This window comes from Magnolia sinica, chromosome 6 (assembly GCF_029962835.1).
Source record: "Magnolia sinica isolate HGM2019 chromosome 6, MsV1, whole genome shotgun sequence".
Classification (NCBI taxonomy): Eukaryota; Viridiplantae; Streptophyta; class Magnoliopsida; order Magnoliales; family Magnoliaceae; genus Magnolia; species Magnolia sinica.
Window position 1 is genome coordinate 100,987,043 of NC_080578.1, and position 72,089 is coordinate 101,059,131.

The 72,089-nt window shown below is 40.4% G+C and overlaps 2 protein-coding genes across 7 annotated transcripts; one reads left to right on the top strand and one right to left on the bottom strand.

Moving 5' to 3' along the window:
- The first annotated feature begins 9,031 nt into the window (after positions 1-9,031).
- On the top strand, positions 9,032-45,568 carry LOC131249287 (uncharacterized). Of its 6 annotated transcripts, none has more exons than XM_058249942.1 (7): positions 9,032-9,141; positions 10,361-12,259; positions 12,355-12,517; positions 39,882-40,045; positions 40,629-40,887; positions 41,421-41,559; positions 41,663-42,165. In XM_058249942.1, exons 2-6 carry the CDS (start codon positions 10,452-10,454, stop codon positions 41,526-41,528), a joined length of 2,502 nt encoding a protein of 833 aa, XP_058105925.1. In that variant the 5' UTR covers positions 9,032-9,141; positions 10,361-10,451; the 3' UTR covers positions 41,529-41,559; positions 41,663-42,165. The 6 variants fall into 6 exon arrangements, with proteins under 6 accessions (XP_058105925.1, XP_058105929.1, XP_058105928.1 ...); XM_058249946.1 differs by lacking the exons at positions 9,032-9,141; positions 41,663-42,165 and adding exons at positions 9,161-9,408; positions 45,435-45,568; XM_058249945.1 differs by lacking the exon at positions 9,032-9,141 and adding an exon at positions 9,161-9,408 and having other exon boundaries at positions 41,630-42,165.
- Positions 45,569-54,813: 9,245 nt separating this feature from the next.
- On the bottom strand, positions 54,814-69,215 carry LOC131249289 (ADP-glucose phosphorylase). Its single transcript, XM_058249947.1, has 3 exons — positions 68,660-69,215; positions 59,689-59,979; positions 54,814-55,382 (listed from the first exon to the last, which is right to left on the bottom strand). Exons 1-3 carry the CDS (start codon positions 69,188-69,190, stop codon positions 55,122-55,124), a joined length of 1,083 nt encoding a protein of 360 aa, XP_058105930.1. The 5' UTR covers positions 69,191-69,215; the 3' UTR covers positions 54,814-55,121.
- Between the last annotated feature and the right edge of the window lie 2,874 nt (positions 69,216-72,089).

A 72,089-nucleotide genomic window follows, 5' to 3' on the forward strand; every position in this document is an offset into this window, starting at 1 on the left:
TAAAGGTTTTAGGGACTGATAATGGTGGGGAATTTACTTCCACTGAGTTTAATGAATATTACAAGGATGAATGGATCATTAAGCACAACACAGTTGCCGCACGCCCGAACAAAACGGTGTGGCCGAGCGGATGAATCAGACTATCTTAGAGAGAACTAGATGCATGTTAAGTAATGCAGTGTTGGGCAAGGACCTATGGATAGAAGTCATTAACACGACTTGCTATTTGGTAAACTGGTCTCCTTCTACGGCAATTGAATATAAAATCTCAAAGGAAGTATGAAGTCGTAATAAGATGGACTACCCAGATTTGTGCATATTTGGTTGTGAGGCTTACTCTCAACCAGTGTGCCGCACGCCCGAACAAAACGGTGTGGCTGAGCGGATGAATCAGACTATCTTGGAGAGGACTAGATGCATGTTAAGTAATGCAGTGTTGGGCAAGGACCTATGGATAGAGGCCGTTAACACGACTTGCTATTTGGTAAACCCGTATCCTTCTACGGCAATTGAATGTAAAATCTCAGAGGAAATATGAAGTCATAATAAGATGGACTACCCAGATTTGTGCATATTTGGTTGTGAGGCTTACTCTCATGTACCGTTAGTTGAGAGAGATAAACTAGACCATAGAGCCAAAAAGTACATCTTTGTTGGCTATGGTGTTGGTGTGAAAGGTTACAGGTTATTCGATAAGGTCATTCGCAAGGTCATCACTAGCTGTGACATCAGATTCGATGAAAGCTCTCTATTCTACAAAAATAATCAAGAGGAGTAAGAGGAACTAGAAAGGTTGATCGTAGACGTTCACATTGACATGGATGATACTCAGGCAGAAACAAATGCACAGACGAAGGTACAGGATTAGGTGGAGCAACCACTTGTGAGAAGAAATCCACCGCGTGATTGCAGGTTATCGGCAAGATACAGAGACGACTCTAATATTGTATATGCCCTCATTACAGATAAGGGGGACCCATCTACTATTCAGCAGGATTTTAATGAACCTGATGCAAAGAAGTGAAAGGCGGCTATGGACGATAAGATGGACTCGTTACACAAAAACCACACATGGGAGCTAGTGGAGCTTTTTGTGAGCCGAAAAGTGATCGGATACAAGTGATTATTTAAAAGGAAACAGGATAGATACAAAGCGAGGCTGGTAGCTAATGACTATGCTCAGAGAGAAGGAATCGACTTCATAGAGATATTCGAACAGGTAGTTAAGCAAGTATCTATCACATTCGTGTTGGCGCTGGTTGCCCAATACAATCTCGAGCTGGAATAGATGGATGTCAAAACTGCATTCCTGTATGGGGAGTTAGAAGAGCAGATCTTCATGAAGCAACCAAAGGGCTATGAAGTTAAAGGGGCATAGAAAAATGTTTGCAAGTTAATGAGGTCGTTGTACAACCTGAAACAGTTGCCTTAATAGTGGTATAAAAAATTTGATTCTATCATGTTGAGTCAAAAAATTACTCGGAGTGAATATGATATGTTGATCGCCTGTCATAATATGTCTGAAATCAACATACAGAAGACTCAGTTATTAAGGACATTCGAGATGAAAGACCTGTGGACTGCAAAAAGGATTCTCAGCATTGATATTCATATAGACAGGAAGAGGAGCAGACTTTGGTTATCACAAGTAGAATACATTAAAAAGGTGCTGATCAAGTATGGGATAGACTAAACAAAGCCAGTGAGCGTTCCCCACATAGCTCACTTCAAACTTTCCTCAGAACAATATTTTAAATCAAATGAGGAAAAATGGGTTATATCTCATGTGCCTTATTCGAATGTGGTTGGCAGTTTAATGTATGCTATGATCTGTACGAGACCAGATATTTCACAGGCAATCAGTGTTATGAGTAGATACATGTCAAATCCTGACAAGCAACATTGGGAAGCGCTGAAATGGCTACTTCGATACATTCGAGATACAAAAGACTTCGTCTTAACTTTTAAGAAGATAGGGGCAAAGTTGGTTGGGTATGTGGATTCAGACTATGTAGACAATGTGGATTCCAGAAAGTTAACTTCAGGTTACTCGTTTGTACTAGCGGGTGGAGTAATTAGCTGGATATCGAAGCTTTAGTCCATGATGGCTCTTTCCACGACTGAAGCAGAATATATGGCAGTGACAGAAGCGTTTAAAGAAGATGTTTGGTTAAGCGGCATGATAAATCAGTTGGGGCTTCAGCAGGAGGCTGTGCCGGTTAATTGTGATAGCGATAGTGCTATAAATTTGGCTAAAAATTCCGTTTATCACTCATGTACTAAACATATTGATGTTCATCACCATTTTATCTAACAGGTACTTGAGGAAGGAGGCGTAACACCGGAGAAGATTCACACCAACGTGAATCCGGCGGACATGCTCACCAAAGTCGTTCCTATAAAGAAGTTCAATTTCTAGGCTTGACAATGGCGTAAAGGGAGGATGGAGTGTGCACGAGAAGCATTGAAGAAGCTATGATGCGAGACAAAGATAAGAGAAGAGGACATGAAGCTACACATTTAAAGATTGAAGAAATGGTGGAGATTGTTGTTGTCAGATGTCTTAAATCTGATATCTGGGCTCGATGACATCGAGCTAGCTTCGATGCCATCGAGTATTTTTCGAATTTTCACCTCTGGTTGGTAGACAGATTTGGTCATTCTTCGATAACATCGAAGGGTGCTCGATGTCATCGAAGGTTTTATGCATAAATTTTGCGAAAACGCAGATTTTGCGAAATTTTCTTCTGATTTTGTTTAGGATTCTTTCTAAAACTATATATATGGGTGTAAGCGGGATTGAAATGTATTCTAAGGCTTCCTAAACTATTACAAAGGGTTTCTAAGTAGTTATAGGGTTTCAAAGGGCATAGCAAGGGTGAGATTTGAGGATCACTCAAATTGGGTAAGTCTTCTCTCTTTGTAATCTTTGCTTTCATAGTGAATTTTTGTCGCTTTGTGCCGTGATTTTTTCCCGAAAGGGTTTTTCACGTTAAATTGTTGCGTTCTCTTTGTGTTTGCTTGGTGCTCTTGGATTGCAATCCTAGATTCATCTCTGTGTGATTTCGCCATTTTTTTCCCAACAAGTTCTTCTTTCTTCTTTCTCAATGTAATATCCAATGAGGCTTGGGATGTTGATAATAGACAACCGACTAGCATACTAAAAGCTCCAGAGCTGATGGGGAATGATCAATTTATCCCTATATACTGGCCCTCTCAGGCAAACTAGAGCGAGACTGCCCCGTGGGGAACCCCCACTTCTCACGAATCCCTGAATTGCATGGTCCCACAATGGGCCTCACTTCATGACCATTTTGCATCTCGCAGACCGCACATCATTGGCCACCCCTACCCTAGCATTGAGATATAGTGCATTCTTATAATCACACCAATATTCCCCTCATCATTTACCCACATTGGTGAGGATACTCAAACACTGGGCTCCCACTCTAATACCATTTTGATACAAACAATTGACCAACACATCAAAAACTCCAAAGCTAATGGGGAAGGATCGGTTTATCCCTATATGTAGGCCCTTCAAGGCAAATCCAGCCGAGACCTCCCCGTGGACAACCCCTACTTCGCATTGTCCTCGAATTGCACAGTCCCACAGTGGGCCCCACTCCTAAACCATTACGCATGTTATGAATGAAAGAGATTTCTCACCTTTTGCTTAAAGATTGAGAAAAAAAAAAATTTATTCTATTGTTAACTTGGTGGTGTGAAACCACAGGGAGTGATTGCTTAGTTATCTTTTCTACTTTTCTCTTTTTTCAACAAGGTATCATCTTTTATCATCTTTTTCTTTTTTTCTTTTTTTTCCTTATTTCTTATCATCCAAAACCTAAATCGACCAATCCCAAACCTAAACTGGCCATAGCTGGCCATACCTTACTGTCTGTATGGACTTACGGTCGCATATACATACAGCTATCCGTACGGTCAACCTTATACAGTGGCCCCATTGTCTCATTACGAATACTCTTCACTTCCCTTTGATTCCCTCTTCAAAACCCTAATATAATTTCACCAAATTCTAAGAATAAAATTTCAAATTTTCAAAATCTCCAATTTTCTAAACCCAAATTTCCAAAATCTAAAAAATCTCTTATACAAATCATAAATGCATAATTCACATAACCTCAAATCCATATTCTTAGTTTTAAAAACCCTAAATCGTAAATCCCTTAAATATAAAATCTAAAATCCTAATCCAAAATTTTCCAAAACCTTAACCCTAATGTTCCAAACTTTAATTCCTCCGAGTCTAGATACCCCAAACTCATTTCCCACATTTACCTAGTCTTTAAATAGCCCTAATATGTCAAAACTCATACAAGAGACATGATTTCTATTGATTTCAGATTTAACTCCATGTTAGGATGGGGGTTCTATCTCCCATAGGTCTCAGTTAATTAGTAATTTATGAGTTTCACATTGCAGAATTGTCATATGCTTGAATTTGGACATGTCATGGATATAAAATTTTTGAATTTATGATAAATTAGCTTTATTTTGTCACTCTATCGATCTAGTTATTTTGTCTTTTAATTTCATACCATCATATTAGGTTAGATCATTTCATTTTGCATTACATGTTTAAGTCTCTTATTGTCCTCTTCCATTGGGATATGATCTATTTATAATGAATTAAGGTTGTAAGGAGAGATACTGGCTATAGAGGTAAATGATATTTAAGATGTATTTGGATGAAGGTAAATGTAAGTAAATGAAATGAAATAGAAGTAAATGTGCAGGTAAATGAAATCCTCTCTAAGGTTTTGGAAGTAATTTGGTGAAATGCCTTTCTGAGCTCCCTCGAGAATCACACATGTAAATGAAGGTGCTATTATGCACATGTCCACCATACACGTGTTACACTAATGATTCTCTAAAACAAAGCAAATGTCAACTACATTACTAAAATCACACAAAGAATGATCCAAATCATCCAAAGGATGACCATCTAAATAAACGATTATAAAATGTTAGTAAGTCGGTAGCCTACCCAAAATTCTAAATTTCATCATTTTTAGTTAAAGTATATATTTCAATAAACTTATTACAATAATTATATTAAATATTGCATACATATAGTAAGTTGGGATATTGAAGTTAATTTAAGATATCACATATATTCCAATAAATATATTGAAAAATTCAAATGCGTACCAACTCCTCACATTTACTCCAATTCAAATAGAATATTTTAATCAATGTATTTCATTTACTCTTGTCCAACACAATTATTAAAGCCCATTACTCCCAATTCATTTACCTCCGAATCCCTTCCCACTTTGATTTTGTGTTGATTCTACTTAGACAAGTTGGATGATATATGCATACTTGGCCCCACGAGTAAACGTTGTAAATGATCGAAACCTCGATATGGATTTATCTCGTCCGAAGTCAGTTTTTCTAGAACAAGCTTTTTCTTCTCCAGTTACTTACGCATAGCATAGGAATTTATTCACCTGCATGTATGCGGCCCACCATTAATGGATGTGCCATCCCAACCGTTCATAAGATGATCCCCACAGAGATGATGGGATGCCACATAAATCAGGTTTATCCAATGATCAAATGGGCCAGAAAAATATAAAACAATCGAGACCACCCAAAGCCTCCAAATTCAAGTGACGACTCATATGATAGTTAGATCGGCTAATTTCTGGGATGTCCCACTTTCATGATGGCCTGATCGTGATGTACGAGTTGGATACAACCCATACACTACGGAGATCTCAAAATTAAAAAATGCTGTATATAAGCTTATCATACACCGTTGTAGACTCTGAGGAACTGGCCCCATGGACATCGAAAGCGAAAAGGCACCCTATGTTGGGAAATGATCCAATGTTCTCACAGCACTATAATAAGTTATAGTGCTCCTAATTGAATTGGGACACCTAAACAATAAAATCCGGTGATCCATACGGTTCATCAGGTCTGACGTACATTTCATGTGGTTCTATGTAAATATTACACCCATATGAGAAATATTAACCATTTGAGCAATGGCCTTTAATGTGGACGGTCAATAGATTTTATACAAAACAGGTCCAATCAACGATTTGATTTATCTATTTCTAAGGACCCATCATGGATTGCTCATGATTACAAAAAAGACACTTTTTCTAGGCAATCTTGACCATCTCATCCCTTTGGATAAAGGGACGGCTAAAGAAAATATGGCCAAATAAAGGACGGATTGGATCATCCATTAGTGGAAATTCCTGAATTATAGTCATGAAATGTTTCTGACCTTAATGGACAGTTCAGATCGATCGATTGAACGGTTCTTATGGTCTGAGAGCATTGGAGCATTTCTTCCCATGTTTTCCATGCATCAGCAGATGTAAGTACGCCACGAGATCTCGTATCTCCACACGTATGGAATGCCTGCATGAGATCCCAACCGCTAATCTGCTGATTCCTCCCATCGATCGTTTAAACCCCTAAAAATACACCGATCGGATGATCCCAGCAGCTGATTGAAAGGATTTTCAGTACAGCGACTGGATGGTTAGAAGATGGCGTTCCAAAACCAACGGTCCACATTCGATTTCAGAAAGTCGCATTATCAGCGGCAAAAACTCATCAGACATCTGTGATACCTTTTGACGTGATCTATAAATGGTAGGGCCCGATAGGCGAACCGTCTGGATCTTCTTCAACCGTCCACTTGTACGGATATGGAGTGCTTGGTAACCAACCGGACGATTAAAATGGTTTGAACGGTGTGATCTTTGTGCTACAGTCCATCCACTATGGGACCCAAGGTTTTGACGGTCTGGATAGGTGTGCGTATAAGCCATTAACGGATGAGTGGCCACAGGGTAGTAATTCGTGCTAAAAGCACGATGGAGATTCGTACGAGGTTTTTTTTTTCTTTGTACAGTGCACCGCGGATAGTTTGAATAGTACCGTCCGGGCTTTCAGTTCGCACAAGTGGGGCCCATTTTTCATTTACAAAGACGTTGATATTATGAGGCCCACTGTAGATGGATCATATACCAAACAAAATATCCTATTAGATGATCCTAATCCTTTGATGGATAGACAACAATAGGCCGTTGAAATAGAAAATAGAGCAACGGTATACATGCAACAGGTAGAAGGGCCAAATACCCTGTATCTATGGTGTTATTTATCGTATGGTCCATCTACGACGAGACCCATCACTTCAATGTTTTAGATTGATGATCCATGGGCCCCACTTACATAGACTGGAAACCACGCTCTGTACAAACTCACAGCCCGAGGGTTTTATAGCTAGGTTCTGCCGCTGGAGGATGGCGGAATGTGCTCGCCCTCTGCCTCACGACGTGATGATCTCGACCGTTCATCAGTGGGTATGTTAGGATCTTGTTATCTGAACCCTTATTTTGGGTAGTTTTTTTAGAACGAAGATATGTATTATTTATGACAGGAAATTCTGAATGAACGGTCTGGATCATCAAATAGTGGTGTAGAAATGGCGAGCAGTGTCGGCGAGCCTATAGACGAGAACCTTGCTCGCAAGCTATAAAAATATGAGGTAGTGTGTTATGGTACTGGGTTTCGTGGGCCCCACGTAAACTTTACATCAGATCAATCGCGTCCGTTAGATGACCCCTCCAATGTTAGTTATGAGGACAAAATCTGCCTGAATGGAAACTAATATGGGCTACACAACAAGGAAAAGATGGGAGGGGATCCCAACCAATAAAATTTTCCCAAATATATGTGGGCCCGAATTGTTGTCTATATTCCATCTAATCCATTAATAAAATTAAATAAAATATTTTAAATGGTTAAAAATAATTTCAGTCTACTAAAATCCCTATATCATCCTCACCATATGAATATAAATCTCTTACTAATGATTCTAAATATTTTACTTTATTGTGGCCCAAATAAGATATTATCATCATAATATATTTTCTCTACGGTTATATTTATTATTAAAATATTATTAACGTAGTGGATTACTTTAAAATTTGATTTGAGCCCGACAAATTCACGGTACCACCACAAGTTATTGTGTTCCTGATACCACCGAACCGCACCTTATAAAGATAAATATAGAAAATGGTGGAATTATACGTTACGGGCCCGCATCTTTGCAAAACATAAACGCGTTTTCAAATCTCGCAAGTGGGGCCCACAATCCAGTAATCCAAACCACTTGATCTGCCGCGTCCTACCGTGAGCGGATTATTCTCTCTTTAATAGGACAACCGTAAACCGTTCGATTTGTGGCATTATTGTAGACGGTCAGGATGAGAAAAAAAAAAAACAAAAGAAAAGGAAACTCCTAACTTGGGTTCTTGGGATCTTCCCATCTATGTTATTTTTTTAGCATGCACCATCCACGGGGGAATCAACGTACCAATGGTGTAGATCACCAAACCATGGGCCCCACATGTCAGAACTGAGAAAAAACCATGTGTACGGACGTGACCTGTATATAACCCGGGTAACAGGAATCCCGAGCTCTGTGGGGCCTACTATGATGTTTGTGTTATATCCACTCCGTCCATCGGATTCCCCATATCATTTTATGATATGGTTCCAAAAATTAGGGAGGTCAAAAATTCAAGTGGGTCACAACACAAGAAACAGTGGATATGGAAACAACCTACGGTTGAAACCGTCATGTGTCCCACCTTAATATTTACATGCCATCCAACACGTTCATTATCTGATTCCCATTTGGATTAAGGGAAACCACAAATACTACCCTGATCCAAAACATCTTCAGCCCCTAATAAGTTTTCAATGGCGGACATTCAATCCCGAGTGTTTCTTATAGTGTAGCCCACATGAGTTTTAGATCTCCCTCATGTTTGGGTTAACGCTATAAAATGAGATGAAGAATCCAATGGACGGATTGGATATAACAAAGATATCATGGTGGGCCCCACGGATCTTGGGTTACAGGGGATTTATGTAACCCGGGTTAGAAGAAAGTCGCGTCCAATATATACCGTCCAAAGATGCGGGCCACGCATCATATCATTGCGTATAGAAATATACGAACCCACCAAACCAAAAACCAAACCGCACCAAGAAGCCAGAGAGAGAGAGAGAGAGAGAGAGAGAGGAGAGAGAGGAGTGAGAGAAAAGAAGAAAAATCCATGCATGCTATGTAATGTAAGCATTTACATGCTCTCTTTCTCTCTCTCCATATATATGTGTATGTTTCTGCTCTTCTGCTGTCCTTTTGAAAGCACCTCTCCTTCTCTCCCACGCCGCCTCTCTCTCTCTCTCTCTCTTCATGACCTTACCAACACCACCATTCACCCCCTTTGCATTTCTCCAAAATTACCAAAACGCCCTTCTTTCTCTTCTCTCACACTAACCCAAAAAAAAGAAGAAGAAAAAGGCCCCATCTTTTTAATCCAATCTCTTCCATCACTGGTATGTATGGATGTATGTATATGTATGTATGCATGCATCCACGTACCTTTCTTCCTTCCTTTGTAAGGATTTTTTTTTTTCATCTCGTCTTTTGTGTTATTTCTATCTGGGTTTATTTTAGTTTTTATTTTTAATTATTTTTTAATTTTTATTTTTGGGTTTTTTTTATGGGATGATCAGAGGTTTTAGGGGTTTTTCTGTTTCAGTACATTTGATGGTTGGATTGAAATTGAGATGGGTTTTTTCTGGGTTTTAGCGTCGGGGCCCAATTCGGACTTTTTTGCCCCTTTTCTTCCTGTTGATGGTGGTTTTGGATGTTGATTTTTTGGAGTAATGCCCGTTTGTTTCTCTTGGTCTGAACTGATTCATGGGCACTGATTTTATTTTATTTTTATGCTTTTATTTTATGGTGTGGAATCTCTTGATGTTGACTGAAAGGTCTGGATGGTATGTGTATTTGATTTTATTTTGGGTGTTTTGTATTTTGGAGAATTCAATGGTGGGTTCTGATTGTTGGGTTTTTGTTAGATTTTGTGTTGTAGAAAAAAGGAAAGAAAGGCAATGGCTTTTCATCATCTGTCTGACAGTCTTTTAGTTTCCCTTGGTTTGATGGATTTTGTAGTTTATGTGCATTGTATGGTCGGTTTGGATTGATGGGTTTTCGGTAGATCGTCTTATAATGCAATCTGTCTATCATCTGTACCACAATCGGAGCTGCATTGCATAATAGATTTCGATTGGTGTGTTTTTGTTAGTTTTAAATTTGGGTATTCATCTATAAGACAATGTGAATTCTGATCAAATCAGCATTTTTTTTGTTTGCGATTTAAGGGGGTTCAGTGATGCATTTGGATTATTAGGCTTTTTCTACTAATTTTGTAAAATTTGTAAAAATTTCACTGGATTTTCATCCTATGGTGCTAATTCTTATTGACGAAGAATCTGGTTGCAGTGAACAGGCTTGTCCGCTGATCTGCATTGCTGTGTAGAGCTGGCTCTGCTGGGTGATTTGAGGCAGTTTCAGACTTCCTGCCATTCACGAGATGGAAGGAGGGGGAACTGAACAGGATTACGACGAATTCGAGATGCTTCTTGGCGAGATCCCAAATGTGACTGCCGCAAATCCCCATCCTGAAGAATCCAGCCCCGTGGTTAGTGCCTCGGATTTGAAGGCAGTTTCATTGAAAAAGGACAATGCGGAGTCTTCTCCATCAACCCCCTTTACTAACTTCTACAACACTTCCCAAACGGCGAAGCATGGGGGCAGTGCAACTGCAACCTTGTATGGTAGCTTGAGCTTTGAAAGGCCTGTCTGCATGAATAATTCCCAGGGCCCATTCGATCACAAACTAAATACTGACGGAGGAAAAATCAGCATTAAGAATGAGTACCAAACACCCATCACAAATGTCGATTGTGATGAACCAAAACTGCCGGATGACCATTCACTGTCATCCGCATTCGCGGAATTGAGCTTCAAGGATGGTGTGGCAATGGAACCTGTGATGCCGGGACCCGTTAAATATAAAACCATACCCGATCATGCTTATTTAATGGAAGGACAGTATCCCAACTTCTTAATGAGATCTTTCTCTGGTCTAGATTCGGTCAGCGCAGCCGTTCCTCCATCACCCAATGCCCTCAACAGCATGAACCTGGTGGGCCCCACATCAGAGCCATTCCCATCTTTAACGAACACAAATAGGCTGGACAAATTCAACAGTGGAGCTATGCCGTTTCCTCCTGGAATGCATGCCTTCCAGATGCTTCCAGACGTTCGGGTTCCAGGAATGGAGTTCCCTGTTTCCCCATTTCAGCAGCAGTACTACTTGGATGGACAATCTCCTCCTTACATGCAGCCGCAACACTTAAGTCGGTCCCACATGCCATTGCGGCATACAGAGGAGGAGAGGCTTTGCAGAATGCATCAGCAATACTTTTACTTGCAACAGCTGCAGAATCATGGATCTGAAGTCCATCAGATTCAAGCGGGTGCGAACTTACCCATGGGGCCCCTGGCTAGGAGCCCAAGACAACATTATTTTGAGCTGCCTATCTCTCACCAAATCGAGCAGGCCAATCAAGAGTCGTTTTGGAATACCAACACGGTTCCGAGGGGAATTAGTTCGTCGGATCTAATGCCAATGGGCCGCAACCTTTGCCGTTTCTATGCTCAGGGGTTCTGTGGAAGGGGGGATAGCTGCCCGTTTGCACATGGTGAGAAGCAAATGTCTGCAACTGGCTTGAACTGCCCTCCTGCTCATCTTTCTTCGAAAGAACTACAAGCATTCCAAGTTCTCGACAAAGGGGTCAGACAGAATTTTCCCGAAAAGATTTTGACTCGATCACATGGGTTGAACTCGTTAATAGCTATCAAACCTTGCTCTATTGGAGTACATGAACCAGCGAACCATGCCAACTCCAATGGAAGGGTGTTTTCAAACGGCCACCTCCACCACCCTTCTGTTACGAATGCTGGATCCTTCCAGCTAGATGGTCGTAGCTCTCGAGATTCTTCCCCTGATAATTTAGATTTTAGGTACGCTTCAAGATCACAGCAGCAGAAATATAACTCGGTGGACGAAATTGTGGGGAGAATCTATCTCTTGGCGAAGGATCAGCATGGTTGTCGTTTCCTGCAAAAAAAATTCGCGGAGGGTTCTTCCGAAGATATTCGGAAGATCTTCGTTGAGATAATTGGTCACATTGTCGAGCTCATGACCGATCCTTTTGGGAACTATCTCATCCAAAAGCTGCTTGAAGTGTGCAACGAGGATCAGAGAATGCAGATACTTCAAACTGTCACAAGAAAACCTGATGAAATTATTAAGATCTCGTGCAATATGCATGGGTACGTGTTTTGTACCATGAGCATGCTGATTTTGGGTCCATTTACTTGCCGATTGATTTGTGTTTCCCATACTTAGCTTCCTTCTTCGAAAACAGGACTCGAGCCATACAGAAGGTGATTGAGACTCTTAAGACTCCAGAGCAAATTTCCATGGTCATTTCCTCATTGAAGCCTGGTATAGTGATGTTGATAAAAGATGCGAATGGTAATCATGTTGCTCAACGCTGCTTGAGCTGCCTAATGCCTGAATATAGTGAGGTAATGATTTTTTATTCTCTATGAAGTACCTCACTTTGTCTGTCAATAAGATCATCATGCTTATTTATATCAAGTGTCAATTTATGTGTTTAAGGCTGGGAGGAATTTGTGTGAATGGAATTTAAGATTGCCATCTTCAAACCAAAAAAAAGAAAAGAAAAAGAAAAAGGATTGCCTACTGAGGAGCCATAGGCCAGCATTGATCACTAGTTACATGAGGAGGCTCATATGAGTTTGTGCGAGAATAATATGCTATATCTTGTTGATGGTTTTGCTTGATGTGTTTAATGTGCATTGCTTCTTTTTTTTTTTCTTGATCTTTTCACAGAAGAAATCATATTGTCATGCTATGGTTTTGCTTAAGCCTTTCTCTATCATTGCCTATTGCTTGATTCAGCTCCACCTTGTGCATCTTATGCAAAATAATCAATGTCTGCCAACCCAACATCTAGATTGCTATTGCATGTTTCTGTCTTGCTCTGCACTCTGTGTGATAATTGTCCAATAGCATGCTTGTCAAAGAGAACTGTGACATCGGGTATGTCGTCGCACACACAAAGGAAGGGGGGGAATATAGTAATTGAGTTATGATAAGAAGGATATGAGACTGGAGAGCACTTGATGCCACTGAGCTTGGTACTAAAAACGTCAAAGAGTTTGATGCAAGACATGAAAATTAACTATGATATGCAAGATCTCAAGCTTTAGATCAAACTAATTCAGAAACATTCACATAAAATTTCTACATCCCAGACAAAAGTTCAAACATTCAAGCAAGGAGAATCTGTGCGGGTCCAGGCCTATGCATGTTAGGGCTGGATCAATAAAAATTATGAGTCAAATGATACTCAAAGGGAAGTAAAACTCATCCACACATGCACATAAATAATTCCCCAATCCAAGGGGTTCACAGATTTCAATTCGGGGAACCTTAAGGTTGAAGAAAGGGCATAAAATTGGGGATTTGAGTAATTTAGGGTTAGGGTTAGGGATTTGGGGTGAAAGACGAACCAGATAAGCGTCACACGTGTGGACAGCGGTGAAGGCCCAGCCGCACGTATGTTGGAGGTGTCCCGCACGTGTGTGGGGCCCACCAATCAGAAACAGCCAGCTTGGCCCTGGTCAACTAGGGGTGGGCCACAAAACCTTCAAATTTCAGCTTGATCCGATGCACGGTCTGTGTTTGGTACTCCGTCGAAATTTCAACCCTCCTGCAGGGTCAGATTTTGGAAATCTGTTGTAGAGAGAAAACGTCTGCAATAGAGGATGAATTTGAAGTGTAGATGATTGTAGGATAAGAGAAATTTGGATGGTAGAAGCTGGGGGCGAATCGGGATAGGTGTAGCTTTGCACCACGGTAGTCAGCCCTTCGAGGAAAGGAGGGTTTCACACCCAATTGAATCTCCACAACTTAGGAATTTAGAGGAGCAGAAAAACGCAGAAATTTTATTAATTTTCAATGAGAAAAAAAGACTACAAGGGGTGCCTATTTATAATAAAACCCTATACCCCAAAACTCGCACCATGTGCGCAACCTATTACTTGGAGACGAAGTAATAAAAAATAACAACTAATCAAAGCAATCTAAACCGTCCATGATATTCCTAATAACAATAATAAGCAAAACCCAAAGTACTAGATTAATTAGAATAGTGGGCCACGATCATGAGAACTCATGGTGGGATTCACATGACTATCGGGTCCACTCCAACAAACCAAAACGCAGTCCTCTAACTAGGAGGCCCTACCTGGACGTCGTCATCGATCCAGATCGATGGTGAGGTCCTCCTCCTTGTGTACGTGCGTAGGGGGAGTGTGCGTGTGCGCGTGATGTCCCTATCAGAGTTGGAATGCCATGAGCTTGGTACTAAGAATGTCAAGAGCTGGAATGCCACTTGGTACCAAGAATGTTAAGAGTTAGAGGGAAGAGGGCACATCAACAGAATCGGTTTTGCAGCTTAAAGATGGGAGTCACAAGGATCATGGATAAACTAAACACTTGATTCATAGGATAAGTGATATCGAGACAAGTGAAGGTAAATTATAGCAATCTACAGATCATGTTGTGATAAGAAAAAGGACATGAGACTGGATGCCCTTGGTGCCAATGATCTTGGTATTAAGAATGTCAGGAGTTTCTATATGTTTGTTCTTCAACCTGATTTTCTCTTAAAAAAATTCAATTGAATTGCTATTCTTCGTCACAAAGTTTATTAATTGCTCCATGTGCTGCGAACAAGTGCATCCATATGTTATAAGACACTTCAACCATAGTTTTGAAACCAGGTCTACTTGCCGGAGTCAAGCAAACCAGGTTGTTCATTGGGTGACTAGGTTGAGAAAACCAAGGTCATCCTAGTTTTAGCATGATTCAACTTGGTTATCTTGGTTTCAACTTGGCTCGGCCTAGCTTCTTGGGTCAATTTGGGATTCGATTCTATTTTCCTGATGTAAGAAGAATGAGGAGCAATATATAGAGAAGGAGAAGAGGAAGCAAAAGGATGAGAAGAAGAAGATGACAAGAGTGTAGGCCAAGTCGTTTACTTGGTGACTAGGTCAGAGAAAAGGAGGAGCTCAAGCTAGGCTATTTACTTGGTTACGAGTCTAGAGGGGGAGGAGCTCAAACCAGGCCATTCAGTTGGTTGCTTGGTCTGGAGGAGGTGAGGGAGGAGGAGGAGACCAGGCCAAGCCATTCAGTTGGTTATTGGATCTAGAGTATGAGGCGGTGGAAGATGAGAACAAGAAGTCTTGTTGGTCTCCCGCTTTACCAGATATTCTTCAAAGTAACAAAATAATGTAGGCTCAAGTCTTCATAGAATTTAGAACTTAACCTCACTTTCAAGTTGCGATTTTAAGTTCCATCTTTCCTGTTTTGAGAGTACAATTGCATGCTTGAGCTGACATACAAAATCTTTGGAATTTCCTTGAGAAAACCCCAGAAGTTGCTCCATGTTGACTTCCTTCTTTAGATAGTGTAAAGAAAAGCCTTTTGACATTGAGTTTATGTAAGTGGCTAACTAGAGTTCTCTATAAGAGAGCATCTTATCCCATTTTTAAATTGATGTATTTTGCAGCACCAAATGCTAGTCACAATAAAAGTTTCCATGAAGCTGATTCAGTTATTAATAAAGCTGAAGTCAATGGGGTTGATATGTGCCAAGCTGATGTTAAGGATTTCCAGACAATTAGCTTAATTGTAGCCGATATAAAATTCCCACTAAGATTTAGCAGAGAAACCCTTAGTGTTAGGATGGGTTTTTTGCTCCCTCAAAAGGCTTTCCTTTATGGAAGACAAATTACATACAATGCTCTAATAGCTCATGAATGTAGAGATTCTAGACATAGAATTGGCAGTCCAAGGGTGGTTTCTAAGTTAGATATGGAGAAGGCCTATGATTTTCTCAATTTGGACTTTCTTCTTTATTTCATACACAGGATGGGGTTTGGGTTATATCTTATATGGAGAAAGTGGATATCAGGATGTGTGGCTTCTACTCATTTCTCAGTCCTACTAAACAGCTTGAAAGGCTTCTATTTTTATGCTCAACAGGAATCCAATGGCTCAAAACTCTCTCCTTCTCCGTTAGTGTGATTGTTGAAGCCTTGCTCCGTAAGTATCTTTTGGGGTTTGACACAAAGGTAAATAGCCTTTCGAGGCAAATCATTTTTTGCAATTTATGGGGTGCAAAGAGAGGGTTGATTCGCATTCAATCTTCACTCCATAGGGGCCTTGGGTTTTTGGAAGGTGGTGGTTAGTGGAAGGGGAAATTTTCTGGAGGGGGTGAAGTTTGAGGTTAGGGTCAATGACAAAGTAAGGTTCTATGAAGATGTGCAGTGTGGGAATGATCCATTATCTCTCGTCGCACCTAGGCTCTCTTTGGTTTCCTCTGATTAGTAGCGATGATCTCTTTCTTTTAGCGCATTGATGGGAGGGGTCACATGGACTTCGTCCTCCAAAATATGAGGGATGTGGAGATGAGTTTTTGTCTTTGTCTGGCTTAATTGTGAACTTTAGGCGCTCAGAGATGGGGGTTTCTCTGATGGCAGCTTGGCGAAGGACGGAGGAGACAACATTGGATTCAAACCTGCACTAGGGAGTTTAAAGAGGCCAATGCATGTGTACATCGAGATATGCACCGCCATCACACACTTTCACCGAACAATCATTTGAATGCAGGAGAATCTTTGCCAAATCTGGGAGATTGAAATCCATCGGAAATGGTGTTTTCCTTTAACGCATTGTTAGAGTAAGTAGGCAGTCAAATGACCTCATAAATGCACTTTCCGTAATCACCGATAAAAAGCAATAATTGCAAAATTACTCTATGTTACTGATGTAATTCTCAGTACAAATAGGTCCTTAGTGAAGAAGGGGGATAGAAGCCTTTGCTCACCTTTGCATCAAATGTGGCATTCCCTAGGGGGTGATTGTACTTTTTTTTTTGGATTGTGATGAAGAAGAACATACTAAGGATTGACAGCCTCTAGAAAAGGCACATGTAGATTATGAATGGATTTATCATGTGCCTCAATGATGCATAATCCATTGACCATCTCCCCGGTCCATTGCGTGTTTGCTAAAATGTTTTGGCATCTAATGGGTTTTGTCTGGGGCGGTGGAGGATCTCATTATGGCCCGGAATGGAGGAATGGTTGATAAGAAAGTGAAGATGCTTTGGTGTCTTTCCATTTTGGTTGTCCTCTAGTCCTTGTGGAAGGAACGCCACAACCATATGTTCATGAATGTCACGGAGTCCACAGATGCAGTCCTGTTGAGAGGTGTGAGTAAAATTGTTGCATGTGTTACCTGGCTGAATATCTGTAAGAGGAAGGACTTGGTCCTTAGTTTTCAGTGGGATAATTTTTGGTTTTTGGCCGGAGTGTCACAAGGATGTAGGTTGACTCCAAATTTAGCCATTTCTTGCTCTAATTGTACTTATCCAAGGCTTGTAAGTAGTAGAGGGTGCATAGCAATCTAAAGTATAATAGCCTTGTAGTCTTGTGTAGAGAATTCTAGATTAGTCTATGCTATTGTAAAGTTGTGTAGAGATTTCTAGAAAGGTTCTAGAGTTCCTCAATGAGTTTGTGATGCAGGCTAAAGTAGGCCCAAATTTGCGAGTGTAAAGTACAAGACCCTAAAAGTAGGAAAGAAGCTCAAATGTAAGGTTCCCTTGACCATTCTAGTGGCCCTCACAAATGTACACACAAACATTACAGCCTAGGAAGCTTATTCAAATGTTAGTGGGTTTTATGTACAAAGAGGGGCTTAAAGTGTGTAGATTGAAGGGTTTCTAGTTGTTGACATGTTTAAATGGGCGCCTCATGTTCGTGCAATTCATACTAGGTCCCACATGTGATTAAAAGGATTAAGCAATGAATGCCTCTAACACAAGCTATTTTGAAGAAAATAAATAGGTTTCTTCATCATGCATTTGAGTCGGACCTGTTTTATGAGAGAAGTATAAAGCTTGAAAGAACTCCATATTCGTAACGGTAATCGTGACCATGATAGTCACCACCATTACCTTCACGATATGGGTTCTAACGGCTGTTTATGCCCCCATGACGGCTGTTACAGTCTCTTAAAAAATAATAATAATAAAAAAACAAACAAACAAACAAACAAACAAACATGAAGAACCTATATCGGCCTGGTAATGGACCACCATTATGGCCTTTTGGGGGGGGGGGTTTCATAACGGGCTGTTACGAGGATAGTAACGGTGGGCTTTAAGGGTCATTTTTCCTGTAACGGCCTTTACGACCCCGTAACGTGTAACGACTACCACTGTTACCTTTACATAATGGCCTTTACGGCATACCATGTGCATATGGATTTTCTAATGATGCCTATTTGTTAGGGTCCTTTATTAATACTTGTTGGATATTAATCATCAAAAGTTCAAAAAGAAAGAAAAGAAAAGGAAAAGAGATACTTGATAGATATCTATTGTAGGAATTGAAAAGAAGTTTCTAACTTTTGGAGTCTTTAGGATGTGTTTTCAGACATTAAGATAGAAGTGAGAGATAAGGAAAAGGTTAGCAAGTCTATTTCTCCTATTTACATGCATAAGGTTGGGTACTTGGGTTCTATTTCTCCTTTATATATATATATATATATAAGTGTGTTGATGATGTGTACCTTCTGAAGGGAAATAAGCATTGTGTTGGGCACTTGGGCTTTTCTACGCCCAAAACTTTGGATTTTGTGTACTGTGTAGAGAAATCTATTCACATAATTCCATCTCTCTCTCTCTCTCTCTCTCTCTTTGCTTCTTTCTTGTACTTCTCACTTTCTCTACATTAGTTTGGGGTTAGTTTGGGGGGAAATTCTGAGAAAATGAACTCCACGGTTTTCAAAGCTCTATTATGTAAGCTTGTATTTATGTTGCTATTGGGTTATTGGGTTGTGGGTTCAGTCCCACATTGATTAGTTTTAGATGTTGCATTAGGCTGGCTTAGAATCTCTAGTTTAGTATCTTAATCAATTAAGATTTCATATCTTGGGAGCTCAATCAGGAAAGGGTGTGCTTTCTGGGATTGTGTACTGTGTAGAGAAATCTATTCACATAATTCCTTCTCTCTCTCTCTCTCTCTCTTTCTCTCTCTGCTTGTTTCTTTTATTTCCCACTTTCTCTAGATCAGTGTTCAAAATATCGATACTATCGGCCGATATTATCGTTATCGCACCCATGTGAGACGATACACCCCCGATAACCCCTGGAAGATACCAAAAAATTCCAATTTCAAATGTCGGCCGATATATCGTCGATATCGCACGATATTTCGACGATATCGCGCAATTTCCTCGAAAAAATAAAAAAAAATAAAAAATCGAAACTATAATTATCCGAAAAAATCGAAAAAAAAAAAAAACAAGAAACTGGATTTCGGTACCTGTACAAGAGATCGTCATCATCGAAAGCTTCCATTTGGTGGGCCATTCCAATCGAAGCTTCTTTCGTAGGTTAGTGCAAGCAAAATCTTCGATTTGGGAGAGAAATCCGTCAAAATCCGGGTATTTGGGCGACATCGGGGGAAATCCTCGTCAAAATCTGGAGAATCTTTGCCGGAATCTGAAGATTTGGGAGATTTGGAGGTCGGAATCAGAAGATTTGGGAGATTTTGGGGCCGGAACCCTCTCTGCTTAGAAAAAAAAGGGCGTTCGGCCCTGGTTTTTGAATAGGGTGGCGTCCGCATGAAATCGGATTGCATACTGAGTTACTCGGTGCACTCTTATCGTACTGAGTAAACTCAGTTGGGCCCACCTTGAATGTATGTGGTCTATCCACGCCGTCCATACGTTTTTCCGGATCATTTTAGGGGTTGAGCCCAAAACCAAAGTATATCAAAAGCTCAAGTAGAACATACCAAAGGAAACAGTGGAAATATTGATTTCCACCGTTGAAACATTTCTAAGGCCCCCAGTGATGTTTATTTGTCATCCAAACTATTCATAAGATCACATAGACATGGATGAATGGAAAAAACAAAAATCATCTTGATCTAAAACTTCTATGGGCCCCCAGGAACTTTTCAACGGTAGACTTCAATTCACATCATTTCAAGTGGTGTGGTCCACTTAAACTTTGGATATGATTAAATTTTGGTTGAAAGCCCTAAATTTATATAATAAGGCGGATGTACGGAGTTGATACAATGCATGAATGACAGTGGGCCCCACAGAATTTACTCAGTACGCTTAGCGTACAGAGTTACTCAGTACGCAATCCGCTTCCGTACCGCACACCACCGACTGGTGTGTTGACGTCGTCACCCAGTTTTGTGGGTCCCATCATGAGGTATGCGTTATATCCAAACCGTTCGTCCATTTGGTGAGCTCGTCGTAAGACTTGAGCCACAAAATAAGACAGATCCAAAGATCAAGTGGACCACACTGAAAAAAGCAGTGGAAGATTAAAGGTCTACCATTGAAACCCTTTTGGGGTCACAAAATTTTTGATCGATATGATATTTGTTTTTCCTCATTATCCAGATTTGTGTGACCTAATGAATGGATTGGATGAAAAATAAACGTTATGGTGGGCGTTATGGTGGGCCCTACAAATGTTTTAACGGTGAGAATCAGTCCCCACAACTATTTGTGGTGTGGTCCACTTGAGCTTTGGATATTACTCATTTGATCTAAAATGATCTCTCCAGATGCATGAAAACACTGGATATAATAAATACATTACTGTGGGGCCCATTTCACTTTGAATCGTTCAGACAACCTGAGCGGGAGGAGCGCCTGCGACGGACGCACATTTCCTGCGAAAGACTTTCGCATTAAGTTCCTGCGCTGGGAACTCAGGTGGGACCCATTGTGATGTTTGTGAGAAATCCTATCCGTTCATCCGTTTTGTGAGTTTATTTTAGGACACGATGCCAAAAATGAACCGTTTCCAAAGCTCAAGTGGGCCGAAAACATGATAATTGAATGTCCACAGTTGAAATATTCATGGGCTATGAAAGTTTTGAATCATGCTAATATTTGTGATTTCATTTCATCCCTGTTGGAATGAAGTTATTAATGGTATGGATGGCACGTAAACATCACTGTCGAACTCAGGTAGGTTTCAACGGTAGGAACTTCCCTAACCACATTTTCCTTTAGCACGGCCCACTCAAGCTTGGTTCATTTTTGGCATATTGTCTTAAAATGAACTCACAAAACTGATGGAAGGGGAGGATTTCTCACGAACATCATAGTGGGCCCCATCTGGGTTCCCAGCGCAGGAACTCCATGCGAAAGGCTTTCGCAGGAAATCAACGTGTGTGGGGTGGGAACGCCATAGTGAGTAAACTTTGTGGGGCCACTATAATTCATGTATTTTATCCGCTCCATCCATCCATTTTATCATATAATTTTATGATTTTAGCCCAAAAAGTGAAGCATATCCAAAGTTCAAGTGGCCCACTAATGGTCAATCACCATTGTTTCCTATGATATGGTCTACCTGATTATTGGATCTGCTTAATTTTTTGCATAATGTCCTAAAATGATATAGAAAAATAGATAGACGGGGTGGATACTGGATATAGTTGTCTTAGTTCAATCGGACAGCGCAGAGCTTAGGACCCTCTACAAAGGAAACCTATTATGTGCCATTCTTTTTTGAGATTTTATGATTTAAAAGTGTGTATGGAGGTCTTTTTTAACAATCCCCAAAGTTTCATTAAAAGATTCAACCATTTTCCCAATGTTTCCCCACATTTCCCAAACAGTGCGATAAACTATGCGATACAAACGATATATCCCGTGCGATAACCGATACGTATCTGTATCCCAAGGGTGCGATACATTGTGCGATACCGATATTTCGAAGACTGCTCTAGATTAGTTTGGGGGGAAATTCTGAGAAAACAGACTCCACAATTTTCAAAGCTCTGTTATGTAAGCTTGTTTGTGTGTTCTTATTGTGTTATTGGGTTGTGGGTTTAGTCACGCATTGATTAGTTTTAGATGTTGCATAAGGCTCCTTTTTACATAAAAGGGGCTTAGATTCTCTAGTTTAGTATCTTAATAAATTAAGATTTCATATCTTGGGAGCTCAATCAAGAAAGGGTGCCTAATCTTGTATGAGTTGTTTGATGTGCCTTCTTATCAAACATGAACCATGGAGTAGGATGAAACTCCTGTGGCCATCCAATCACATTGAATGACACTCATTCATGGATGTGGTGTACAACTTATGCAATATATTTGCTTTTGCTGGTCTACAAGGCTGTAGTTACATTTTATGCTCATTCTTAGACCTGATGTATGACTTGTTGGTTGACCTGGTTTATATGAAATGGAAAATGTACCTTGCGCCATGAACCTACCAGGGTTACTTTCACTAACGTGGGAGAAATGAGTTAATGTGCATAAAATCCAGCATTCATCTGGTACACCACCCCTTGTTTGGCTTTGATCCCAAAAATCAGGATGATTCAACGGTCAGGTGGGCCACCTAAAAAATCCATACCTAAAACCTCTAAATTCAAGTGGTATGCGCCTACCTGAATTTTGGAATACTGTGATTTTTGGGTAATTCTTTCATCCTGGTGAGGCACATCAGTTGAATGGATTGGATGACATATAAACACCACGGTGGGCCGTGCACGAAACTAATGATGGTGTTCCATCCCAACTGTTCTGTGGTCTACCTGAGTTTTGGATCATCATGATATTTGGGTTGAATGGTCAGCATGAGGCAACGTATCTGATGGATGGGATGGATCTCATGAAAGTTCCACCCAGGTGGCTCTTGGTTTACGAAAGTAACCCCGGGAGCTACCTAGTGTGAGGTATGCTAGTGCAGTTCATATGAAATGCCATCTATCTTTTCCTCACTTGGGGACCCAATACTAGTTCTGGCTAAAGTTTGAGTGAGAACACCAACCACCAATTGTAACTTCTGAGATAATCTCTGCAATATAAGTATTCAAAAATGTAAAATGAAGAACTTTACGATGTTACTTTCAAACAATACATGATCAATAGGTAATAGTCAAAAGCTTTCAATGCTCAGTCTGAATGGTTATATACTGCGGTTGATTTTCAATTTGTATAATCGCAGCTATGATTCAGTGATCCAAACCATTGGCCTTTTTTTCTTGGATATGGATCATTGTTGTAATTTATTTCTTAATCGTCTATTTTGGGGTAAATAGTGAATGCTTTTGATGTGAGGTTTTGGTGCATGGGCCCTCAATAGTGGTTTTAATCATATCACTGGCTTCAGTCAATAAAATATGTGAGATGTGACCAACTTCTACAAATTGGAAATCTGTGCATATTGTAGTATTTAGGTTCAAGCATTGTGTAATTTCTCATCACTTTCATTTATACTATTTTTCACTGCTATTGTTTTTTCTTCATTATAAATGCTATATCTCACTTTATGTCATTTTTTGCTCAACGGTCTTGTCCAACCTGGTTTGTGCTTTGTTCACCTGAACTGATATCCTTGCTATTTTGGCATCCAGCATGATCTTTTAACATTGGTTCAACATTTGCTTGGATCTATGTGGCCAATAAAATCCAAAACTTTCAATCATCTTCATCTCCAACATAGGGAACGCTTGCACCATTGCTGCTTCATTCTTTTGGTAGTAAAAGTTCTCCAACATAGGGAATAGAAACTCCTTGATATTTATCACAGCTATTTAAAACTGAGGCTTTTTCCTCAAAATATCTGTATTTTTTACAATATTAACTTGTCAACTCATAAAGTGGCAGAGAAGGTCATTAGTATCATTAAGTGGGCTTCCCTTGGAGCCGAATTCCAGAGTGCATTTTTCGGTTCTTTACTCCTGTTCGATGTGGTGATTAATAGTAAAGAAGGTAAAGTGATGTGCCAGCCAACATGGAAGTGTACTTCTTTGGGAGGATAGAAGCTTAATTTGGTTGATCTATCCATGGGAATCCTCGGTGTTGTGGTATTCTCGGAGGTAGTTTGTCAGCATCATTCTGTTGTTCTTCCTAGGGCTGTCCATAGGTATGCTGGTATCTGAGATACCTGAATAAATGGTCTGGATCCTAAAATCTGACCCATGATGTATCCATCTAGTACTGAGGTGATGTTGCCTATCCCATTTTGAGAGCTCATTGACTTTGAATCACCTCTCATTTTAATGCTTCCTAGTTCTATGGAAGGCCTTTTTTAGTCCTGGCACGATGGCATGCTAGTGGGAAGCTTCAGAAGGAAGTGGAGGCTATTTTTGCTTGCAACCTTTTGGACTATCTGGGGAGATCTTCCGGCAATTGTTTCTAAGACGTTTTCCCTAGATAGGGATTGGGATCTTCATTGATTTGTCTTTTCATTTGGTTCCTTCTCTAGTCTGTTTTTTTTTTTTCCCTTTTCCTTTCTATTGTTTTTTTATTTTTTTTTTTAATTTTTTAAAAAGTAACGAAATTGCATTAAAAGAAGGAGGAACAAAACAGGAGGAGCTGCTGAGAAAGCAGCAACAAAAAAACACGCAAAAACAAAACAAAAACTAGAAACCTAAAAAGAGAAAGTCGAAGGAATTCAGAGAGGGCACGATGGAGGCCCGTTCGATAAGAAGCTTCTTCGCTCTCGATCCAACTGAGTGAGCTGAAGCCTGCACATTGTTGAAACTCCTGTCATTACGCTCCCTCTAAACTGTCCACCAGATTGCCATAATAGCCATTCTCCAGACTTTGGATTTAATTTTACCCATCTTGAAACCATACCAAAAATCGAGAAGGGAGGACGCGGAGGCAAGCACACAGTCGCTGACGCCGAACCGAAGGAAGAAATCCGAACGGATGTGAGAAACTAATGGGCAATGCACGAGAAGATGGTCGACCGATTCATCACAGGCCATGCAGCAAAGGCAAATGTTGGCAAACTGCATACCCTGCTTCATAAGATTGTCTATAGTGAGAATGCGATTTCTAGAAGCCAGCCAAGTGAAGCAGATGTATTTGGGTGGGGCGGGGCATTTCCAGATAGGGGCGAAGGCCATAGCTGTAGAGGGGGGAGGTCGGAGGAGAGTGGAATAGAGGGATTTAACTGAAAATTGGGAAGATTTGTCCTTGGTCCATATTATGGAATCCTGGTCAGAGGAGGACAGGGAGGCTCTGGATAAAACATCCAAAAGGTCAGCGAAGAGGGGGACCTCCCAGTCGAGAAGATTTCTATGGCAGGTGACGTCCCAGACAATGGCATTTCCAGTCCGAGAAAAGAAGCTATTAATGGGCTTGTCCTTCAGAGTAGCAATACTGTAAATAGAGGGGAAGCGCTCTTTCAAACAACTGTCCCCAATCCAGTGGTCTTCCCAAAACCGAATGGTTGTGCCATCTCCTAATTGAAAAGAAATGTTCTCCAACACCGGATTTTTGCAACGAAGAATTCCCTTCCAAATACGCGAAGCTCTATAGGCTGAGGAGTCCCTAGTCCACCAACCTCCCGGGGAGAAGCCATATTTCCCTTTTATGACAAAGTTCCATAAAGCATCTGGTTCGGAACCAAGTCTCTAGGTCCACTTACCGAGCAGAGCCTTGTTCATGATCTTCAGATTTTTAACACTGGCCCCTTCGTCTCTGAAATGAGAGCAAACCTCTTGCCAATCGAGAAGGTGAAATTTTGACTGATTTTCCTTTCCGGTCCACAGAAAATCTCTCCTCAGGTTGTCGATCCGATGCCAAATCGAAGGGGGGCAGAGGAAGATGGACATAAAATAAATCGGCATATTAGGTAAAGCAGCTTTAATGAGCGTGAGTCTCCCCCCTAAAGACAAATACCGGCATTTCCAAGTACCCAGAGATTTTTGAAAATTTTCCACCACCCTATCTCACATGGATAGGGGGGGAGAAGCAATAACCAGCGGTAAACCAACAAAGAAGGTTGGCAAAGAAGTAGTAGAATAGCCAAATGTATGAGCGAAATAGAGCAATTCATGATCGGTAATGTGTATCCCAAATATTTTCAACTTGGCCATATTGACGCGCTGACCGGAGGCAGCCTCAAAACATCGCAACGTAGTGAGGAGGTTAAGATAAGCTTCAGAATCCGCTTCGACAGAGATTAACGTGTCGTCCGCAAATTGAATATGAGTGATCAGCAAAGGGACGCCCGGCATAGAAATGCCTCTAAACAGGCCAGCATTCTGGCCCATAAGCAGCATCTGGGAAAGGGCTTCTGAAATGAAAAGGAAGAGGAGGGGCGAGAGGGGGTCACCCTGACGCAATCCCTTGAAGCTGGGGAAAAAACCTTTGGGGGTACCATTTAGGAGAACGGAGAAGTGGGGGGATTCGACGCATGCCTTCATCCACCTCCTCCATTTTTGGCCGAAACCCATAGGGGAGAGCATGTAATATAGGAAATTCCAATCGACATGGTCGTAGGCCTTTTCAATATCTAGCTTGCAGAAGACTGATTTGATCAGAGAAGTATGACAGGTGTGCAGGATTTCATTGGCTACGAGAGCAGCATCCACTATCTGTCTTCCCTTAATGAAAGCATGCTGGTGCTTGGAGATAGGCTTATCCATCACAAAGGCGAGCCTAATGGAGAAGACTTTTGCCAGAATTTTGTAAAGACTGCCAATTAGACCGATTGGACGGAAGTCGGAAAAAGAATTTACCCCTGGCATTTTCGGAATGAGAGCGATAAAGGAAGCTCCCATGCCCTTAGATAGTTTTCCCCTAGCATGAAACGCGTTGAAGAAAGCGGCCACATCCGATTGCAGAATGTCCTAGAAGGCATGGAAGAAACTCATGGGAAAGCCGTCTGGCCCAGGGGATTTATCCCCATCCATAGCATCTATGGCAGCTTTGATTTCGTCTAGAGAAAAAGCGGATTCCAACCGATCGGCTTCAGTCACAGAAAGAGATTGGAAGTGTATTCCATCCAAACGAGGCCTGTCCCAACCTTCCGAAGAGAGGAGAGCTCTGAAATGATTAACCGCTGCTTCAGAGATTTCAGTTTTATCATCAGTCTGCCTACCTTCGACAGTTATGCTGTGGATGGCTTTCATTCGGGCTCGCATGTTGGCTATTTTGTGGAAAAACCTTGAGTTCGTATCTCCCTCAGCTATCCACTTGGATCTGGATTTGAGCTTCCAAGAGATATCATCCTCCCAGATTCTGGCTGAGATGGACTGGATAATCTGGATACGTCTAGTTAAAGCCTCCAGGGGGGGTCACCCCCTTCAAAGTTATTGTCCAGCGATTTTAATTCAGAGAATAAAGCTTCAGTCTTGTGGTCCCTCTGATGTAGATGATCATGGCTCCAGCATTTTAAATTTTCCTTGAGGCAGCGGAGTTTACACAGAATGCGATGCCCAGCAAAGCCGTCAGGCTGGGAAGAGGCCCACCAATTCCTGACTAATTGTTTAAAGCCGTCGACAAGCAACTAGGCTGGATTGAACTTGAAAGGTTTGGGGCCCCAATCATCAATCGAGAAGGAGAGGAGGATGGGACAATGATCTGAGGTGATGATGTGAACAGTTACACGTTTCTGTTGTATTTTTTGCCTTTGGGTTCCTTTTAATATGATTCTTTCCCTTTCAAAAAAAAAAAATTTGCTGTTATATCCAAGGTATTCAATAACGGCAATGGCCTTGTAACACGTAACTGTTCACATCACTGCCGTTTACATAACCGTTTTTTAATACCTTGGTTAGATCACGCTTTTATTCAGCACTATTGAATATATTTTCTCATCAAGGAATCATATAGTGTCCCAAATGTCTAAAGTTGAGATTTTGTACCCATGGTGAACACAGTAGGTTCTTGCTTCTGTGTTGATGTTTTTAAATGGCAGCTTTTGCTCAAATTAGGCTTGGGTATGGTGTATGGAGGGATTGAGTGGGATGTTGGCATCTTGCACTCCATATCTTGTAAATTTACAGAAGTTAGTATGAATGTGGTTGCACTTCATATTTTCTTTTCAAAAGCTGGTATAAATGTGGTTGCTTAGGCCAAGTCGTTGAAGACCTTTGTAAATTGTTCTTATGATCTCTTTGATGCTTCTTGGAGCTCAGTCCTTATTGTATTGGGAGAAATGATCACAGATCATCATCTTTCTGTTTCTTTTCCTCCTTTTCACTTGGTGGCCATGGAGGTTCGGAAGAGGAGGTTGTGGACGGAAGTGATTGCCGCCGCGGCCGGGGGGGGGGGTGGGGGGCGCGGAATGACATTAGATTATGGGAAGATGTGTGGTGCGCAGATAGACCATTGAGAGCCATAGTTTCCAAGACCAGCTCGGTTGGCTACAGACAAGAAAATAACAGTGGCTTGCTGTTATTCGCAATGTGTAGATCATAGAGCGTGGTGACCTCCTTGTCTCAGCCTCTCAGGGCCTTACTGGAGGAGGAGGTAGATGACATCACTTGATTACTTAAGCATTTGCAGCATTACCACCAGATCTCACACAAGGACTCAATGATATGACATGCCAACCCATTGGGACTTTTTTTGGAGCAGTCCTACTTCATGATGCAATGGTCAGTATTAGAGACAGCTCGGAGCATGCTTATTTTCGTTATCGGTAATTCAGTGAAACCATATGAGCCAGTGTTTTCGCTCGATCAACAGGTTCCGAATCATATTTTGGCAGTATCAAGCTCATCCTGAGGTGGCGGCTTTCATATGGCTGGTGGGAAGACAGAGAATCCTCACCATAGATAACCTCCAAAAGAGATCTATGATTATACCGAATATCTGCGCTATGTGGATGAAAGACGAAGGGACAATTGATCATCTTCTTATTCACTGTTCTTTTGCATGTAAGGTATGGGAGGAATTCCTAAGGATTTTAATATCAGTTGTGTGATGCCGGAGACTGTTAAAGAAATGCTATGGGCATCGCATGGAGAAAGGATGGGAAAGGAGGAGAGAGCGATATGGTGTCTCGTTTTGTTGGTGGTGCTATGGAATATATGGGGGAAGAAGAATAGTTTTTGTTTTCAAAACAGAAAAGGAGCCATGGGGGTTCTATTAAGATCAAGAGGGAAGTAGCAGAGTTGGCTTCTGCTTTGCAGATTGTGGATATTTGTAAGCTTGAGTTCCTTTTTGGGATGTAAATTTAGGATTGTATTCTTTCTACCTTGGCATTTTCCTTGGTAGCTTTATTAATAAAAGATCAGTTAACCTTCCAAAAAAAAAAAAAACCCTTAAATCTCTCTCAAAAAATGTTCATATGCATATATACATTCACCATTAGGAGTAAATCATCTCTCCTAAATTTGCCAACATGAGTTACATGCAAGAAAATATAGACAAATCTACAACAACTTTCCTTTCCATTATCTAATGGAAAATTACTAATGAGCAATGACTATTGTAACCCTCTTGATGTTGAAGTTATCACTGTTAATGAGCAAGCACCTACTGTCTGGCCAGTTTCTAGGCCTTGCAAAGCTTCTTAGGCAAATACCTAGAATTTTAGGCAGGTGAGCCCACCTATCATACCAGAGACAACCTACATCTAGGCACAGCACCTCTATCGAGGTGTGACCAACACTAACTGAGCTTCTCATCATCTATAGTCAGTGCTCTTCTTGTAAGTTGTATCTCTACCTCTTATTTGATGCCACCTTAGAATTTCTTTTTGAAGTGTGAAGAATGTAGATGGTCCAACACAAATCTTTGTAATGATTAGGAAAGGAAGCGAAGGAAGCAGTAATGTCAAGTATGAAACATATGATTAATTGTATGATAGGTTAAGCACTGAAAAGGGAGAGATATCTACAAGCTTCTAAAATTGAGGGAGAGGAGATGTCAAAACATAAACTACATTAGATGCATAGTGACACTTAGAAGGTGTTGGCGAGAAGGAATGGGTTTGGGGAGAGATGGAGAGACTACTTTTGGACTGGAATGAAGATGCGGTTACAAATAGAATTAGAAGGGGCCTTAGACCTTGGGGGGGGGGGGGGCGGAGGGAGGTGTTAATGTAAGTAGAAATACTTTTAGTATGGATGATAGAAATGCTAGATGAGTGGAGGATAAGCATTCTGCTACCTATTTACAAGAACTAAAGAGATGCATAAGTTGCACCAACTATATGGGGATCAAACTTATGAGTTGTGTTATGAGCTCTAGGAACAAGACTACAACAATAAACATGGATGTAAGAAATCAATTCGGCTTCATGTTAGGAAGATCAATGATGGATTGAAAGCCCATTTTTCTACATGGGCAATTGGTTGAATAGAAGAGAGAAAATAGAAGAATCTACCCATGGTTTTTATAGATTTGGAGAAGCATAGGATAGTGTACAAATGGATGGGTGATTAGTAAACGCCCAGGAGGATTTACTGATATCATTAAAGACTTGCATGAGGGTACTGTTGCAAGAGTGAGAATGGCCTCTGTGAGAATAATGAGTTCTGGTAGTGGTGGGTCTTCATTATGTGGTTATTAAGTGCATATTTTTTTGCACTTGTTATAGATGGATTACCACCAGTATTTAGGATGAGGTCCCTTGGTGTATGTTTTCTTGGATGACATGGTGTTGGTCTGCAAGACTAGAGAGGGACGAATGTTGATAGAGTTTTGGAGGAAAGCTCTAGAGTCTAGCAGTTTAAAAACTAATAGAAGCAAGAGTATTTGGAATGCAACTTTAGTACAAATAGTTGTAAGAGGGTGGCTTTAGTTAATATAGTGGTCAAGAGGTTCCTCAGACTGATTTGTTTCATTTCGTTGGCTTAATTATTCAAAAGGATGGGGAGGTTGATAAGGATGTTTTCAATATAATTAGAGCTAGGTTGATGAAGTGGAAATGTGCCTCTAAAGTGTTGTGTGATTGCTAGATGCCCAGACAACCTAAGGAGATCTTATGTAACAACCATCTGTCCTGCTATGCTATATGGGGCGAAGTGTTTGGCAGCTAGAAGGTAAGACATGCAGGGTTTGACTAAGGTAGAGATAAAGATGTTGAGATGGATCTGTGGCAAGACTAGAAGGACAGAACTAAGAGTGAGGTCATCCAAAGCAACCTAGTGGTAATCCCTATAAGAAAAAATGGATAGTTGATTGAGATGGTTTGGTCGTGCGGTATTGAAGGCTAGAGATGGATCTGGCAAAGAGTCAAACAGATTATGGTTGGAGGGCCTGAAAAGAGGATGAGATGAAGATCTGAACTGGCTTGTTGATGTAGTGAGAAGGCATTGGAAGGCTTGTTCACTTAGTATAGTGTCTTCGATAGGAATGATTGGCGAAATAAGATTGTAAAGTTGATTCCAATAGCTGGGACGAGGCCATGATTATGATGATTAGGAAATGGCTAAACATGTCACCTCACGAAAGGGTTGGAACATTTTCTTTCCAATGAGCATTGAGGGAAGATGGGGGATCAAAGTTTTAACTTACAAGATTTTATTAAGAGAAAGATATTGTCATACAAGTATTGTCACATCATCACGATACACTTTCTGAGGGTTCGTTAAAACCTTTAGAACCAAATGGGCTTGCATATGTCTCCTAACATCTTATATTCGTCTCTAACAAGATCTCTAGCAAGGTGTTCCAAAACAGTAACAGTGGCCGTAACGGCCACCACCGTTACCATTATGATACGGGCCGTTACGGCCCCCGTTTCGGCCATTATGCCCCTTTTCTTTATTTTTTTGGAAAAAAAAGTGTTACAGGACCGTTACGGGGCCGTTACAAGGCCTTTACAGCCTGTTTTTTATGTAACGGCCGTTTTGACCCCGTAACGCGTAACGGTTATGACTGTTACCATTATGTAATGACCGTTACAGCTGTTACGTAACTGATTTTGAATACCTTGATCTCTAGGGCAATAAATGGGCCAAGCCCAGGTTGGTTTTGGCTGGATCTTGAATTGTTTGGGTTAGGCCTGTTTGATGAGCCCTGTTCAAAATTTGGATTTTGCCTTAAGCAGCCCCTTGTCCATTGACAAATGACAATCCTAGAATTCTCTCAAAGATCAGCTGACTTAGTTTATTGAGGCGCTATTCGGTTTGATTTGAACTCCAATCCCCCTGCCCTAATAGCACTTTCTACCACTATACAGAACTAGAGGGAATGACCCCTCCAATAGCGTTTTCTATTGAATATTTAAACAAATCATCCACCCATACTGGGAAAGTATTCTATATACCTGAGAAACAATAGATCTTTGAGTTTTTATATTTATTTCTTTTGTCGATTCAATTGATCTTTCAATTATTTCAGTAACCTTTAAGAAAGTTTCTTCCAACCTGTTAGAGACCTGCTCTCCAACTCACCCCAGCGTTGCAAAATCACCATAGAAACCAAGCATTTTATGAGAATGGGCAAAAGTCCCAACCATAGGCCCTCATCGAGAGTTGTAAACATCGGTAGAACCAGCACCATGTCAAACAATATAAAACAAGGTGTTGAATAATGATACACCACAGCAACTTTGCTAGCTTTGATAGCGATGCAGTTCAATTGGGTCGTGAATAATTTTTCTTTGGTATTTAGTGAAAATCGTGATTTCAGGTGTCATAGGCTTGATGTGTTTGCATGTTCACGTTCTGGTCACCTTTTTATTGGACTGATTGAGTGGTGAATAAAAAAGATACTTCTTGCATTGGTTATTTCTGAACTATATGACTTGGGTTCATGGTGTCTGATTATGTACTTGTACTAGTCAAATATTATCTCATATCTGTATGTACCAACTGAATCATGAATTCTATATGCTTAACATCACCAATGGCTCAATTCATCATTCTGTAAGTACCTTCTCAACCACAACATTGCCCTCCCATTCAGAATTATGTCTACTGAATCCCTCTTTACTTGTTGTGGCCTAACCAACATAAGAAATTAGATGACTGTTCTAAAGTTGATTTGCCATTCAAAAAAGAAAATGTTCTAAAGTTGAGTCATAAAATCAACCATACCAAGTTTTTCTTAATCCATTATTGTAGCCTTGTCCCATCTATTTGGGGTCTGCTTTATGAATCTTGTTTCACCAATCAATCCTACCAAAGGCCCTATCCTCATCATGTGAACAACCTTCATAATCCTTGTCACCACATTGATCAAAGTCCTTCAAGGTCTTCCTTTTATCCTTTTTCAGGCCCTTCATCCCTAATCAACACCTCTACTTTTTCAAGCCTTCTCTAGTCTATTGCATTTGCACATGACCAAACTATCTCGATTTGCTCTCCATCATATTATCTCTTATCAAGACTACTAGGATACTACCTTTGGACAATTTCATTCTTATTGCTATTCTTCCCAATCTTCCTGCACATTCATCTCAACGTCCTTTTCTGTACAACATTCAAACCTTTGCTCATGCTTCCTTCTAATTGTCAACACTGTGTTGTATGGCATGGTCAATCTGATAGTTGTCTTGTACAATTTTCACTCGGGTAATTTCTGAGCATTATCTCGTCATACTTTTCCTAATGCCCTACCTAAACTCTACCCTATTCTAGTGATTGCGCCCAAAGCTATAGACCTTATAACCTTGCCAACCATTCTAGCATCGAATATCTTTTAGACAACCATTTTTTCCTTACAAAACCTTACACGTTGGCTTTTTTATCCTTCCAAAGTCCTTGCCTATTAAACTTATGGATATGGAGTCATGAAGTAGGTAGACATCCTAACTAGGGGCAAGCCTTGATTAGCATGCTTCTACCTCCAAGACAGATACAACCATTATTTGGAGTATCCTTGATATTATCGAAATACTCCCATTATTATCCGTATCTCCAGCTTGACAATGCCGACAACACTAGTAGTATAAAAAATTCCAAGTGTTGGCGATGTATCGCTAAGTATCAATGTATCACCAATGTATTGCCAATATTTTCAACCATGTAAATTCCAAGTGTTGCTTCTATTGCCAATAGTTTCAACTACATAAATTGCAGGTGTCGCTTGTATCGCCTGTTTATCGGTGATATTTCGATAATATTACCAATGTATTGATATCACAAAAATTTGTGTATTAAAAAATTTTCATTTTGATTTTTTTTAATGGGTGCATGGTTGTATATAGTGTTCAAATTGTCAAACATAATATATCGTTATCGCAACATGGGGAATATTGAGACCGCGGTCTTTCATTTCCTCTCCAGTTGTCGAAGATTTCTTGGCAAAATATCATGTGTTGTTGATATTCTGAAAGATTAATGGATGTTTGGTTGGAAGGTTGCATGGTTGGATGGATAGATGGGATTGATCGGATGGTTGGGCTGATTTCTTACGATAGTGCATGCATTTAGGCTCCCGTTAAATGGAAACTTATTATATATGATATGCATTCTTTTTGCAATTTTTTAATTCCTAAATATGCCAATGTGTGTATTTTAGCCTCTCTTGAAGTTTCACTTAAAAATTGCACCGTTTTCCCCACGTTACCCAAATGCTTCCCCGCATTTATGGTTATCGGAGCTATTATCAGCAATATCGATATTGTTTCCATATCCCCGGCCAGCGAAACTTGTAGGCTATAGCGATATTGATGCTTCAAACACTGGATACAACAACTCTTCAAAGTGGAAAACCCCTTTTAATTGTATCCATCAACAAATGTACCAGGCCGTCATACAATTAAAAAATAAAGACGAAACAACGAGGAAACATGTATAAGTCAATTACAATGAACCTTTATGTTTTTCAACTTGCTTTAGAGAGGAAGATGTGGTTCGGGTCCAATACGTCATTGCTAAGAGGGTGCAGAAGCTAGTCTTATCTGTAGTCAAACAACCGCTTAAGGATGGAGTCTATATTTTGGAAGTGGTTGATAGCCTAAGGGATTCGTTGTTTGGAGCCTCTAAAATCTCAATTGCAAGAATATCGCCATCAATCTTCCTCTTGTTTAGGACCTGGGAGGAGATGCCTGCATTTTCTTCAGATTACTCTCTACATAGGAGGTTGTCTTTAGACAAAGTTGAAATGCACTCCCTGACATTGCAACTATTAGGGGAACATATTTTAGATTTTTTTGGTATCCCAATCCATGCTTGTAGTCAATCTGTCATTATTGAGATCATTTCTTGATTTGGGAAGGTTATCAAGATTGACAAGATGTTCGTGGAGAAATCTTTCTTCATGTTTGCAAGAGCCAAGGTGGTCCTTGATAGAGCGGAATGGCCAGGATTCATGTAGACGACCCCAAGTAATTGGGATAAGGCTTGGATTATGTTCGCAAGAGCCAAGGTGTTAGTTAGACAGGAGGTGGTGATGTGGAAGATTGTGGAGCTTTATTGTGTATTTTTTTGGAACCTCTGTTCTTCATTAGAACTAATACATGTATCCTATGGATTTTCTAACGAGATTGGACCCAATTTTGACCCTTTTTCCTCAGCGGAGTGCACCAAAATCAATTGGTTGAGAGGGGATGGTAATAATACTTTGGTAATGGCGACATGAGGTAGTTGCAATGAGAAAGGTGTTGACGTGGTTCGTGTTGAGAGCGGTTTGGCTATTGGGTGCTCCTGTGGCACAAAGGGGAGCCGTGATGACATGGACAATAGAATGACGTGTATTTTGAGATGCTAGCTTGACCCAACGGAGGATCTATGAGGTGGAGTAATGCAGGGGCATTTTCACACTAGGCTCGAGTAAGGTGGCATGTGGGATGCGAGGGCACACTCGGGGTGGGTGGCCCGTGTGAGGCGGAACCCATGTGATGTGGGGCTCACGAAGGGGGTTCGGCCAATGACCTAACCATGGGATGTGGGGCCTGGGCTATGAGATAAAGGGATTGATTCACCACGCTCTATCAGTTCGAGCTTTTAGAGCAAATGGTTAGTTGTCCCGCGTCAAAGTGGTATCAGAGCAGGAGGTCTCGTGTTCGAGACTCCTCACCAGGGGTGATTAATGCGGGAGAATTTTCACACTGAGCTCGAGTGGGATGGCTTTTGGGATGTGGGAGCACACTCAAGGTGGGCAACCCGTGTGGGGCAGAACTCATGTGATGTGGGGCCCACTATGGGGGTTCGGTCGAGGACCTAACCATGGGATGTAGGGCGTGGGTTACGACATAAAGGAATTGATTTGTCACGCTCTATCGGTTCAAGCTTTTAGAACAAGCGGTTAGTTGTCCTATGTCATGGAGTGGATCACATGGAGTATGCAATTGAGGTGGAGACCCAATTTCATCTACCTTCAAATTCGTTTGAGTCGATAAGAGTTCAACATCAATTGTGGATTGTCTTGAATAGCCATTCAGGATAGATGGTTGTCTCTAGTTGAAAAGGGTCTAAGAAGGCAATTGATGTGATGGGGTGGTCTAAAATAACAGTTGCTACTTCAAATCATTGGAACAAGTGTCTCAATGAGGGCGTTTCATACCCCGAACTGGCATAAGTTGGGGGCATATGTAACACTAAGAGGGCTCTTGAATTTTCATCAATAGAGGAATTAATGTCCTGAGAAGACATTGCCTTGTGTGGAGGGAAAAACCATCCTTTCCCTATCCAACCTAGATTTTACATCATTTTGGGTACCCCTCCCGCTAATCTCTTCAACTTAGGGGTAACGAGCAACTTATTGGACTTTGTTCCGGGAGTCTAGCCCATTCTATGCTTTTGACGATTCCCTATCTGGTGATCGTCTTGCCCAGGTGCTTGTTTAAGATGGTGCGTTCATCAATATCCGTCTCGTCTGAGATGTGGTGGCCCCAGGAGCTCTCATCGATGTTGATATGCATGTGGGGTGTGTTGGAGTTTTCTATGTCAGTTGAGATCTAGAATTGCAATGGTCATTTGGGTAGCAAGTATGTCTTTGCAGAGGAGTATGGTGATAGGAGCTTACGGTGTGAGGTGGGGGTTGCTAGGCATTCTAGTGGATCATTGTTCTTGCATTCGGTCCAGTTTGGGTGCAGAACTCCAAAGCAGAAGCAACATTTGTCTCCGTGGTTGGCTCGATTCCTTCACTGTGAGGGGCTAACACCTGATAGGCCAAAAGGAAGCTGAAAAATCTAGCAAAGATGATCGAAGTGGGTATTAGAAGGGGAGGAGGAAAATTTCAAGATTATCCTGTGTTGTATTGAAGCGGTAAAAATTCAGCATGTGAATGGATGTTCTAAATTGCCAGTTAGGAAGTTAAAGGGTGTGTGAGCTTCAGAATTTGAAATTGTCCATCAACTACAATAATCGTCCACAAGAAAGGATTGTGCTGGGGATGGGAAAAACCTAGCTGTTGTTCTGCGAATGAAGATTCTGACATAGAACATAAGGATGTGATGTAAAGAGTATAGCAATTAAGGAGCTTATTCAATCGAACTATGAGATGTGGTTGCGATTCAAGAAGCAAAGAAAGAGTTGTCATATGTCTGATATCAAGGAGATCTATTGGAGCTCAAATTTTGAGTGGGAAAGCATAAAGGTTGAGGCAGGTTTGATGAGATTCTCATGTCTGGTATTCATCCTCCCTTACTAAGAGGTCCTCTATTATAGGGATGCGGTTCCTCCACATTTTGTTTCAGTTGGTGGTTGGAGGGGATTCATGGGGTCATGGGGTCTTTCATTGATTTATGCTTTTATGTTCCAAATGACTTGAGAAGAGCTTGGGGAAACTTTAGGTTTGTGGGAAATGCCGTGGTGGGTGGATTTTTCAGGTTTATTTTTTGTTTTATTTTATTATTTTTTTAGGGGATACTTAATGCTTAGTTGCAGGATCCTTCTAGCTAGGTGCTGCTCCCACTCCTGATACCCACCTATACTTGTTTACATTTTGAAAGAGACACTTCCCCACTCCAGCTTCCCACCTACTTGTTTGCATTTTAAAAGAGATGCTTCCCTGCTCTTGCACCCTAATTTGTTGCCTCTTCGCTTCACACTTCATACTATAGCTTAACGTCATTCTTTTTGTGCATGGTACGTTGGGGAGCTCGAGTATCACTTCTAGTATGAGAGGCTTCAGTGAATTTGTGGATAGATGGACCCTAATCGATCTCCCCTTACAAGGATCCAGATACACTTGGTCTGATGAGCAGGTGGATCGAGTGATGTGTAAATTAGACTGGTTTCTATTTTGGCTTCTTTGGAGGAAGCGTTATGAAAAGTTTGGTCGAAAGGCTCTGCTGAAGAGAGTTTCTGATCAGAAGATCATTCTTCCGTTAGCAGCCTTTAATTAGTGGGGCCCTAGATCCTTTCATTTCGAGTTGATGTAGCTATAACATTTGGGCTGTGGCTTTGACTGAAGAAAGGTGACGGTCTTTCAATGTCTTTTTGAGTGCCAATTTCTGTTTTAACTTGAAGCTAAATTCCCCTCGAAGGTAAGTTGAGTCTAGAATATAGAGATTTCCAATAACATCAAAACCTCATAGTACTGTCTGAGAGCCTGCTGATTTAGAAAGATAAAGGAAGAGGTCAGTGGTTCTTTGTCTCTTGCAAATGTAAGCGGCGGCTAGGATCAAAGCAATCCAAAAAAAACTTTTTTTTTTGTGGAATGATTGGTAAGGAGCTCGGAAATATCAGTTGGTGGCTTGGGAAGAGGTGTGCTAACCCATTAGGAGCAGGGGTCTGGGCCTTGCTAGGTAAATGGTGGAAGATGGGGAATGAGGAGTGTCCGTGCTTTTAGTTACGAGGTTAAGGATGCCTCGAGCAACCACATTTCTCCAATTTGACAAGCAATTTGTTGGGAAAAGGATTTTTGTGCATCCTTCTTCCGGTTCAAAGGGGGTTCAGGTGCTAGCATCCGATTTTGGGAAGATCTATGGTGTGACGATATCCTCCTCTTAGAAAAATTCCTTTCTTTTTATCAGATGGCTACTAAAAGGGTGATGGTGAATTGGGTTTTCCAGAGGATTGGGAGGAAAGTCCTTTTGTCCTTCACCGCAATCTGAATGAATAGAAAATTTCCTCTTTTGCTAGGCTGATGGACACTCTTCAGCCATTTTACCTCCCCCATCTCTGGCTCTAATCGTAGAATACGGTCATTAGAACCAGATGTGTTGTGCACAGTTAAGCCTTTGGCGTACTCCTGGATTGCGAGCATGTGCCTGCTGTGCCAATCATGAGCTGATGTGTCTATTCAATGGATTGGATATCGTGCACACATCACGTGGGATGAGTTCTCAAAGGGTTCTCACCGGTTCTCATTAGAACCAGATCGTAGGAGAAAATCTCTCTCTCTCTCTCTCTCTCTCTCTCTCTCTATATATATATATATATATATATATATATATATATATATCATAGGCTAAATACAATACAACAGGAAAAGGACAATATGCCCTTGCATCAAATAATGTAAAAGATAAAATGACCAACAAGCCATCGTACAATGCATAAAATCTATCATTACTTTCTAAAATCTTAAAGAGAAATGCTCTCAGAGCACAAGTAATACCACTCCTAGTTGCATCAGGTAACCTGGACAGATCAACATATCGATCTAAATTATTCGTTCAGTCTAGAACATATTTCAAGGGCTACCATGCGAAAGTAAGACTGACAGGACAAACAAGTCAATCCCAGATCCGGCCCTATTTTTTTACCATTCTTTTTCCAACCGATGGATGGAGTGGTTAGGATTGCCTAACAGAAGCAGTTTGTTAGAATCATAAGCAATCGATGATGGGAACTATCAAGTAGATGGATCCAATTGTTGGTTTTACCTATTTTATACAAATGATCTTGACCATCCATATTGACAGATAAAATCAGTTGTGATATTTGCATGGTAGCCCATGAATGTGTATGATACCTAATGAACAGTCTAAATCAATCAATTGGACTGTTGAAGTGTCCCAATGCAGCTAGGGCCACTATAACTTATAGTGCTCTGAGAGCACTGAAACATCTCCAAACTTTAATATTCTAAATCTCCCGACAAGATGATAAGCTACTACAATGAATATTACACATCTCGATCAACAGTAGTAAAACACTTTCAGTACTTCATTTTATCTAATATTGACAAAAGTATCGTATTCCTTTTCAGTTCCTCTTTGAAGCCGCAACTGCTCATTGTGTTGAGCTCGCAACCGACCGCCATGGATGCTGTGTACTGCAGAAGTGCCTCCAGCATTCAGATGGCGAACCGAAGCACCTTTTGATGTCTGAGATTACTTCTAATGCTCTTGCCTTATCTCAGGATCCATATGGGTACTGTTATCTTCCCTTTGCCATTATTTTAACTAGGGTTATTATTTATTGTTGGGTCCTGATACATCTAACACACCCATTCTGTGCAAGTGGGGTCCATGGTTCAGCAATCCAGACTGTTCATCTAATAGATCCCAATTGGGGATGCCCTGCTAATCTTCCAGATTGGAAGATCCTAGCCCTCAATCACTGCCCTACGTACACATGATTGATGAAAAAGGTAGAATATTGGACGGTTTGGCACTTCCAATCTGGATGACTTTTGCATAATTCTTTATCCAAAGTGGGGCCGATCACATCAATCTTCTGGATCACTGACCCATGGTCCCCACTTCTACGAAACAGGCAAATCAAGGCCCGCTAATTCCTTTTAGATTCTCTTATATCCCACCCATACTCGTGGATGACTAGATGTAGTAAACACGTGCTCTTAATATGAAGGTATCTCTTTTTTCCTATACTAGAAAATCAAGAATGGAATTTAATATTAACTGCATTCTTTTTTCTTTCTTTCCTTCTTTTTTTTCTTTGCCTTGTTGGAACTTGAAGGTTGTGAAATGCTTAAATAGGCTGTGTTTTGCAGGAATTACGTAGTGCAATATATCATTGATCAAGGGATTCCATGGGCCACGGCGAATGTGCTGGACCAACTGGAGGGTAGCTTTGGGTATCTCTCCATGCAGAAATATAGCAGCAATGTGGTCGAGAAATGCCTGAAATCTGCTGGAGAGGAACGGCTCACTCGTATCATTCACGAACTCATTAATAATTCTCGGCTAGGACAAATCTTGCAGGACCCATACGGCAACTACGTTGTTCAGTCAGCACTTGCTGAATCCAAGGTCCAATTCCTCTTCCCAATAGAAATGTGATGGCTACTTGTGAGAGTAAATTCTAGATCCTACTCGCCCTGCATGTGCCTAACACAGAATGCGTACGAGATACAGGCTGTTCATCAGGTCGGACACACCATGGATGTGCTGTGGCCTGAAAAATCAGTCAGGGTCCCAGCAAAAGGTGGGCCGCACAAGTACGGAAAAAAAATGAGGTTTAAAAAAAATTAACCAGCATTCCACATTCTTAGCATACACATGACCCAACTTTTTTACTGGACTTGCCTGATTTTGGAGCCATGCCGCCAGTGTGGCCCACCTAATGAATGACCCAGATCTCATACTGCTACATTGGCACGCCAAGGGAGAGTAGGATTTTAATACTCATAGCAGTGCTGTTCCTTCCGGTCCATCCACTTCCGTAATGTCATTATATGGTTATCTTTGCTTCTTTTCTTCGTCATCATCGTCATCTTCTTCTTCTTCTTCTTTTTTCCTTTCTTTCTTGATTGTAACCTTGTCACTATTCTACTGTGGAGCAGGGTGCTATTCATGCGGCTTTTGTGGAGGCCATCAGGCCCCATGTTCCAGCACTCCGGAGCAGCCCTTATGGGAAGAAAGTCCTTTCAAGCCACAGCCTGAAGAAGTAATTTATGCTGTTTCAGGAAGTTCTGCAAGCGGGTAATCACTTTTCCTTCTTTTTTTCCCCAAATGATCGTTTAGGCATACACCATTTTCTTGGCAAGTGCAGATAAAATATCCATAACATATCGAATTTTGGCAGTTTCCAAAGGATCATGTAGACTTTGTAATAAGTAGAGAAGCATTGGTTTCTGTTTTTGGGACATGGGTTTTCAAGTTTGGCGGATGGATGGATCTCGAGAAGGTCAGCTGCGTTGTACAGCCATCTGAAAAGTTCTCTCCGAATTTTTTTTCTTCGTTTTTTGCGTTTCTTTCTCGTACATCAATATGGCTACATGTAGCTTGAAAGGCAATTTTGCGCAAGGCCGGGACTCACTAGTAAACTGTAGAGGTAATTAGGAATAAAGGAGATTGTGGGGAAGATGTAGAGTGCTTAAAAGATTACCAGTGACTAAGCTTTGAAGGATGTGGAAAGGTTGGATGGCTTTTATAAGTTATTGTCATGCCAAAATCCCTTTTGGTTTATTAACTTGTATACCATGTCTATATATATTTTTTGTGTTTCTCTTTATTTAAAATGGAAAGACGCACCATGTTCATATCATATGGTTCTATCTATTTAAGATGGCAAGAATTTCTGGTTAATCTGTACTGTTTACATTTTCTGGTTCTCTCTCTTCAATTTTGAGTTTCTGTTGTATTGGTGTTTGGTTGTCCCCAGAGAGGAAGTCATACAGAAGAATTACATGATCCTTCAAATATATAAATTCTATAGTTTATAAACCCATGACACAATGTCTCCTCCTGCCCCCCAAGTCACTGTCGACTCGGCAAATCAGACCGGTACACCCCTCAACTAGGCTTGAGTCGGACCTTGACTGGAAACTGAACTAATCAACCTGTGCTGCAGAGTCTAAAATCCATGCTAAACACATGACTGGGTTGGATCAGTTTGTATTTGGGTCCAATTTCAATATCATGCTTAAGAAATCACGTTTTTAAATAACAGTATCAGCCTAGCACAAAAATTAGAAGATTCTGAAAATATCTCAGGAAAATAGGAAAATGTGAAATAAGTCCTTTTTTAATTTTTTAACATGTTGTCAGTGTGTATCAAACCTTTCTTTGATAAGAATGTTGTCTTTTGGCTTGATCTGCTAGAAGTCAAACAATTTTATTTATTTTTTAACATTGAAATATTTATTAATGAGCGGCCTAGCCAAAATTTACAAATATATACAAAACACCGACAACATTAGAACTCAGGCCAACTTTCAGGGAACTTCTCAACTGCCTTAGACACAATCCCCCATTCCATTACATTGGATTTAGCCCTATTAAATACTTCTGAAACCCACCCCACTTGATTCTATTCCTTTCTAACCATAATACCCAAATCCCTGCAAGCAAACACAATTGCAAACGACACCGTGCCACATGAATAAAAGCTGAGCGATGGAAACCGTTGATACCCATGCTATATCGAACAACTTGAAAACACCTTCCCATAGAACTCTTGCAAAAGAGCAATGAATAAATAAATGATCTATTGATTCTACATCTTGGAGGCACATCAAATAGATATTCGAAAGAATTCTCTTTTGAAGATTATCCACTGTTAGTCCTTCGTTGCAACCCATTAACCATTGCCAAAGCAGCAACCTTTTGCAGAGCCCCATATCGCCAAACATAAGTAGCCTTGACTAATTCCATCACTAATTCTGCTGCCACTAAGCTTCTTGAAGAAAGATTTAACTGAGAATTTCCTTATCATTCCTCCAAACCAACGAATCCGGCTCACTTAACACTGGATGAACCTTGGAGAGCAACTTTTGCAAATTAATGAACTCCTCAACCTCATCATCGTCTAAATTCCTTCTAAATTATGGGGACCAAACAAATTCCTGACCTTGCATACTAAAACAATTTGCCACCCATACATTTGCCTCTACTGATAATCTTGCTAACCTAGGGGAAACCTCACATAATTTCTGTTCTCCCACCCATATATCCTCTCAAAACCTTACCTTTAGCCCATTTCCTCATGATAAGCCTATCCCTTCCCAAACCTTACCTTTTAATGATGCCACTGATTTCCAAACAAACAAGGACTTGTACAAAGATGAGGCCCAGGTGGTCCATCCCACTTCTTCAATCCCATATTTCCTATCCACCATCTCCCTCCAGGCCTCCATAAACTACCCTCTTCAACCAAATAAGCCCCCATTGATCACAAATCAAACGTTATTTTAAGCAAATTGGGCATCATTCAGCATAAAATGAGTTTTTAAGCTTCCTCTCCCTTCCATAAACTACCCTCTTCAACTAAATAAGCCCTAGTTGATCACAAATCAAACATTATTTTAAGCAATTCAGGCATCATTCAGCATAAAATTAGTTTTTAAGCTTCCTCTATGATTAAAATCAATGACTGAAAAACTCAGTGAGAAACTTAGAGAAATTTTTCAATTTTTTTTTTCCCTTCTAAATGGGCGCTTTCTGGTTGTATCTAGCTTGTGTTGCCCATATCAGCCCCATATTAGTGGTGGTATGGGATGCATCCAGCAATGTGTAGTGGACCTGTTCACCCCTGTATTACCTAATGGGGGTGGCCAATATGGTTATGATTTGACTTTCTTTCACTGTACAAACATTCAGGCAGGCATCACAAAAAGACATGGGTGTATCACTGCTATGCGTCCCATAAAAAAATTTACAAGAAAAACATAGCCTCAGAAAAATGGCCTCTCTACAAATGATAAATACTACCCTAACCCACACAAGCATCTTCCCTTGGGGCAGCAAATTACTGCTAAAGGCCCAACAGCAGAGAATTCCAAACTTTTTCAGACCAGCAAAAGACTACTCCCCTAGACTTGCACATGCTGCGGAATACCTGACAATCAGGCCACCCCTGCACATGAAACAGCAAAAACACCCTACCAAATTGCACCAGACTAATATCTGCCTCCCCAAATGCAGCTGCCACAACACCAGCTCTAACCCTTATGGCTGTTACTGTCATATCATAACCAATTTTTAAAACCATGCTAATGGCATGGCCAATATGGTTATGGTGCACAGTATATCATAACTGATTTTCAAAACCATGTTAAGAAATAATTCAAAGATGTACCATGGTTTCTTTTTGTGATACTCTCTGTTTAGGGCGTGTTTGGATTGATCACACCCAACTGTAATATAAAATGTAATGATTACAAATTACAATACCTGTCACGTGAAAATCAGGTAATTTGACTGATGATTTCCATGTTTGGACAAGTATAGTAAACTTACAATGATGATACTTTTATTGTAATTGCAAATTAATAAGAAAAATGTTAAATCACTGTGGTAAAACGTACTGGTGTATGTGTTTGGATAGGGAATTTCCACCACAATACCTGTCTTGTATTCCACTTGCATTTGACTGCCGAACTACGTGTATAAACAAACATTGTAAAACTGTAATGATGACACATTCACATAAAATATCTGTTAGGATGAGTGCATTTCTAGGGCTCAATTGTCATTAGTTAGCATTTCTCCGGTCTGTTTTTCCTTTTGTGCGGCAATGTTCTCTTCCAATTTTTATTTGGAAACTCCAAGTCCCACAACCTCTTTCCGGCCTATCGTGCTATTGTGCAAAATACGTTTATATGATTTTAATGAAATGCATTTTTTTAATGTAATGCCTGTTTGTGCCTGTATGTATACGTCAAATTGCACTATGGGTGTGTTACAAGGATTACACTGCCGTAATGGGCAAAAAGATGGGCTAGTTAATCACAGATTATCCAACAAAAGATACAGAGTACAAGAGGGCTTTTCTCATATAATTTTCTTTAAATGGTTTCTATAATATTTAATTTTTCTTAATGGTATTTTTAAAATTTTCACTTACCTGTATGTAGAGAGGAGGAACAGAGAGACCAGAGAAAGTAGGCAGCCGGAGAATCATGGGTAGAGAGTAGGTGCTGGAGGACTTTTTGAAGTGACAAAAAGTATGCGGATTGCCTACAACCCTGCATTCGGAAGCTATATGGGGCCCACCATGATGTCTCAGCTCATTTTAGGACATCAGCCCAAAATTGAGGTGGATGCAAAACTCTAAGCGGGACATATGACAGGAAAATTTAGGGAGGGAAATGCCTACCATTGAAACCTTCTGAGTCCACCTTGATGTTTATATGTCATCCAAACTATTCATAAGGTCATTCCCACAAGGATGAACTGGAAACACATTGGGGAGGGAAATGCCTACCATTGAAACCTTCTCGGCTCCACTTTGATGTTTATATGTCATCCCTGATACAAAACTTCTGTGGCCCCACGAATGTTTCAACAGCAGATGTTCAATCCTCACTTCTTTCTGTTACATGGCCCACTTGAGTTTTGGATTCACCTCATTTTTAGTCTCATGTTCTAACATGAGCTGGCAAAACAGATGAGATGAATAGGGGATTTGCATAAACATCACAATGGGCCTCACTTAGCTTTTGACTGCTCTATTTTTTATTCATGCTTTTAATGACCCAAATACTCTTACCAATATTGGAAATCATTTCAGATGTTAATGTTGAGAACCCCTTGGGGGGAGAAATTGTTCAAAACTGCTTGTGTTTTATAAAAATCCTGTTTCAAAAGTGAAACGCATTAGCTGTTGTTCTCTAGCTTAAGCAATGAAAGAATCACTCATTTTAAAACCCACGTTCTTAAGATCAAACAATTAAGTCTCTGATCCTTATTCTTTTGTTGCTGGATCCTCAAAAACCATAGGAATCCTTATTGTCCTATGAACATACCGTAGAATAATTTTAAGAGTCTATAAATCAAAATACATTCCAAACAGAATTTCTGAAATCCATGATTAATCCATATTACCTAATAACCTTGAAAATTTAGAGTGCTTTGAGGACACTGGAGCATCTCTTACTTGACAAATGCTCCAACGCTCTCAGAGCACTAAGTTACAGTGTTCCTAGTTGCATCGCTTTACTTGAACATGTCACTCAATTGATCTGAACTGTCCATTGAGTAGAGAACACATTTCATTGGCTTCTTATTGATCAAATGATCTAATGAGTCTTTTGATTCAGCTTGATTTGAGAAAAAATCCTTCTCGATCACACACAACAATATCGAAAAATAATAATAATAATAATAATAATAATAATAACATAAAAGAAAATTGCAAAGTATAACACAAATTTACGTGATTCCTTTCGATGCATTCACTTGATTTACACCAATCTACCATGCTCAAAAGATATGTGTGTGTGTGTGTGTGTGGAAATGGTTCTATGCAGTCGAGCTCATGGGAACTTCCCATGAGGTCAAACTGTGTGGGCCCCACCGTGATGTGTGTTGAACATCAACACCGTGTATTTGATGGGTCCCCTTTAAATTATGGGATATCCCAAAAATCAGCCGTATACGGAACTCAGGTGAGCCATACCATCTAAAATCATATGAAGACATGCCTAAAACATATAAAAGCACTTGGTGGGGCCCACCTAAAATTTGGATTCATCTAAAACTTGATGGTCATATGTGTGTGTGTGTGTGTGTGTGTGTGTGTGTGTGTGAAATGGCTCTATGTGGTCGACCTCATGAGAAGTTCCTATGAGGTCGAGCTGTGTGGGCCCCACAGTGATGCATGTCAAACATCTACCCATCAGTCAGATGCACTATTCCATGATGGGCCTCGGGCTTAAAAATCAAGTCAATCCATGACTTGTGTGGGCCACACCACATACACAAGTTGAGAGGGGTTATCCTCCCATTAAAACATTCATAATCATTTGTTGGGCCCACCGAGATGTAGTTCACAAATCTAACCCATCCATTATGTGTGTCCCACTTGGATGAGGGGTCAGACCAAGTTTCAAGTGCATGCAATTTTCAGGTAGGCTCCACCAAGTGCTTTTATATGTTTTAGGCATGTCTTCACATGATTTTAGATGGTACGGTCCACCTGAGTTCTGTATATGGCTGATCTTTGGGATATCCTATATCCTATAACCTAAAGGGAAACCATCAGATGCACGATGTTGATATTCGACGTGCATCACGGTGGCACCCACACAGCTTGACCTCATGGGAAGTTCCCATGAGGTCAACCTTATAGTACCATTTCGATATGTGTGTGTGTAGAGAGAGAGAGAGAGAGAGAGAGAGAGAGAGAGAGAGAGCACCTGCGCACCTTCTTACGTGAGCAACTGTGCATACATGTCATGAGCATAGAATCTGAATGGTCCACATGATGAACCTCACAAGCCTAATTTTCAGTCTGATACAAAAGTCTAGTGGGCCATGGCAAAAGGAAACAACTTCCTCCCTTGATTTGTATTTCTCTTTGCTATGGCCCACTAGAGTTTTGGATCGGGCTGACAATATGTGTCCATAGACTTTTAGGGGGTGCCGCATCACGTGGACCATTCATGTTATGAGCCCATGACAAGTGTGCAAAAGTGTGTGTGTGTGTGTGTGTATTAGAGTTTACATAAAACATTGAAATTACATTCACATCACTCTTTCAATGGGCTTGGGACAATGGCCGGGTGAACAATATATCTCTAATGATCAAGCACTACAGAGCTTAACACAACCATTCATTTTCCAAGCCATGGATGGGATGGTTACAATATAGGTACTCCATGTCAGTCCCGGAGAAACAGATGGATGAACTTTTGATTGGAATTTTCTACCCATTTCAGAAATGATCCGGTGCTTTCAGAGAACACTTACGTTTCATCTGGACGGTGGTCCGTCGATATTGTCTACTAGCTTTATCATGTATTCATGGACAACCTCACACAAGCCACGTTGATCAGGTGATGTGGACTTCCTTTCAATAACAATCTATTTTCCAAGGAATGGGTGGGATCACTAAGGTTTTATGGTAAGAAAATGATTTTCAGATATGTAAGCAATCCATGATTGGTCACAACAAATAGATGGCTCAAATTGCAGATTGTGCCCTTTTTTTCATAAATGATCGTCACCGTCCGTTTTGGACTTTGTTTTTGTAACCATCTATTTCCCCAGCCATGGATGGAATGATTTTCTTAGATTATTTTTTTTTTAATGTGAAAAATCCATGATTTGTGAATGGGTAGATGTCTTAAATTGTTGGTTAGGCCTATTTTTTCATAAATGATCTTCGCCGTCCATTTTGGACTTATTTTTATAATTATGAGAAAAGTGTTTTTTTTTAAATGTAAGCAATAGATGATTGGTCCCAACAAATAGAGGGCTCTACTTGTTTGAGTACCCTTATTTTTTTCATAAATGATCTTCACCGTCCATCTTGGAATGGTTTTTTGAGAAAATTAAATTTTGGAAATGTAAGCAATCCATTATTGGTCCCAACAAATAGAGGGCTTTAATTGTTAATCAGCATAACTTTTTCATGAATGATCTTCACCATCCGTTTTGGATTCGTCCCAACAAATAGGTGGCTCAAAATGTTGATCGTGCCTATTTTTCATGAATAATCTTAACTGTTCATTTTATGGGCTGTTGGATGGATGGATAGGATTTTGTCCAACTAGCATGATTTATGCGGTGGCCCATAAGATGTGTTTGAACAACCGGGATAGGTTGATGTGTAATGCTAAGCAGGCCAGGCCAGTGGCCGTTGGCCAGCCCGGCCCATTGATAGCCCTTCTTGGGTGTGGGTGATTGTGACCCTTACTCTCCCATGGCATCCCTTATAGACTGTGGCGCCCACCTTAATGTATGATCCTTAAATCCGCGCCAACCATCCGTTTCGAAAGCTCATTTTAGGGCATGATCTCAAAAATGAAGCAGATCCAAGTCTCAAGCGGACCACACCACAGGAAACTGTGGTGTGGTCCGCCTGAGATTTGGATTTGCTTCAGTTTTATAATATTTCCCTAAAATAAACTTTTCTAAACTGATGGACGGCATGGATGTAAGGCACATACATCATGGTGGGCCCCATAGTCAGGGATCCATCAAAACCACATCCCAGAAAACTCGTCTGCTCATAAAATAGGCACCGTTGGAATAAATGGACCATCAATACTATGGCCAAACATAAATGTGTGGCCCACTTACCAAGTGGATCAGCACTGTGAGGCACATTATTTTCAAACACGGATTACATAAACGTAACTAAATTGGTCCTAGTTATTATTCAGGACGGGGTTAAGGAAAATGATCCAATTACTTCAAAAGAATTGAAGGAGGAATTATATTAGGGAAAATCTCGTGTAATGTTACGTACAGATACCTAGATCCATAGCTCAAGTGGTAGATTGAGTGAAAGATATCTAGTTTCAACACTGAGTTCTCGGTATCGATTACCTGGTGGAGGTGGCTAACACTGCAGTGTGAACTGACAATGGGTGTACTAACAAGCTAACAGAATAAAATTTAAAGAAAATAAAAAAGAAAAGGTTCTGTACGGTGACAATGGGGTGACTTATCTATCAACTTTTCTATTGTTACCTCCAAAAAACCAAACTTTCCATTAGATAAAGTTATCAGAGTATGATTAATCTCTGGATTTGAAATCACCACAAGAACATTATGCAGTCTTAGTAAGAGGAGGAAGGATTAAGGATTTACCCAATATGCACGTGTCCGTCCTCCTCATGTCATCCATCCATTTTTTCATATTATTTTATGTCATGAGCTCAAAAATAAAGTAGATCCAAATCTCTCATGTACCCCACCATAGGATAGAGTGGTGGTTGAACATTCACAATTAAAAACTTCTTAAGAGCCACAAAAGTTCTGGATTAAACTAATATTTGTGTTTTCCTATGCGTGACCTAATCAACAAGTTGGATGACAAATAAACATTACAGTTAGTCTTAGGAAGTTTTTAATAGTGGGCATTCAATCACCATTATTTTCTTATGGTGTGGCCCACTCGAAATTTGGATATCCTTCATTTTTGGGATGATGCTATATATTAATCTGAGAAAATATATGAGCTGCCCGGATAAAACACACACACACACACACACACACACATATATATATATATATATATATATATATATATATATATCATGTGGGGCCCACAGAGCACTAAGAGTAGCCACCGATCAGCTTTCTATTTTCATGGCAAGGACGCCTAACAAGCTGTAACATGTTTGCGAGAAATGCGGATTATGTTTTCCACCAACATTCCAGTTGTGCAGAATTTCGGACCATGCAAATGGTAGGCCCCACAGTGGTCGTTCATCAGGTGGGCCACACCGTTGAAACCAATAGACAACCAACGGTCTGACTCAACATGCAAGTCTCACCCATCTAATTACTGGCTACACCTACTCTTCATATTACTAATCTTTACGGCGGGGCCAACCGTTTTGGCGGGGAAGTAGGCGAGGAGTTCTCCACGGAAAACGTTTCGTACTTCACATAGGTACCCGCCAACCGTGTTGCTTTCTCTCACGTCGGGAAAAGACTTAACTTTTGTAAAATCCATACCGTCTATCAGCTATATCACCATTTATTTGGCCTTGAGCCCAAAAATAGGGCTTATTCAGAACTCAGGTGCACCTCTACATAAGAAATATACATAAAACCTAGTGTTATGGCCCACCTGATTTTTTAAATACTCTGATTTTTTTCATCAATTATTTCATCCTGATGAGTCACATCATATGAATGGATTGGATGGAATATGAAAACCATGGTGGGGCCTCTACAAAACTAATGGTAAACGTCTCATCCAAACTTTTTCCTATGGAATGGCCCACCTAATGTTTTATCATAAATATTTTTGGTTTCCATGGTGAAAATGAGTCAACGTAGCTGATGAACGGGGTGGATCTTATGGAAGTTCTGGCTATGTGGCTCCCGGTTAGCGAAAGTAACTTAGCGAGTATACTTGCGCCAGGTCTAGTGCCGGTCAAATCTTTTTGAAAGTGAAAATGACTTAAATACCCCTTTCCCAACCGCCGCTCTACAACGGCTCCTTTTTTTGAATGGGCCAGTTATTTGGTGCTCTGGCAAACTACGATGCTTTATGCACAGGCACTCATAATTGTAAATCCTTGGCCTATATTTTTCTCATGAATCCTGACAAGTGGAATACCTTAACTAAAATCAAACCGTCCAAATTGCTAATTAAGATATATAGGTTATATAAAATAGCTTAAAATATACTTTCCAAATAGTGGTCCACACCATAGATGGGCCGCTGTCATCAAATCAGATAAATTGAACAATCTTAGACCCTGTTTGGTCGACATTTAAAAATGAGTTCATGTCATGTTCGTTATTATCAACTTCAAATGCTTAAGTACTTAAAGCATTATAAGTTATATTGCTCCTGGTTGCATTGAGACAGTTGGACAGTCCAATACATTGATCTGAACTGTTCATTTGGTACAGCTCACATTTCATGGGCTAACATGAATATACCACACTGATCTAATAAATGTTAACAGTTGGCCTTTAATATTGACGGTTAAGATCATTTAAAAAAATAAGCCTAATCAACAATTTGCTCCATCTATTTGTTAGGGTTCATCATGGATTGCTTATGATTCTGAAGAAACACTTTTCTTGTTGAAATTTAATCATCCTATCTATGGACAGGAAAACGGATGGCTTTAGGAAAAGGACCAAATCAAGGATGGATTGGATCATCTGGTCAGTGTGATTTTTGCAGGATAGACCATGAAATGTATTCTGTACCAAATGAACAGTGTAGATCAATGGATTTGACTGTCCAAGTGCCCCAGTGCAACTAAAAACACTATAACATACAGTGCTCTAAGAGCACTACATAACTTCTTAATCTCCCAAAGCACTGGAGTATTTCTCAATATTAATCACTTATTAGAGATTATATGAAGAGGTCTCATATCCATCAGACCGCAAGTTATGGTCCATCCAGCAGATAACCTCCAACCTATTAAGAGGATGAGAGATCTAACCTTCCAATAGGTTGGTATGAGGACCACCTAGCCCAAAAATCTGGGCCACACAACATAGAAAACGATTTCTTACCATTGATCAATAGCAAAACACAATTGTGGTCAACCCAATAAGTGGACGTGGCAGATTTCTGTGTAAGACAATCTTCATTGTGGGGCAACATAATTGGATGGATTGGATGTCACACACACATAACAAGTTGGAAGCCATTTGGACCATAACTTGGGGTCCAACCGGTTGGACTTTGAGACTTTTTCTTATATAAATTGTTACTTCAATGATTATTTTTAAATCCCTAATACATAATTACAACTCTCTCTCTCTCTCTCTCTCTCTCTCTCTCTCTCTCTCTCTCTCTCTCTCTCTCTCTCTCTCTCTCTCTCTCTCTCTCCCAATATTGTGAATAATTGTGAATGCCTTATAAAAATAAGAGTAGTTATTATAATTGGAGATGATTAAAAATCTACCCTCATTTCTTCTCTTCAATTTTAAACGGATGCCTTTTATATGACTTTCAAACTAAGTTGGATTTGCATCAGGATTTTGAGGAGTGTCAAACATGATTTGAGTTGAAAATCTTGAATTTCAATTCCTATCAGCTAAAATCCACTTTGCCAAATGATCCCTAATTGATTTTATTTTGCATTCTTAACTTATCCATGGTTGGTTTCATGGCTCTAATAGTTTAATTTGAGTTACATATATGATACATGTAAAACACCAAGTACTTGCCTATCATCCATTTTGTACCAAACAACTCTTAGGCAAATTTAACTTGAAATGGTCAATGATCCAAATTCCATGAACAAAATGAGGTAATTAAAAGGCCATGTTTGGTTGTCATTTAAAAATGAGAATTTTCCTTCCAAAAAAAAAAAATTGCCTTCCAGAAAATTGAGTTCATCTCATTTTGCTATGTATTATATAAATTGTTGGTTATATTTTTAATCCCTGCTAAATGTCGATCACTAATACATATGATCAAATGAGATGAATGTATATATTCAATCAAATAAAATGAGCTGAACTCATTTATACGTGGCAACCAAACAGATCTTAAAGGATTTAAAAACGGTACCAACTTCTAGATACACACTATCCAAAGTGCCCAAAATCTTCCTACATGCTTGAGATTGTAGTGAATGCAGTGTTAACTCATCTAGCTTCCCATGAAATGCTACTGCTAGGTGCCCCTCCAATCACAATGCACCACTTGTTTTCAAGATCAGGAGCTTTTGTAAGAGTGGAACAAAAAATCGAGCCATTCCATCCATGAAGCGGCCACACATGTACACAGAAGCAGACAGACCAATGGTCTATATTCAACGTGCATGTGCCAATCACCCAATTACTGGGCCACCCAGATTCTAGTATAGAACATCCACTGAGAAGACATTAGCACGTTAGTCGGTCTGATTTTTGGGATAGAACCCACACAAAGAAAAGGTTATGGATCCCCCAGATGGGCCACATTGACACGTGTGATGCAACTCTGTTTTGTGCTTGGAAGATGAATGATCCGGATTTAGCATTCCTCCTGCCTTCGCCAACGTCTAGCCAGGGCGTATGACAGCGCCAGTGACATTCTTGCAATGTCTAATGTTATCATCTCGTCTGCAAATTTCAACTAGTAAGGCTGTTTTATTGATACCGTCATGAAATGTACTTTCAGTCGAGAACGGATCACTCACCTACAACTTGGGGGAATTTTGCTTGTGAAAAACTGGGCGTAGATTAAGATAGCTAGAACCACTCCTCTTTTGCTAGGCTGGTCCATGTAATGGCTTCTTACCCTCTACCTCAAGAGTTCAAAGAGTTGTGTCACCATCATCGAAAAGAAGTTAGCTAGAACCGATTGTAGGCGACAAGTCATTTTTTTATTGATCACCAACATAACCAACTGTAACACAAATTTACCCTACAACCAATTTTTGTATCATGCAGCCAGCCGTAGGTGATCAGACCTCAGACACAAAACAAGTGCATGTTCGGGGGTGCCTGTCATTAAGAAAGGCCAAAGAACAGATGGGTAGGATGTACTACCTCGTAAAGACTCAGGACACTAGGACACAAGTTCATCAAGCACTACAACCATGCAATTCCTCTTTCTATCAATCCACTGTGTGATGAAAGATTTTATGCCACTTAGAAACAAATGTTTCTACTACATGTAATACATTGGGACTTTATCCCTTGAATCTCAGTCATCTTCCAATGATCCAAACCATTTACAAGTGTCACCTTGTATAATGGATAGACAACAAATAAAATCTTTTAAGTTAGATTATTGTAACGTTCAAACAATCAAAGGTTTGAATAATTAAATCTGAGATTTTTCAGGCATCCCCAATCCAAGATAAGCCCTGTCAAAATGGTTTGGGTTATTAAAAAGAACCCAATTCCAATGGCTAAAGCCCCGGTATAACATACTGTAACTCATCGGGGATGTAACATATTGTAATACATTAGGATATATTAGAGCAAACCTCATCAATACATCATTATGCTCTTTATTTTAAAGGTGACACTACCAGGTACTGAACCCTGGATCGCTCACACACACTTAACAGTCTCCACCGGCTCATCTACTGGGCGGGAGACATTATGCAATTATGTATGTTGCTCTCCATGTATTGAGATTGATATAAATAAATGCGCCGGCCAATCTATAGTTACGTCGGGACATTCACTTCCCTTAAGACTTTTGCAGCATCCTCTGGAAAAACAGGATTTATGTAACTCCCGCTTCCAAGCTCAAACCCGCCTATGCCAGTTAGTTGGGGTATAATCTGTAGAAACCAGTGGGAGTAACTCAACTGGTAATCAGTCACCGGAAATGGAGAAGTGTGAATCATGAAATTGAATGGCGGGTCGTTCAATTGCCGAGACAACTTCATCAGCATGACCTTCAGCAACCTTCCCAGATCTACAGCCTGCCAGGGACAGTTCAGTGGGGCACAATATCAATGATTTGCACGAAAATGTATGCAGACTTGATCACAGTGATGATTGAATTAAATGCATGGATGCAATGTGAGACTAAATCATGCCCTTTCCTTGACAATTTGCATTAGCTATAGAGATGTGGGGATGAAAAGAAAACTAATGTAGAGCTTTGGTGATGATTCTGGTCTGTTTATATACCACCCTCTCTACAAGCCGCCACAAATAATTCCACACTCATGTATACTCCACTGCCTCTACAAGCCACATAGGTGCCAACTAGATACATTTGTGTGAGATCCAACCCATTAATGGATACACATTGTGGATGCCCTGGCCCAAAAAACAGGTCGGTGGTCCACTCATCAAGTGGCCCATTAGTATGACACAAATGATGGATTAGGAAACTTAAAAATTGGTCAGTCAATGTGGTTTTGGTGCAAGCCAAGTTAGAAACTTGTATGATAAGAAGACATGGATCCCTAAGATCGTAGACAAATCACAAGGGCAGAGGTGGCATCAAACTACCTGAAAGTTGCATTGCCGAAGACCCCACTGAGCGGTTCCATTGCAGATAGTTTGCAGTCCACTGCTCTAGTCATTGTGGCATCAGCATAGAGATGATGCCAGTAAATTGTGTGCATGTTCTTTTATTTAGAATATATAAAAAATAAAATAAAACAAAATAAATCCATGCATGCTACTCATATGTTGCATGGGTCTCTTCTTTTCTGTTCTTTATTTTCTTCTTCTTTTTTTTCAAGGATCATGAAACTAAGGCCTACATCAAAGGTGGGCTCCACATGATGGGTGGTGGACATTGAAGGTGGGCCCACATAATGGACAGTCCACATCAAAGGTGCCGATGATGAATGGCTCACATCCATTGTGGGCCCGTGTGATGGATGGCCCAAATCGAAGGTGGGCCCACGATGGACAGTCTACATCGGCTCCACATGATGGGTAGTGGATATTAAAGGTGAGCCCCACATGATAGATGGCCCATGTCAAGGCGGCCCCACATGAGGACACTCACATCAAAGGTTGGCCCCTAATCATGAATGACCCACATCCAAGAGGGACCCGCTTGATGGATGGCCCACATCCAAGGTGGGCCTGCACGATGGACAGCCCACATCTAAGGTGGGCCCTGCATGATGGATAGCCCACATCCAAGGTGGACCTCGCAAGGTGGATGGTCCACATTGAAGGTAGTCCCCACATGATGGAAGGTTCACATTGAAGGTAGTCCCCACATGATGGAAGGTTCACATTGAAGACAGCCACCAGAATGAATGGTCCACATCAAAGGTTGGGCCCAAATGATGGAAGGTGGAAATTAAGGGCGGACTGACAATCTTGAGGGATAACCACTTATGTGATGTTGGAAACCAAACATACTTTTCTACATTTTGTTGGATAAGTATGTTGTTTACCAAACATACTAGTCTGTTGAATAAGGAGAAACCAAGATAAGCTACTCGAGGCATAAGCAACTTCCCTGAAGTAACTTACGATCCAAACGCCCCCTTAATCTTTATAAAAGGAGAATGACAATCACTAATGTTTGTCTGCTCTGTATGCGAAATGAGGAATCGGTTGAACACCTATTCATCAATTGTCCTTTTGCGAGGGAAATTTGAGAGAGCTTTTGAAACTTTTTTTTATAGTGTCGTGGGTGATGCAGGAATTGATAGTTGGTTTCTTTCGCTCGTGGCATGGGGGTGGGGTTGGGAAGATGGGAGGGAAATGTTGGAGGTTGGCCTTATTAGTGTAGACAGTTTACTCATGTGGAACTGAGACCAAGAATTGTGCCAATTAGAAAGGAGTGAATTGGAAGAAGTTGAAGATGCTAAAAGGGCAAGTAGTAAGAAAAGACATGATGACCTACGGTCTAACTGAAGTCATGACCCTTGATAGAGTGGAATGGTGGAACACAATTCATGTAGCCAACCCCAGTTAGTTGGTATAAGGCCGTAAAGTGAGAGCTTTACATTCACTCTACCCTTAATTTAGATCTGTGAATTATTGATATTGATTGTTCTCTTGGGCTGCATATCCTTCTTCCATAAAATGACTATTTTCTTGTTTTTTCAGATAGTTGAGTGGTAGATTGAAACTTGTTGATTGTCAATCAACCTACATGATAGACTATTAGATCACACTTGATTGTAATCAACCTATGCAATAGTCTATTAAATAGTGTTTGAGAGTTTTGTGCTTTCCTTGCCAGTCCCAAGCCCAGATAAAGGAGGGTTGCATCAGGTTGGCATCCTGCATGAAACTCATGCCATAACTTTCATCATGAATCCAAACAATATGTGATAGAGTGGAATGGCAGAACAGGATTCATGTAGCCATCCCCAATTAGTTGGGATAAGGCTTAGATGATGCTGAAGTGAGAGCCTTACGTTCACTCTGCCCTTAATTCAGATCTGCAAATTTGTGCTAATGATCGTTCTCCTCAACCGTGGGCTGCGTATCCTTCTTCCGCATAGTGGCAATTTTCTTATATTTGTAGATCGATGGGTGGTGGATTGAAACTGATTGATTGTAATCAACCTATGTAATAGACTATTAGATTGCACTTGATTGTAATCAAGCTAACAGACTGTTAGATTGCACTTGATTGTAATCAAGCTAACAGACTATTAGATTGCACTTGATTGGAATCAACCTAGGTAATAGTCTATTACATAAAGCCTGGGAATTTTATGTTTTTATTACTAGTCCCAAGCCCGGATAAAGGAGGGTTGCATCTGGTTGGCAGCCTACATCAAAGTTATGCCATAGCAACGATCATGAAACCAAATAATATGTGATTGAGTGGAATGGCAGAACAGGATTCATGTAGCCAACCCCAAATAATTGGGATAAAGATTCGCCAACAATGATGGTGATGATGATTTGTGGATTGGAATCTTGGATAGATCATCAAGATCCCATTCTCAGGTCTGCATACAACCATTCCACTTTATGACTGGACCAGCCTGAATATTTGGGCCATGGCATCTGCCCAGGTTGGGGGCAACACCAGAGATGGACGGGTCAGAGGTTTGCCATATGATCATGTGTAAGGAGTGGGATAAGCACACGTGGATTATCAAACCTCAAGTAGTATAATAACAACTTGGCAATGGTATTGCATGTAAGAAATTTATAATTTGCCGTTACAACCTACAAGTAGCTGGATAAAATATTCGATAAGACTACATGGTTTAAATTCAATAAATGGAAAATATCAACAAACTACAGAGGCAAATTCTGACTAAACGAACTATGAACACAACAGACAATTTGCTCTAAACCAGTATCATGCAGTAGATTTCTTACTAACAAACAACACGCATTTCATAAACGAAAGAGGAGGCAGAAAGTTGAAGAAAAGTCTTCTCCCGAACTCTGTAGCTCTAGAAAGAAAATTCCAACCTTGATAAGCTACTCCATTCCCAAAAGTTCTACATCCTCTCTTTTTTTTCTTTTTTCTTTTTTCCTTTTTTGAATGACCAACCATTTTACGTCTCAGACCTTGGTTTCTTTTTTTTTTCTTCTTTTTTTTTTTGGTGTGTTGAGGTAAGCAGGGATTGAAGCTGCTACCCATCTCAAATAACTTCCTAGTACACAAACAGTACTATACTAGTGCTCATGTACTTACAAGTTACAACAACATTATCCCAACTTCCATGCAACCTTAGCATACTGAATAGCCAAACCTCAATCGATTTGTTCATACATGAGTCAGATAGAGTTAGCAAGACCTCATTTGAGCTCTCATTACCCTTTTTTTCAATGGATTATTGACCAACTCCTATGCAATCTCATCATACTTGCATGAATCATAACATATGAGTAAGTGCATTCCATGCAATCCCATATTACAAAGCTCGGCACAAGAGTTTTTCATCACACAATGTGCAGCTTGACAGTTTCTACAGTGTGCTTGGGTTTTCAGTTTCTACACATGGGTCAACCTTTTCAGTGATCCAATAGATTAATTCCGTGGGCATCATCAATAGATATCCTAAAAATAACCTCCACTAGAAAATTGATTGTCTGCTTGAGTACTTGGTGGCTTGCAAATTGATGGTTTAGTCTCAAATGAAACAATTGTTGGTTTCCACTCATCTATAGACTCCAATGCAGCACCCTTTCAATTTTTCATTGAGCTATTCTAACTGAAATAAGACACAGCTATCCATGTTTTATTCATGACTGCTGGACTAAAATTCAAACAGCAGGTAATGTATCACGCCATCCATTATCAAATGCATAAACAAGGCAAAGGGACATGCTTACCTTCTCATCATCTAGTTCATGGAAATGAGAATAGTGTGTTCGAGGAACAATCCAGATCTCGAAAGGAAATGAAGCTGCATATGGAACAATTGAAAAGAAATGAGCAGATTCATCAATCAAAAGCTCCTCAGACCGAATCGCACAAAGGCCACATTCTCCTGTCGCTCCAAAATAATCTTTCATGCTGTCAAGTCGTGCAGAAACAGTAGGAGGAATGAAAGGAAGACCCATGATCTGGCTGTGGGAATGACTCAAAGATGCTCCAGCTGATGCACCATGATTCTTAAACACCTATTAAGCACATAACCCATATAAGAACAAACTACTTACTCAACAAGAAAGAAAAAAGAGGCAAGCACAAATGAACAATCAAATACCATGTACCAAGAAATATTCAATCAAATATGTGCCAAGCTAGAGTTTGTTTTTTTAAAAGGCAACTTGAACCCATTGTTTTAAATATCCATTACGTTATGGCCATAATGCATGGGCATTTTCACACCAGGCTCGAGTGGGGTCGCCTGTGGGATGCGGGGGCACACTCGGGTTGGGCGAGGCCCACGGGGGAGGTCTCGTGTTCGAGACTCCTCACCGGGGGTGATTAATGCATATTTCACACTGGGCTCGAGTGGGGTAGTCTGTGGGATGCAGGGACACACTCAGGGTGGGCGGTTCATGTGAGGCGGTACCCATGTGATCTGGGGCCCACAAGGGGGGTTCGGCCAAGGTCCTAACCCATAAGATGTAAGGCCTGGGCTATAAGAAAAATGGATTAATTCACCATGCTCTAACAATTCGAGCTTTTAGAGCAAGTGGTTAACTGTCCTGCATCAAATTGGTATCAGAGCGGGAGGTCTCATATTCGAGACTCCTCACCGGGAGAGATTAATGCAGGGGGATTTTCACACTGAGCTCGAGTGGGGTCGCATATGGGATGCAGGGGCACACTCGAGGTGGGCGAGGCCCACAGGGGAGGTCTTGTGTTCAAGACTCCTCACCAGAGGTGATTAATGCACATTTCACACCGGGCTCGAGTGGGGTAGCCTGTGGGATGCAGAGACACACTCAGGGTGGGCGGCCCGTGTGAGGTGGTGCCCATGTGATTTGGGGCCCACAAGGGGGGTTCGGCCGAGATCCTAACCCATGAGATGTGGGGTCTGGGCTATGAGATATAGGGATTAATTCGTCATGCTCTAACAATTCGAGCTTTTAGAGCAAGTGGTTAATTGTCGTCAGTCGATACACCCTGCATCAGCACCAATACAGGGCCATTACAGCCGACACAGACCGGTGCGGCCATAAAGGCTCCATTTGAAATTTCATTTCCAAATTTTCTCGTGGTTTTCCACCCTTTTTTTTTCATTCCAACTATGAAGGAAGCTTAGAAATTAATTTTAGTCTAGGTCCAGGATTATTTTGAGGATCAAAACCTTATGAATTAAAGTGGGATTCGACATATTGAAGCGGAATGGACCATTTTGAAAAATATCGAAAGAAGGGGTAAACCAAGACTTACCATTTTTTTGCTCTTACTTTTGTTGTATTCATATGCAACGGGCCCCAATCCACCCACATCATGCTTGATTTATGTTCAATTAGGACCTATTGGTTGACTTTCAGCAGCTCAAGCTGACAAGCAACATTCTTAAAGAATTGCTTGATACACCATTAAAAAAAACAATACGTTCTGATATTTTACATTTTTTCCTGTTTTCCATTTTTTTCAAGATTTTTTGTGCAAAAAAATGTTAGCCGATATAGATCTGATATGCCCTGTAGCATATCGCTTTGAGCCGAACTGATATGCCCACAGACACCATTATTCAAAACCTTGCTTGAACCCTGACCTCAATGTTGAAACATAGGCTATCTAAATAAATCATTCATATATAACCGTAGTTTAGAGACAAAAGCTCAACTTGTGCCATTCGGATAGGTCAGATAAACGCGAAGGCTCAACCAATTATTCACTTGACTTAGAATTTAGTGGTTGAATAAAGAATATATGGAGAGAGAAAAGTTTCGAATAATCAAAATCTTTGAAATGCTCCAAGTAAGAAAAGAAGGTGCCATTGTGTGGTAGGATGTGTGCCCACATTCTATTGAAGGTTCTTAATTCAAGTCTTCTTAGCCCCCATCACAATTTTATCAATTGCCAGTTCAACTTTCAAGTCTCCATGAGTTGCATCAAGTTGGCTAGGTCAGCAGCTCGACTCAATAAATCTGTCTCAACTGAGCATGGTTACGACCTTCAAATGATTCCGCTCTCGGACAAGCTTGAGTCAAGTCAACAAGATTTAAGAACTATGGTTAAAAACAAGGTTTTGAAAGCAGAGCTACACAAAGATAATGCTTTTTCAAATCAATAAGAAGATTTTATTAAAAACAAAGCCTGAGGACAAGACCCGCAAGAGGAAGTGATGTATGCCCATGGCCCACCATAGGGCCCAGCATGTGCAGATATTGAGCTGTTTGTGGCAAGATTTGGGGCCTAAATGTAAGATATCGCATTTGCCATTTGTGGAAGATAGGTGGGCTAAAGTGGAAGATACGATTGAAGATTTTGGAGTATTTAATAGATTTGGTTTTGCTATTTTAAGCCAAATCTTCGTTGATGGATTTTTATTTTTATTTTTTAAAAGGCAACTGAAAATCCATTAAAAGAGGGGAACAAACAAGAAGAAAAGCAAAAGAGAAACAAAAGGAACAGAATTGCTGAGAAAGCAGAAAGCACCTAACTACCTAAAAAACTAAGATCAACACTATTCAAATCCTTTACATTGACAGCCCATTCTAAAATCATCTTTTTAGCCGTAGCCCCCACCACTTTTGCAATAGACGATCTATCATTGAAGCATCTTTCGTTTCTTTCTTTCCAAACCGCCCACCAAATCGCAAGAATGGTAATACGCCAGATCTTCAATTTGTTTTTTCCAAGCTTGACACCATTCCACACCATCAACATCTTCGTGGCTAACTCCGAAACACACCAAGAGAGAGAGAAAAGCTCGCAGTAATGAGAGAAGATGGAAGAAATAAAGGAGCAGTGAACTAGCAAATGGTTCACGAATTCCGCCTGACACATGCAACACAGGCAAATGTTAACGATCTGCATGCCTCTCTTGGCCAGATTATCAATAGTTAGAATTCTATTCCGAGCCTCTAACCACCCAAAACATCTGAACTTAGGAGGAGCGTGATATTTCCAAACAAAAGGAGTCGCATCACACGGAGACCTGTCCGCAGAGTAAATAGCGGCATAGAGGGACCTAACTGAGAACGCCTCGGACTTCTCAAGCAGCCACTCAATACTGTCTGGCTGCGAGGAGATGATCTTAGATTTGGAGATGTAATCGTGCAGCGCCATGTATTCCTCCACCTCGCCATCATAAAGATTTCTGATGCATGTTATGTCCCAAACAAAGTGGGCCAAAGTGAAGTAGCCACATCTATTAATAAGGATGTCTCTGTCAGGAGAGAGCCAATAGATTTGCAGAAAAGAGAATTTGAGAGGCTTTTCCCCAAGCCATAGATCTTCCCAGAATCGAGTAGCAAAACCATTGCCCAACACATACCTACTGTTAGCAATAACGGGATTTTTGGTCTTAAGAATTCCTTTCCAGATGTGGGACGCCTTGTAATACGAACTATCTTTAGGCCACCAATTCCCATGAGATGCACCATACTTCCCTTTAATTATCGAAGTCCAGAGAGCGTCCTTTTCCGACGCAAATCGCGATTGGTTATCCAACAGATGTGTATGGTGATTAGGGTGAGTCATTGGTTATCCAACGGACTATACTATTGACGCCTCAAGTTATTAATGAGGGCAATGGTTACAACACAACATCTTCTACACCACTGGCACTTCAGGTGGAAAGATATGCACAATTTTAAAAAATGGAGGGAGCAATGAGAAAGGGGCTTATATGGCTTGAAAATAAAGTTTTAAATTTGAAAAAGGCCTTATATGGCTTGAAGCAAGCACCAAGGGCATGGAATAGTAGAATTAATTAATACTTCCAAGAAACTAATTTTATCAAATGCCCATATGAACATGCCCTTTCTACTAAGGTGAATGAAAATGGAGATATGTTGCTTGTTTGCTTGTATGTAGATGACTTGATTTTCATAGGAGATAATCCAAGAATATTTAAGGAATTCAAGGAATCAATGGTTCAAAAATTCGAAATGACGGACATCAACCTCATGTCAAACTTCTTTGGCATAAAAGTAAAGTAATTGGATGAAGGAATCTTTATCTCTCAAGAAGGCTACGCAAGAGAAGTTCTCAAGAAATTCAATATGTACCATTGCAAGCCAATAAGAACACCCGTGGAATGTGGTCTCAAGTTAACAAAGTATGATGAATTATAAAATGTGGATTCGACACTTTTCAACAGCTTAGTCGGAAGTCTTCAATACTTAACATGCACAAGACCAGACATTCTACATGGAGTTGGTCTAGTGAGCCAGAACATGGAAGAACCAAAATCTTCTCACATTACGGCGGCTAAGAGGATTCTATAATAAATAACAGGTACAATGAGTTATGGTTTGCTATATTTATCATCTCAAGACTTCCAACTTGTTGGCTATTCAAACAATGATTAGGGAGGAACTTAGATGATATAAAAAGCACCTCCGATTTTGTATTCTACATGAGAGAAATTGCTTTTACATGACAATCAAAGAAACAACCAATTGTCACACTTTCAACATGTGAAGCCAAATATGTATCCATATCCATGCAATTTAACTAAGGAATCTTCTTAAAGAAATTCAAATGCATTAAGAGGAGCCTACAAAGATCTATGATAACAATAAGTCATCCATTACCTTAGCAAAGAACCTCATATTTCATAAGAGGAGCAAACATATCGATACTCGCTTCCACTTCATCCACAAGCATGAGAAGAACAAGGAGATCGAACTCATTTTCATCAAGTCATAAGATCAAGTTGTTAACATTTTAACGAAACCCTCAAACACGAAATCTTCAACAAGTTATATGCTTGGAATGGTTTACGGAAGAAAATTATGTTCAAGACGGTGTTGAGAAATAAACATAATTATTGTTAAGTTGTAATAGTGTAGAAAACTAATATTGTAAGGATAAAAATTTCAACGGACTCACCTAGAAGGTTCGTAGTTTTAAATTCGTATAGAAATTAGCATGGGCAATTCGGGTAGGTGAAAACTCATTAAATGGAAAGAAAATTGTAGAAAGGACTCCAATTGCCTATATACACATGTAAGAGGCTTCATTGTAAAACAACAAGTAAGAAATAATCAATATAAGTGAGGTATTTCTCATTTCCATTATTCAAGTCTTTCTTCCTCTTCATCGACCATGGCCTCATCATCAACCTCCTTGACCTTTAGAATCTTCTTGGTCGTCCTTCAATGTAAGCTTTGTTTGAAGTAATAATGCGGGGGCATTTTCACACCGGGCTCAGGTGGGGTGGCCTGTGCGATGCAGGGGTACACTTGAGCTGGGCAGCCTGCAAAACCCATGGATTTGAGGGTCATGTGAGGCGAGTGGCTCGTGTGAGGTAGAACTCATGGATTTGAGGCCCACGAGGAGGGTTCGGCCGAGGACCTAACTTGTGGATTTAGGGTATAAGCGATGAGATAAAGGGATTAATTCACCATGCTCTATCAGTTCGAGCTTTTAGAGCAAGTGGTTAATTGTTTTGCATCAAATTGGTATCAGAGCGGGAGGTCTCGTGTTTGAGACTCCTCACCGGGAGTGATTAATGCAGGGGCATTTTCACACCAGGCTCGAGTGGGGTGGCCTATGGGATGCAGGGGCACACTCGAGGTGGGCGGCCCACAGAACCATGGATTTGGGGGCCATGTGAGACGGAACCCATGGGTTTGGGGCCCACGAGGAGGGTTCAGCCGAGGACCTAACCCATGGATTTGGAACCTGGGCTATGAGATAAAGGGATTAATTCACTATACTCTATCAGTTCGAGCTTTTAGAGCAAGTGGTTAATTGTCCTACATCAAGTAATTTCTCCAACAGCTCTTACTTCTTCTTGTTAATTCTTTCTTCATGAGCTTCTAAAGATCCCATGAGTTTATCAACGGTCATGGAATCCAAATCTTTTGATTCTTCAATGGCTCCAACAACATAGTCAGACTTTGGATCTAAGACCATAAGATTTTATCCAGGACATGAATTTCATCCAAAGTTTCACCATTTCTTCGTAATTGATTTACAATAGCCAATACTCTTGATAAATAATCAAAAATTAATTCCGACTCTTTCATATATAAATCTTCAAACTCGCCTCTAAGAGTTTGGAAACGTACCTTCTTCACTTTATCAACCCCTTTAAATGAGTTTTGTAGAATACTCCATGCTTGCTTTGAGGTACTGGCGCACATGATCTTCTCAAAAGCGGCCTCATTCATTCCTTGATAGATGAGAAAGAGAACCTTCTTGTCTCTCTTTCTTGCATCTTGTAGAGTCTCTCTTTGATTTTGGGGTAACGCGGCTTCATCTTGTGGCTCAATGTACCCTTTCTCAACGATCTCCCATGCATCTTGAGAGCCAAGCAACGCCTTCATTTGGATACACCAATTCTCGTAGTTGTCTTTGGTGAGCCAAGGAACTTGAAATGGCATCATCCCATTCGCCATCGACAAACCTTTAGCTTTGATACCACTATATCGCATGCAAAGAGATATTTAACACTCTTAGACTTTTACACAAGCAAGAAATGGTACAAGACGAAGGACTTGAAGAATGGAAATGAGAAATACCTCACTTATATTGAATATTTCTTACTTGTTGTTTTACAATTAAGCCTCCTACATGTATATATAGGCACTTGGGATCTTTTCTACACTTTTCTTTTCATTTAATGAGTTTTCACCTACCCCAACTCCCTAATCCTCATGCCAATTTCGAAACCGAGAACCCAGTGGATTTCCAATTCTCAGGAGATTGAAGGAGGAAGCAAGCTACCAACCACTAAAACTATGAATCTTCTAGGTGACTCTCTTGAAACTTCTATCATTATTATATTAGTTTTCCACACTATTACATCTTTACAAAATTTATGTTTATTTCTCAACAGAATGCTCAAATGTTCTCCCTCTTATAAAAGAGCTCCTTCATAAAAATGAAGATTTTGCGCCTGAAGAAATCTTGGCTGGACTTCTTGCTCTACAGAACATTCAACAACACATTGATTTAGTGTTGAGTGAGAGCACAAGAGCCCCATAAAAATGAAGATTATGTGCTCAAAGAAATCCCAGCTAAACTTCTTATTCTAGGGAACATTCAACACCACGTTAATTTAGTGTCGGGTTCAAGCCTACCAAATCTTATGCACTATCAACTGAGTCTAACCAAATAGGCCAAACTCATGCTCATTGAATGGTCCGCCATAAGAAGTTCAAAAGAAGAAAGAGGATGAAGAAGAAGCATAAGAAGGATATCAAAGAAAGCATAGTCAAGTACCGAAAAGTTGCAAATGAACATGGCAACGAGAAGATATATAAAGCAGGTGACTTGATTATGGTTTATCTTCACAAGGAACAGTTTCCGAAGGAAACTTACAATAAGCTCAAGTTTGAGAAGATTGATCCATATTGAATGAAGAAGAAGGTGGATGACAATGCCTATGAGATCGAATTGCCTGATGACTTAGATATCTCGCGTACTTTCAATATGGCGGATTTGTTCAAACACCATGACAAGGTGTATGACACAATATAACATCATTGTTGATATAGAAAAACAACTCTCAAAGTAAAAGGAGGAAGAAGTTGAACAAGTCTTGCGCATGAAGACAACTAACACTCAACCATGGTATCCAAAAATGGTTATGTAAGAGTCATAACAGCTATTACATAACAGTAATGGTGGGGGCCATTATGCAATACATTTTCTTCCTTTAAAAAAATGTCGACCGTTACAGCACATATTATAACAACCATAAACTGGCCATTACAGCCATCTTACCATTATTGAATATTGTGCGCTCAATGGGGCCAATACAAGCAATACCTAGTGAAATGGAAGAAGACACCCTATTCTAAATGCACATGGATCACAGGCAACAAATAGAAAATATTGGATCCAAACTTCTACTTGTATGAAGTCGAGTTCTTTCCAACCCTGTGGGAATGATGTAGGCCCATGAACCATAGTAGGGGCGTAACATATGATGATCTTGGGCTGTTTGTAACAAGATTTGGGGCCTGAACGTCAGAGATCACATTTGTCAGTTGTAGAAGGCAGGGAGGCTAACAATGTGGAAGAAATGATGAAGATTTTGGGGTATCTAGTAGATTTTCAAACCATTGTTGATGGAATTTTATTTTCCTAAATAAATTATAGAATATTTGAAATTAATCTAATAGTCGGAAGATTTTCATTATAGATTCATAGGGATTGTTTTTGGGTCTATAAGAGAGGGGGTTAGCCATAGTATGGAAGGTAGCCATTCCAAATTTTTTGAGTTGTGAGTTTTCCTGGGGTCATTCAGATGCCTATAAGTTTTTTAGTCCCAAGTAAATTTCACCTGAAAGTAAGTTTCAACTGTAAGTCACTTACAGGAAGTAACTTCTCACCCCCAGTTTTGCCCGTAATAAGATGAATTCCCCCCAAACAGCACCTGTAAGTCACTTCCCACTTACTGAACTTACACGCATCCAAACAACCCCTTAGCATTGTAAGAGATGAAGTTTGGATATCAACAAAGTTATTTCTCTCTCCTCTACTCCAATATGTCTTGTGGGTGTATACGTGTTCATTTCTTTATAATTCGGGTGTCGAAATCTCTTTGACCCAATAACCAGGTTCACCAGGAGTATCTGTTTAGTTTTTATCGTAGGTCTAATATCAACAACAAATACCGGTGCTGTTGCTTTGATCTACTATGGCAGGGCCCACCTATCACTGAAAGGCGGGAGCCACTGTTTGTTCAGAAACTCAGCCTGGAAGACTCACCTGAACGTATTTCATCAACCTGTCCTCCGCAATCTGCAGGATCCTCTTTCCGTGTGCTAAAATGACCTCACCGATCTCGGGCGGGGAGAGGTCCGAGAGACGCACGGCATGATCGGGGGTCTCGATGACAACGTTATGGAATCCCAACCCTTGGATTGCGCAGGCAACCGTGGGGGCGGAGTTGGAAGGATTAGGATTCTCGATCTGCTGATTGTCACGGATGTGGGCGAGGGCCGGGAACAGGTTCTCGATCACCCTGACCTTCCAATCGGACGTTGATGATGATGCGTCTGGGGTGGGCACTCTGAAGATTTCTGGGGCGCATAGGTGCTCGTTTCCCATGCAGAACGGGCAAGAAGAAGAATACGAACTGCTAGGGTTAGGGTTAGAGTTATCGTTAGAGGATTTTGATTTGAAATCGGTGGGCCTACGAGATCTCGCAGGTGAGAATATAATCCATCTGTTGAAGATGACATCTTTCCTAATCTCAGGACTCCTACCTCTCTCACTACTCTCAGCTGCACCCGCCATTTTTCCTCATTTTCCGGTTTCGACATTCCTCTGCAATAAAGACGACGAGAAAAAGATTCGGTGATCTAAAGGGGTATATTTTTTACCATAATCATGCAGTCAGAAATCGGAAGTTTGGTATTGTAAAACTCGATCTGAACCGTCCAATCAGTGGAGCCCGTTCTAGATGTTTTAATGAATGAGATATGTGCTTAAATGGTGGAAATTATCTGCGTGTGATAACCTATTATACATATCCTAAGGATTACCGGTGAAAGCTTTCGCAGGAACTTGCCGGTTTACTTTGATGTTTGTGAGAAATCAATACCATCATCTATCTTTGGTAGGACGTGGCCCCAAAAATTAATGATTGACCGTTGAAAACCTTTTGTGAATGATAAAAGCTTTGTATCAAAATGATATTTCCACGGTATTTTCATCGAGGTTTTTGTCACCTTATCAACAAGGTCATGGATTTGTCAAATAAACATTCTCATAAAATCCATGAGGTTTACGATGGTATGGATTCAAACCCTACTGTCTCCTGTGGTGCAGTCCATCTATGATTTGAGCTAGTTTCATTTTTGGGATCATGCCCTAAAATGTGCATTCAAGCTGGTTGGACCTTATGGATTTAAGGCACATAAATCATGGTGAGTCTCATGGTTAGGGGTCTCACCCATTATGGATAACTTTTTTTTATGTTTTTTTTTTTTTTTGTTAGCTTGTTAGTACACCTACGGTTAGATCACACTTCACTGTTAGCCACCCCCACTAAGGAATCGGTGCCAATACCTCAGTGTTGAAACCAGGTATCTTCCGCACAGCCTACCACTTGAGTTATGGATTTGGGTGTCCATATAGCTTAAAATACATGTTTGAAAGTTGTTAAGTGAAATAAATATTAAACAAAGTGTCACATTGGACATCAGTGCGTAGCTTAATTAAATCCCATTATTTTAGATTATTCCTCCTGGACCTACTGACCTGTCCAGGCAATCCATGTATGTGGATGGAAAGTGGACACTGTGGTGGGCCCCACATAATGTTGTACCACATGGCTCCATGTGAGAGGTATAAGAGATTGTTGCACACGCATCCAATTAACTTGACTTGGACGTTCGAGATTCTGACCTCCTTTGTGTGATCACACTATTTGTACGTTTTAGGCAGCTTGTGTGTACGTCAGCCGTGCAATTTCCAAGCGCATGCGTGTGAATTATTGTAGGCTGCCGGAGTATCAAATAGGAGGAATTACAGAGTGCTGAGGTACCACGCTGTAAAACTGGTGTCAATGCACAGATTCCGTACAAATAGACACCATGGTTCGTAGATCCAGGCCATTGATCTCAAAGGAGACACATTAAATAGGGCTGGTCCAAAATTTCTTTAGATTAGAGTATCTTAACCATAGAACCATTGGCCTTTGCTGGACCCTTTTTGTATTTTTTATATTAACTGTCTATTTTCCAGCCGTTGGTGGGTTTGTTAGGATCTCTCTAATTCGAATAGTTTTGGGATATTTTCTATCAGTGTTATGTCAGATCAACGGTCTGGATCAGCAGACCATATGCCTCGTTTCTCCAGCACCATGAAGTACTTTTTATATTATTCCTCAGTGCGAGTGTCAAGTACGCGTGCTCTTAAGAGAAGGACGTTGATTCTCTGACAGTACAATGGACAAACACACACTGAAACTAACGATAAAGACCAAAGTCCCCCTCACATATATTTTTCAGACCAACTGCCCCATTTCATTATTTTTCTTCCCATTCAGGCACACATCTATTAAGGCCCACTTGGGAGATTCTGTTAGGAATGAAATAGAATCCTAATGATGTGAACAATTCATCATTTGATTGTCTTAGCCTGTAACCCTGAACAGCCATAAAGTTATTGTTACAGTCAACAAGTATGAATAGACAGTCATGCATATAATACATGTGATTCTAACAATGCAATAGTATCATTTTGAATAATTATTGAATTTAATATATGCTTTGACAGATGGTATTGGTCACTTAGGCCTAATTTACCCATCTTAGCCCAAGGCATGGGACAAAACTTGACATTGTGTTCATCTAAATTCCAAGGGTCTATGCCAACTAATGTGGCTAAAAAGAATAAAATTTTATGACCACGGGTGGCCCCTTAAACCTATCTCTTAGCTTGTGAGCAATAAATATATCCATTTGGGGTATTTGTTTAAGTGATATCTTCATTTTTAGATATTAGTAGGTAAAGTTAGTTACATGTTCTATCAAACTAGCCATGACTAATGATGCCTATCGATTTCTATAATCAAAGGGCATGGTGTTCTTACTATGTATTAAGAATTAATAAGGTGGCTTTTGTCTCCAAATAATTGGTGTTCAACCCAAAAGATTTCTAGTAGTAGCCAAACGAGGTTGGATACAATGCACGGTGATAATGACATGAGATTAGATGTTTCATCTTGCTATAAAAAGTGTTGAATCATTTGTTCTATGTTGTTGGCATTCAACCAACCTCAAGTTAGAATGATCATTCGTATATTGTGAGCCCGAGCTAAATGAATCGGTTGTAATGATGCATTATGTTTTGCACTTAGGCCCGCTATGTCTTGAATGATCCAGTCGATTACCCTATCAATTAAATAAAGGATTAGTATAATAAAGTATTTCTTAATTCATGCTTAAAATATAATGATTTTTTAACATATCCTATCACAATCATGGGCATTGCCTCCATCACCTCTCAACTAAACAACATCCATTCTCTTTCTAGCACTAATTTCTCATAATGAAATGAAGTATTAGAAACCACCTTTGGGTGTATAGACTTAGACCTAGCTTTAAGAGAGGATCAACCTTCCAAACCCGCAGATTCCAGCTCGGCCTTTAAGATAGTGAAGTTTGAAAAATGAAAATGAGTAAATAAA

Coding starts and splice junctions, on each gene's coding strand:
- LOC131249287 (XM_058249942.1), top strand. CDS start 10,452: ATGGAAGGAGGGGGAACTGAACAGGATTACGACGAATTCGAGATGCTT. Junction 12,260..12,354: donor ATCTCGTGCAATATGCATGG/GTACGTGTTTTG, acceptor CTTCGAAAACAG/GACTCGAGCCATACAGAAGG. Junction 40,046..40,628: donor TTATCTCAGGATCCATATGG/GTACTGTTATCT, acceptor TGTGTTTTGCAG/GAATTACGTAGTGCAATATA.
- LOC131249289 (XM_058249947.1), bottom strand. CDS start 69,190: ATGGCGGGTGCAGCTGAGAGTAGTGAGAGAGGTAGGAGTCCTGAGATT. Junction 59,980..68,659: donor GGTTGATGAAATACGTTCAG/GTGAGTCTTCCA, acceptor TGTGCTTAATAG/GTGTTTAAGAATCATGGTGC. Junction 55,383..59,688: donor ATGAACTAGATGATGAGAAG/GTAAGCATGTCC, acceptor TGTCCCTGGCAG/GCTGTAGATCTGGGAAGGTT.